Source organism: Amblyomma maculatum, chromosome 10 (assembly GCF_055883805.1).
Source record: "Amblyomma maculatum isolate TAMU_Amacu chromosome 10, ASM5588380v1, whole genome shotgun sequence".
NCBI classification, from domain to species: domain Eukaryota; kingdom Metazoa; phylum Arthropoda; class Arachnida; order Ixodida; family Ixodidae; genus Amblyomma; species Amblyomma maculatum.
In genome coordinates this window covers 145,294,216-145,365,953 of record NC_139353.1, presented here as the reverse complement: position 1 = coordinate 145,365,953, position 71,738 = coordinate 145,294,216, and the positions used below count along the sequence as shown (strand labels likewise).

General features: G+C 47.5%; 2 protein-coding genes across 2 annotated transcripts; one reads left to right on the top strand and one right to left on the bottom strand.

Annotated features, from left to right (window-relative positions):
- Window positions 1-28,877: 28,877 nt before the first annotated feature.
- Window positions 28,878-38,424, bottom strand: LOC146177641 (uncharacterized). Its single transcript, XM_084581608.1, has 5 exons — window positions 37,899-38,424; window positions 34,173-34,276; window positions 29,354-29,574; window positions 29,143-29,253; window positions 28,878-28,908 (listed from the first exon to the last, which is right to left on the bottom strand). Exons 1-5 carry the CDS (start codon window positions 38,422-38,424, stop codon window positions 28,878-28,880), a joined length of 993 nt encoding a protein of 330 aa, XP_084437734.1.
- A 1,262-nt stretch (window positions 38,425-39,686) lies between these two features.
- LOC146177640 (uncharacterized) lies at window positions 39,687-65,533 on the top strand. The gene is made up of 2 exons (XM_084581607.1): window positions 39,687-40,877; window positions 65,135-65,533. The coding sequence occupies exons 1-2, from the start codon at window positions 39,720-39,722 to the stop codon at window positions 65,531-65,533; spliced, it is 1,557 nt and encodes a 518-aa protein (XP_084437733.1). The 5' UTR covers window positions 39,687-39,719.
- The last annotated feature ends 6,205 nt before the right edge of the window (window positions 65,534-71,738 follow it).

Here is a 71,738-nt window from a genome sequence, read left to right as displayed (position 1 = left end):
TCTCGGTGACGGCGGTGGTCTCCTCGGCGGAAATCTGAACCGCGCGCGTGCTCGCCCAATCGCCGAAGGAGGAGGAGCAAAAAACATTTATTTAAACCTAATAACTAGGCACTGGTGATTAGGTGGTCGTGTCTACTTCAGGCGGCCTCCTCAGTCCAGGATGCCGGCAGCTGCTGCTATCCCACGCGCCCGCTCGATCAGCCGTTGCTGATCTTGCAGGTGTGAGCTAGACAGAGCAGCTTCTTAAGAGGAGACGGTGGGGTGGGGAATGGGCGGGAGGCCTTGCGGCTTTGGACACGCCCATATGGAGTGGTATAGTGTTGGTTTTGTGCTGGCGCATGATTGGCAGGTCGAAGGGTACCGCGAGGGAAAGAAAAGGTGTTTGTGGTAGAGGTTCGGGAATGTGTGCGTTTGATGTTGTCGCCAAGCAGTGGCATCTGCTCTGGAGGGGGATTGTGCGGTGCGGGAAGTGTTCTTCGTTCTTGTCTGTAGTATTCGAGAGTAAGTGTGTACGTGAGTGGGTCTGTGGTGGTTGATAGCTGAGAGCTTGATGATTGCCTCGGAGCATCTTCCTCTCCGGTTTCCATATTAGCTGGTAATTGGCCGTCTTCAGTCTTCCCTCCTAGTGCCCGGCAAGTTAGTTCGCGGGCGAGCGCGTGGGCGCGCTCGTTGCCAGAAAGAAATGCGTGACCTGGTGCCCAATAGTATTCGAATAAGTGGCGTTTGCGTCTTTTCTTTGCACTGAAGAAGGATTTGGTGGGTTTTGGGAGACAGCAGACCGTTTGAGAAGGCTCGGCATGCTGCCTGTGAGTCTGTGACAATAGTGCAGGTTTTCAAGTGTTTGTTCAGGGGGTTGGATGAGATGTATCGGATGGCGAGGGCTATGGCTGTCTCTTCCGCCGTTCTGATCGAGGTCCTGAGGATGGAGCCTGTTACTTGTACCATGATCGTCATCGTTCGTGACGGCCAGGCTCGCGGCAGGTTTGCCGGGGTAGCTTGTTGCGTCGGTGTATAATACGAATTCATTATTTCTTAATGTACGTTGAAGTGCCCGTACTCGGGCCTGCCGTCGGCCCGCGTTAAGTTCTGGATGCATGTTTTTCGGGATTGGGGCCACTTGGATCTTTGCTCTCATTAAGGGGTCCATGGGCTCCGGATCTGGTGGTATACGGGGGCGCTGGGGGCTGGATACCCGAGTCTCGCGAGTAGGGCACGTCCGGTGCGTGTGCTTTATTTTTATTTTTTATTTATCACATACTGCGGACCAAACATGGTCCAAGCAGGAGAGGCACGGTATAAAAAAAGTACAAAAAACTGACCCTGGACAGCATTGGTATTGACAGAACACGCACAAAAAAGAAAAAAAAACGAACAATGAATACTTATACAAAAATAAATGGGGTGAAATCATGCATCAAAAGACTACCCTAGTTGAAAGAAACGCTGCACAAAGTCAACAACACATCGAATTACAGACAGTGTCAATTAATGATGCAGTCACTCGTCGGAAACAAGTAGTGGTGAATCATGCGGCGGTGCATTCCAATCTGAGATCGTGTGAGGAAAAAAGGAGAATTTATACACATCTGTGCGAGCAAAAATAGGTTCTATGTAGTGCTTGTGCTTATGACGAGACTTCCTTGACGAATGTTTAGTTATGTATTCTTGTGGATCAATACCTAGTTTCGAAAAATATAAGCGATTAAGGAATTTAATTCGCAAATTTTTTCTGCGTTCATTCAAGCACTTCAGGTTTGCGTCATTTAACATAGCAGATGGAGAGTCTCGGCGTTTATAGCGGTTATAAATAAAACGAACGGCCAACCTTTGAAGTTTTTCTAGTTTTTCTATCTCTACCTTTGTGTGAGGGTCCCACACAATGCTCGCGTACTCCAAAGAGGGTCTCACCATGGCTTTGTACGTCTTGTTTCTCAGTGCAGCTGTTGATCTGCCTAATTTATGTTTTAATAAACCTAGTTTTTTACGAGCTGAAGAGCACACGTTATCAATGTGCGCTGTCCATTTAAGCCTGAATGTAATGGTAACCCCTAAATACTTATATTCCTCAACTTGTTTAATTATCTTGTCATCCATGCTGTAAAGAAATTTCAGCTTCTTTCTTTTATTCGTAAGGCACATGTGAACAGTTTTGTCAAAATTAATTATCATGTCCCATTTGTCACACCATTCTGCTAGCAATTTTAGATTATCATTTAGCTCAAGTTGATCAGAAAGAGAATTTATGGTTTTAAAAATGACACAATCATCAGCGAACAGCTTAACTGATGCCGTTGGATTCAGTGAATCGACTAGGTCATTTATGTAAATATTAAATAAGACCGGTCCTAGTACAGATCCCTGTGGCACACCCGAGTAAACGTCTAAATGTTCAGAGCACGCTCCGTCTACCTCTACATACTGCTTTCGGTTTGTCAAGTAAGATATTACCCAGTTGATTATTTCAGGAGGTATGCACAGTGCTTTCATCTTTATGATTAATTTATTATGTGACACCCTGTCAAAAGCCTTTGAAAAGTCCAGAAATATTATATCTACCTGACCGTTTTTATCTATAACTTTAGCAAATTCATCAATGGTTACAATTAACTGCGTGTTAGTAGAGAAGCCCCTTCGGAAGCCATGTTGCGCTTTATTTATAATACTGTGCTTATCCAAGAAAGTATTTAGATGTTTCACCAGAATATGCTCTAGCACCTTGCAAGAAATACACGTAAGTGAAATAGGTCGATAATTACTGATTTCTAGAAGGCTACCTTTCTTAAAACCTGGGATTACACGAGCCAGAAGCCAATCGGTCGGTACTTTACCAGATTCTAAGGATTTGTTGAAAATTATGACGAGAAATCTGCCCATAAGCTCCGCGTATCTTTTAAGAAATATGGCGGGAATTTTGTCCGGACCTGTTGATTTTTTCGCGTCTAGTCGTAGTAGCAGTTCAATTACACCCTCCAAGGATATGAACAAAGTGCGTGATTCACTAGGTGCGGGAACACCTTCGCAACACTTGCCTGACTTTGAAAATACACTTTGAAAATGATAGTTGAATATTTGTACTATCTCCCTGCTGTCTGTAACCATATTACCACCTACTGCTACATGCTCAATCCGCCGATGAGCCTTGTTCCCAAGGAACTGCCAGAATTTTCGGGGGCTTTCTGAAGCGAACCTGCCAAGAGTTTCAGTGAAATAGCGTTCTCGAGATTCTCGCATGTTATATTCTAGGGTTGTTTTTAGCTCTGAAACTACATCATCATTATTTCGCTTCAATTTTCTACGGCGTTTTAGTCTGCGCTTTAATTGAAGCAGCTCTCTGGTTACCCAAGGGCTCCTTCGACCAACCTTTTTCAATCTCTCAGGAACAAATTTGTCTATACAATAGTGACAGCACGATTTAAACTTAGTCCATAATGCTTCAATGTCATCGTCATGAAACGAAAAAAGGGAATTCTCTAAATAATGCGTAATTTGGAGATCATCAGCAGCTGAGTAATTCTTGACAAAAACAGGTTTCGGCTTGCAAGATCCCGAACCGCGTGGAAAACCGCAGGTAAAGTAAATGAGGCTATGGTCAGAAATACCATCGTGAACCTGTGTTGTACGATCCTGAATGCAGTTAGAACAAAGTAAAAGATCTAAAATTGAGGAAGCAGCATCTGTCACTCGTGTTGGGACAAGAACTGTTTGGGTGAGGTTATATGCAAGTAGCATGTCAAGCAACATTTCAGAACTGTGGGTGTCAACTGATCCACATTTCATTTCCACCCAATTAATAGCCGGAAGGTCAAAGTCTCCAGCCACTATAATATTTTTATCACGGTACTCTGGTGGGGATCCCGGTGGCCTGTAAACACCCGCAATAATGACTGTGCTGCCGCTAAATTCAACTTTGCAAAATACGCTTTCGTGAGCATTGTCAACTTCTGGTAACGCAAAGGATGAAAGCCCATGTTTCACAAGGACTGCAGTACCGCCACCTTTTGTTTCGCAATCTTTTCGATAGCAGATATATGAAGGTGGAAATACGCAGTTATCCGGGATATCATCGTGAAGCCAAGTTTCTGTGATGATGGCCACGTGGGGATCATATGAGAGCAAAATACATTCAAGCTTTTCTGACTTATTGCGCACACTTTGCGCATTCAAACAAACAATTCGAAGAAGCTTCTGCGCAGGCTTCTCTTTAGCCTGAGAACGTCAATCATCTGATTTCGTACTTTTGCGAAACAAAACTTTGCTGTTCTTATCACTGTCCCATACATATACATCGTCGTTTAGAAGCAACTTGTCGTGAACAAGTTTCATTTTGTCATTCGGACTGCTATCAGCTAATCCGGACTGCCACAGTTTCTTTCTTATCTGTAAGGTTTCTTGAGAAAAATCGTCAGAAATTGATATGCCGGAACCCTTTAGTTTTGAACAGTTCTTAAACAGGGTTATCTTTTCATTGTGGTTGTATAGGCGAACAATCACAGGGGGTGTATGATCCTTTCGTGGCTTGCCAATTCTATGAATGCGTTCCACTGAACTTACACTGACGCTAAGCTTTTCTTCGAAAACCTGGCGGACAACTTTGATTTCTAGATCCTGCCTATTTTCGTTCGAGCTTTCCTTAATACCAAAAACCCAAAAGGTTATTCCGCCGAGCACGGTCCTCAAAATCAACAAGTTTTTTATTCTGAGCCAACAATGCTTCTTCAAGATGGTGTATCGTTTCTTCGAGTTTTTTTATTTGAGATTCATTCGCTTTGGTTAACTCTAAGACCTCGTCTAATTTGGTAAGCTTTTTATCCAGTTCGGAAAGGGTAGCATCACGTACTCTACCAGCATCTTTTATCTCTTGAAGTTCGTCAAGGATGGCATTTAGTTTGTCTGTGACGTTGGGGCCGGGATTACTTTCCACATCGCCACAAAGCAGGAGTAACAAAAAACACCAACACTCAATAGCAATCTGAGCACATCGCCGAGGGCACGGCAGCATGACGAGCGCACGAGAATTTGTCCGAATAGAAGAAAACGGATTGTAAAATCTAACCTGCACAGCGATCCAGACATGGTGAAACATGATGCTCGGAAGAGTGCCGCCGTGCCCTCTGAGGCGATGCGAAGAATCCGGGCCTTTTACTGCGTATTCCGTTGACCTCACTGAGCAGTGAAGTCCATGCGGTATTCTGTTTTCTGCGATGATAAAGGTAGGGCAGTCTTGTGACCAGAGCGGTTGATTCCACGTGCTGCATGAAGATCCAGGAACCCATAGCGCATGTCCTGACAAACCAGGCGAATCAGGTCGACTGAAGCTTGACGGCGGCGGCACGAAGAAAAGAACCTGCACAGCGATCCAGACATGGTGAAACATGATGCTCGGAAGAGTGCCGCCGTGCCCTCTGAGGCGATGCGAAGAATCCGGGCCTTTTATGGCGTATTCCGTTGACGTCACTGAGCAGTGAAGTCCATGCGGTATTCTGTTTTCTGCGATGATAAAGGTAGGGCAGTCTTGTGACCAGAGCGGTTGATTCCACGTGCTGCATGAAGATCCAGGAACCCATAGCGCATGTCCTGACAAACCAGGCGAATCAGGTCGACTGAAGCTTGACGGCGGCGGCACGAAGAAAAGAACCTGCACAGCGATCCAGACATGGTGAAACATGATGCTCGGAAGAGTGCCGCCGTGCCCTCTAGTTACTTGTAGTCTAGTTACTTGTCCTACCCGCTGTACTTCAATTAATTCTTCCACCGTATTGTGGATGCCCAAGTGAAGAAGGCGTTGAGTGGCCGCGTGGGCAGGGACACCCAGTGCCGTCTTTACCGCCGACCGGAGTGCCGCGTTAAGTTTTTCTAGTTCGCCCCGATTGAGGTGATGGTACGGGAGGTGGTACGTGAGGCGACTGATGATGAGCGCCTGAACCATGCGCAGCGTTTCCCTCTCCTTAAGACTGCTTCGTCGGTTGGGGACCCGTCTTATCATGTGCGTGATTTAAGACATTTGTTTGCGGAGAAGATGTACTGTGTGTGTGGCTCTACCATTAGATTGGAGGTGTAGCCCCAGCACCCGAAGCCTCTCCACTTGTGGTATTGGCGCACCTTTAAGGAAAAGATCGATCTGTGGAGGCTGTTTTCTCCTTCCATGGCTGTTCTTGCTTATAACCAAGAGTTCGGACTTCTCCGCTGCGCAGGGTAGCCCGCCAGCGGCGGCGTACGTCTGGACCACGTCGATGGCTTCCTGAAGCGCGTCTTGCACATCGCCGTCAGAGCCCCGCGCCCCGTGACCAAGATTGTGACGTCGTCCGCGTAGAGAGCATGACGAACCCGGGAGATGTTGTCTAGCAGAGGTGGCAGTTTTGCCATCGCCACATTGAAAAGAGTCGAAGAGAGGACCGAGCCCATTGGCGTCCCTCGGCCTGTAAGAGCGATATTGTCGGAGCGTAGCTCGCCTAGTCCTATGGTGGCCTTGCGGTCCGTCAGAAATGCTCTGATGTAGTTGTACATCCTATTCCCACAGTGGGACGATGCCAGGTTGTCAAGGATGAGGTCATGTGCAACGTTATCGAAAACGCCTTTTAAGTCAAGCGCAAGTATCGCCCTCGTTTGCAGCTTGCTAGGATGTTCCATTACTTCCTCCTTCAGTTGCAGCATGACATCTTGTGTGGATAAATTTGGTCGGAAACCAAACAGCGTGTCCGGGAAGAATCTTTGTGCTTCGAGGTGGGGGTGGAGCCGGGATAATACGATGTGTTCGAATAGTTTTCCGATACACGAGGTGAGCGAGATTGGCCGAAGAGTTGCGAGTGAGAGTTGTTTGCCAGGTTTGGGAATGAGCGTAATTTCGGCGTGCTTCCACTCTTGAGGGAGGGCTCCCGCCGTCCAGGCTTTAATGTAGAACGACGTCAGCTTGGAGATTGATTGGTCGTCCAGGTTTCTAAGTACCTTGTATTGGATGCCATCCGTACCCGGCACAGTATTCTTCGTGACATTTTGTAGAGCTACTCGGACTTCGGCCTTTGTTATGTCAGCGTCGAGTGGACTGTTCTCGTCCTCGTAGGGGTAGTCCTTGTACTGGGGACGCGGGCCAGAGCTGATGTAGCGCTGTTCTAGCTGGGCGAGGACAGCGTCGTCGTCCCACTGTTCCTTGCGCAGGAGCGTACGTATCGCCTTGCTCGTCTCGGATTTGGATTGTTTGGGGTCTAGTAAAGCGCGGAGCAGCGACCACGTGCGAGCCATGCCGAGAGTGCCTTGGAGATGGTCGCAGAAGCGGTGCCAGTTGTTATTTGTCAGCTCGGCAGGATAATTCTCTGCTTCGGCAGTGATTTGGGCTATTCTTAGCTTCAGCTTCCTGTTGTGCTTTTGCCGTTTCCACCTCTTGATGAGCCCCCTGCGAGCCTCCCACTGGTGGAACAGGTGGTTGTCTACGTCAGGTGCAGTTGTAGTGGCTGAGACCGTAGTAGTGGCTCATCGTAGGTCTTTTTGTATTTCTTGCACCCATTCCGGAAGGGGCAGAGGTGAGGGCGGATTGGGTGGTCCTTTTACTCCGTTACACCCTCTCTCCGTCGCGGTCCCCCCTGTCTGTCGATCCCGGCGGAAGGAGTCCCAGTTGGTTAATCTTATCTTGCGACCATCCTTGCGGATGCCGGCTGTTTCAATATCGGCGGTTATTATGTAATGATCGCTACCCAACGTCTCTCCTAAGTTCGACCACGTGCTTGGGGTATTTGCTATGGCCAGTGTGAGGTCGGGGCACGTGTCCCTGTTTACACTGTTTCCCATGCGGGTGGGTTTGTCCGGTTCCGTTAGTAGGGTGAGTTGATTTCTGGCGATAGTCAGGGCAAGTTTGCGGCCTTTCGGGTTCTCCGATTCGTAGCCCCACATTGGATGGGCCGCGTTGAAGTCTCCCACAATTATAACTTGATTTCTCTTGCTGGCTAATTTTAGGGTCGCTTCTATTATTTCGTCGAATGCATCCCGTTTCCCTCCTTTAGGTGGACTGTACAAGTTAAGGATGAACAGGGATGCCTGGTTCCGTTTGGCGGGGACCACCTCGAGCAGAACGTGCGCGATGTGCGTGTTCTCGATAATGTGTTCTATAGCGGTGAGGCGCTTGGATACCAAGGTAGCCACTTTGGGTGGCGTCGTGTCTGCTTCGTCGTGCATTCTTGGCTTATTGGCGTGTGCTGTGAAGCCTGTGAGGGTGGGTTCGCAGTTTACTTCTTGCATTGCTATTATATCTGGAAGGGGAAGCGAGGAGGAAGGGTTAAATAGACTGGCTAGGTACTGTGTGAGGAGTCCCTTCTTGCGTCGGTATCCTCGACAGTTCGTTCCACTGCCATAGCCGAATGGGCGGATGGCCTACTTGTATTTTTTTTAGTTTTTCGTTTAGGGCTGCTATCCATGCTGTTCTTGTTGTTGGTGATTATGAGGCGGAGGCGTCAGATATGGCTTGACTGATGCCTGTGGTGAAGTTATCGCGGTATCGCCGGTGCCAGTGTCGGCTGCCGTCGGTAGGGCTGCTGCAGCGGCAGCGACGATCAGTGAGGTGGGAGGCGGTCGCGCATATGGGTTGTTACGTTTCTCCACCGAGAAGTGGGACAGCTGACGCGGCCACCGCATAGCAACAGGCAGAACCGCGAGCGGATCGGCCATTTCGACGCCGTTCATCGGCCGCGCAACGCTTCCTCCCGCCGACAAGTCTCAGCGTGTTCCTGCCACGCGCCAAATGTGTGTACGTGCGTGTGTGTGCACAAGCTGGCCAAGCCTGGAGATCGAGGGAAAGTGCGTCGCCCTCTCCTGTCTGCAAGAGGTGGAGGAGATGAGGTCGGAACACCTGCGATTGAGTCATTCGTCGTGAACCAACATGTTTGGCTCTCCCTTTCCTGTGAGGGTTTACCCTTTCCCCGTGAACTGGAAAAACTATAAAAAGCAGCGGCCGACTCCGCTGAGATAGAGACTACTTTGACGCGCCGTTGGCACGACGCTAGACACCAGCTGTGTGAGAGTGTCTGTAATCTCTCCGGGTCAGCTTCACTGCCCGTTTCTTCATGATGTTGCAGTAAAGGTTGTTTCGTTAAAAGACGCCTCGTCTTTGCTGGCACCTTTGATGCCGTCCGCCGTCCACGGAGCCGCCAGGCCAACGCTACCGAGAGGCCGCGCGCCGCACGTAACAACTGGTGGCAGTGGTACGCTACTCAGGCGCTCGCGACACCCAAACGTAACAATTGGTGAACAGCGGTGGGACGACGACGACCAAGCCGTAACCGTGGTTGGAGGGACGAGCCAGGCGATACCGTCGTCCAACAACTGGTGAACAGCGGAGAGACGAGGACGACCAAGCAGTGACCGTGGTCGGTGAAACGAGCCAGGCCTGACCCAGGTGCAACATCTGGTGGGAAGAGCGGAGATGTCACAGGCGTGACCCGTGAATCAAAGCAGCTCAGCGGAAAGGCGGGAGCAGTGCAACGAGCCCTGTGTGATGACTGGTTGCCTGCAGCGGAACGACTGCGTTGGATTCTTGGCTGCGAGGTTTGGTGAGGCGGGACTTTCTTCTACTGAGTTTTGCCAGGCTTTTGTTAAGTAGAGAACAGAGCTGGTAATTGTGTTGTCGTTGTTGCTGGGTTAATTGCAGCAAGGCAATAGTGGGCAGTAGAGAAGGCAGCATTCGGAACAGCCATGGGTTTGGATCTGAAGTCGTTGCGCAAACCGAAATTGCTGGAGCTTGCGGAGGAGTTGGGTCTGGATTTGTCAGACAAACTCAGAAAACCAGAAGTGTTAAAGGCTATTCTTGAGTTGGAAGCTGAAGATGACGAGCTTTTGGAATGCCTTGAGATCATTGACGAACGTCAAGAGGAACGTGAACGTAGAGAACGTCACGAGAAAGAGATTCGTGAACGCAGAGAACGTCACGAGAAAGAGGATCGTGAGCGTAGGGAACGTCACGAGAAAGAGGACGCCCGCGTAAGCAAACTGATACAGCTGGAGATTTCAGCACATGGAATGAGCGTGGAAAAGATTAAAGCTTTTAATGCCATTCAGTGTAGCAGTTCAATACCGCGAGACGGTCCGCCACCGTTCCTCATCGCCGAGGATATGGCAAAGTATTTGGCAGACTTCGAAAGTGTCTGCAGAAGTAAACGTTTCGAGCGAGATAGTTGGGCGCAGATGTTGGCAGCTCTTCTCTCCGCTGAAGCGTCGGAAGAAATCAAGCGATTGGTTGGCGACCGCTTAAAAAATTATGATGAACTAAAAGAGTCATTGCTGATACGATATCAGATAACGCCTCATGATCTTCGGAAAAGATATGAGAGCGAGAAAAAGTGTTACAAGTCGTACTTTGATTTGGCGTATCAGTTGAAAGACGCTGTAAGCGATTGGCTAAACAGTGCGGAAGTTCCGGAGCAAATCGAGCTTGCACCGGAGTGTGAGAAACAGCTTCGGGAAGCGGCTGAGCAACGTGACCGCAGTAGCGAGCCGACCGAGCCTCGAACAGAGGAGTATTGTGTTACCTTGGTCGAGCCACTAGCTGAGACGGTTAGCACAGGCTTAATCGGCGAGAAGTCCGAAGTGACGCCGTTAAGCGAGGTGAACTGCATGCCAACCCAAGTAGCTGTAGGAGATACAGTTCCATCAAATGAGAGTGGGGAACTGGTAGTAACTGAACCGTCTCTCGAGTCGAAAGCAGAAGCTTGTGTACAGCGCGACGGAGATGGAAATCAGCTAGGAAATGAGAAAATTTCGGTTTCCGAAATCAGCTGTGTCGTAGAGCAGGGCACGCAGAAAAGCGAATTGCCAATCAGGGAAGCTGCGCAACCCGCGAGTTGTGATCAGCCAGGGCAGACCGACGAGGAGTGCGCGTCCGCTGTAGAGAGCGAGAGTTGCGAAGGCGACAGCGAGCGACCAGAGCAGAGTCAGAATCGTTCGAGCCCTGATACCACGCTAGGTTGTATTCGCGAAAGCAACCCCAGTGCGAACGCGGACGTAGCACACATGACCCTCACGCAATCCGAAGCGCCCCAGCTGTCGAAGGAGCTTGATCGTGCGCCGGTTAACGCTGAGCGATGCGGCTCATCGGAGGACCCGTGTAACGTGAGTGGCGAGCTGCCAGAGGAAATGCCTAGCTTGAGGGCTGGCGTGAGCAGTTGTTGTTCGGACTTGTCTGAAGGTGAGTAATGCGCTGCTGGCCGCGATGCAGACGCGGCGCCGCACTTTGACCAATTTGACGACACCGGTGTCCTACTAGCTCCGGTAACCGCTGGCTTGCCAGAGCTCGCGCCGAAAGAAAGTAGGACTAGAGTATTCAAGTCCTGCCACCGAAAAACGCGGAAAGGCAGGCGCGAGAAAGAATGCTGCCATCGTAAGGAGAGCAAACTCACACGATTGCATAAAGAAAGCAGAAGGCTAGAATTCCAGTGCTGCCACCGAAAAACGCGGAAAGGCAGGCGCGAGAAAGAATGCTGCCATCGTAAGGAGAGCAAACTCCAAAGATTGCGAAAAGAAAGCACAAAGCATGTGTTTCAGTGCTGCCGCAGAAAAAAGCGGAAAGGCAGGCGCGAGAAACAATGGAGCAAATTGAAGCTATCGCGAAAGAGAAAGCGACTATCCCAAAGTCACAAATGCGCCCGTGCCCAGAAAATGCGTGACTGGTGCGCAACCCGTAAGGAGAGGGATAGGTTGTTTAGAAAGGTGAGCGACTCATGCTCATGCGCTTCTTTGCACAGAAACAGGAAGGTACGGTTGTTCCGTGAAACGGACAGCCGAAGCTTTAGTGAAAAAGGTGATCTCAACGGTAACGCCGATGGCTTAAGTCGGAGCCCCTAACGTAAGAAGCCTGTATTCACTTGTTGGTGTTTTTCTTCCTGGCCTAGGATTTTAAACATATTGCATTGTATTATTTTTGTTTGAAGGGACGTTTTTGAAAGCGCAATTTTCAAATTTGTGGACGCGTTCCTAGTGCTGCTAAGCTGCCCTTTAATATAGAAGGGGGCATAAGAGGGAAATAGTCTGGCAAAACTTGGTGAAGTTCGTGCCGTGCTTGCTGGCTGACCAGTTGAGTTTTTAACGTGGTTGTGACGTTGTGGGTTGTCAGAAATCTCTCCTGAAGACAAGTTGCAGAGTGCCTTGGAAACCCGGACTTGCCAAGGACTTCTTCAGGCTGACTGGGTCAAGAGAAACAGAGTCGGACGATCCCAGCTAGCAGCAACATCCCGATCCCTCCGGACAGCGGATGCAGTCCCCTGCCCTTCGGGATCTCCCTTCCCCGGCGGGGCAGTCTGTTACGTTTCTCCACCGAGAAGTGGGACAGCTGACGCGGCCACCGCATAGCAACAGGCAGAACCGCGAGCGGATCGGCCATTTCGACGCCGTTCATCGGCCGCGCAACGCTTCCTCCCGCCGACAAGTCTCAGCGTGTTCCTGCCACGCGCCAAATGTGTGTGCGTGCGTGTGTGTGCACAAGCTGGCCAAGCCTGGAGATCGAGGGAAAGTGCGTCGCCCTCTCCTGTCTGCAAGAGGTGGAGGAGATGAGGTCGGAACACCTGCGATTGAGTCATTCGTCGTGAACCAACATGTTTGGCTCTCCCTTTCCTGTGAGGGTTTACCCTTTCCCCGTGAACTGGAAAAACTATAAAAAGCAGCGGCCGACTCCGCTGAGATAGAGACTACTTTGACGCGCCGTTGGCACGACGCTAGACACCAGCTGTGTGAGAGTGTCTGTAATCTCTCTGGGTCAGCTTCACTGCCCGTTTCTTCAAGATGTTGCAGTAAAGGTTGTTTCGTTAGTAAACGCTTCGTCTTTGCTGGCACCTTTGATGCCGTCCGCCGTCCACGGAGCCGCCAGGCCAACGCTACCGAGAGGCCGCGCGCCGCAGCGGTACGCTACTCAGGCGCTCGCAAACCCCAAATGTAACAATTGGTAGGCAGCGGTGGGACGACCAAGCCGTAACAGGGTGCAGGCGTCGTGCTTCACGGTTGTCGCGCTCGCCGTGCGTGTCTACCGGGAGATTTACCTCAGGCGGACACTGTGCCGGAGGGGAGGGTGTAGGGGGTTGTTGATCTGTTGTGAGAAACTGGCGCAGCAACACTGTCTGTTGATGCATCTGTTGTTGCATTCGCTGGTCAATATGTTGGAGAAGTCGTTCGAATGTATCTTCCCTTTCCCTCCTGACCTCCTCATGGAGGCTCTCTACCACCGTTTTTGTTTCGGCTCGAAGAGTAACGGTCATGGCCTCCATCGACCGGTCTATCATAGCTTGAATCTTCAATAGAGAGATCTGGGGAGGGAGGGGCAAGTGGCACTGTTTTTTCAACCGTTAGTGGAGTGAGGGGTTTGTTGTTAGGTTGTGATGAGGAGGTGTGAGAATTTTTAGTGGAGTTTGTTTGTGGCTTGCGTGATTTGTCTGCGGCGGTTGAATTGGGAGGGGTGGCCTTGGGGGAGAGGAAGAGGAGGGAATTGCTCTGTCGAGCTCACCTTAAGATGGCTTCGATTTTCATAGCCCTTCTTTTTGGACGGGGGCTGCCGTGTCGGGCTTTCCCAGCGGGACCCTCGACCGGTGCTAGGTTGTTGGGGTGGTGGCGCAGTAGATTCCGTCCCCGGGCCTTTCTTTTCCTGAAGTGCTTCACGGTTGCCTTCTGGGTGCGAGCCTCCCGTCGTCGTTGTCACTGCAGCTGCCCCGTTGTGGGCGTTGCTGCGCGATTGGTGCTGATTTTCCCGGTTTTAGTGTTATGCTGGGGGACCGTTCGAGGCACTCCCTTGTAGTTGGGATTCTTTTTGCTGATTGTGTGCGATTGCCAACTTCTTGTTGAAGGGCTTCCGCTGTCGGCTTGGGCAGCAGGGGTCCGTGGCCGGGTGTTCGCCGCCGCAATTGATGCAGCAGGTTTGGCACTGGTGGCTTTCTCCGGGATCGTTAGCGCCGCATTTGGCACATCTTGTTTTTCCGGGCTGGGACACACGTTTGCCCTATGGTCCATGCGAAGGCACACACTGCACACTTGGTACCTGGGTTTGCGTGGCCGGCATCGATACTCGGCGCCGCCGTATTTGACGTAATAAGGGACGGGGAATCCCTCGAAGGTGATCAGGGCGGCGGTGGAGTTTCCCAACATTCTGGTGTGTAAAATCTTCGTCTTTTTCACTCGCAGTTCTGCCATGAGGTTGTCTATGCTGGTTCCCTCCTCCACGCACGTGATCACCCCTTTGCATGAGGCTTCCGGGGTTGCCACGTACGCGACGACTTCATACTGCTTGTTGCCGAAGTCTAGCGAGCTGATACCGCGTCGCCGGCGAGTGAGCTCTTCACTCGGGGTGCTGACGACCGCCAGGTTTTGTTCTGGTCTTACTCGGATTATTAGTTCACGCCGGATTTCTGCCGGAAGCTGTGCTGCAGCACCGATGGCTAGGGCGATTTGATGCGTTGTCCAGTTTCGTAAGTTAAGTCCTTCTCGGGGTCTTATCACAGTTTTGAGGTCGTCGATTGGGAGGGGTGGTGGCATTTGCTGCTTTTGTCGGCGTTGCTGTGGCTGTTCAACTTTTTTCATTTCATTGGCGGCTTGGGACTCTTGCTGTCGCTGCAGCAGTCGTCTCTCTGCGCGCCGTTGGCGCACGGTTTTGACAGTAAACCAGTCATCGCCGACGCGTCCGGTGTTTTCGTCATCTGCGTCAGATACCTCGTTGCTGCCCCCGGTGTCCATGACGTTCTGGGCGGTGTAGGTGTTGCTGCCTCAATTCCTGGCCACACCTGGGCTGAAAGGTTTGTCCCTGCCTCGGCCACCGGGACGCAAATCCAGGGTGTCGGTGCGACGTCACTGCTGCTCCACGCAGAGGTGTCTACGGGACGCGGGATCGAAGCCGGCGCTGCCCGCCGGGCGCAGGAAACAGCCGCGGAGGCGCGAGGTTAGCCAGACGTTTTTCGGGGAAAAACTGGGGCCCCATGCGGGGCGGCGGGGTTCGCACGAGAAACACCGGAACTGCCGACAAACACGTCTGCTCTCGGTGCCTGCTCGGAGGGAACTCAATCGCCGAAGAACCCAGGGGAGTTGCGACAGACGCGCTCGTTCCTCGGAACGGGAGAGGAGCTCTCCCGGTTACGCAGGCAGGTAAGAGAAAAACCCGCGGCAACGTCGCCGCAGGAGACCAGGAGGCGGCGGGGGGTGGCCAGCGTGCCCTCTCCTCCGCCAACCTCTCTACCAGAGCACGTAATCACGCGTGCTAATTACGCGCGGGGGTTATAATGGAGGAAGGGGATTGTGAATCCCCACATCCCTCCCTCCTTAAAACCGCCGTGCGGCTAAAAGTAGTCGCGTTCACCGAGGGATATACCGAGGGGGCCGGCTAACCGCCGGTGAACTTTTAAACCCAGAGAAAACCGTTTAAACCCAAAGCAAAGTGTCAATATATAAAAAGTTGCAGACAGCTCACAGCCACGGGTGTCGGAGGGGGAGGCAAGGCCGACGACCACAGGAGACGACCTTGGAGCTGGGGGCACACGTGCGGCGGCCGCAGGTCCCGCTTCTTCACTGTCACTCGGCCAGGCTTGGAAGTGTCGATGGCTGCAGGCGCGCTACTGCATTCATCGTTGTCAGCCAGGGAAGCCTGCCGGGGGACGGGCAGGAACTGCGTCTTCGCGTTGCGTAGTAGCGTGTTGCAGGCCCCCCTGAGCGGGTCGGCCGCTCGCTTCTAGCCGGCCTCTTTTCCCTCCGTCGTAGACGCCGCCGCTGGCGAACGCAGCGGAATGCCAAGCTGCTCCCGCTGGTGAAGCCACGGCCGCGAGCACCAAACGGCGCCAAGGCGGGCTCTTTGCTGCAGCTTTCGTCGTGCTGGACGCAGGGGCCAATTCCACGAACTCCGGCTCGCTCGCTCCGTAGCCGACCGGAAACCGTTTGTCTTGGCCCGGTTGACAGGGACAGCAGGCCCTGGGTGCAGGAATGCGACCACTCCTTGGACGGCTTGTTCCTCGATGCTGCAACGGTCGTCGTTGCCTCCGCCGGCTCCCCTCCTTGCTGACTGCAATACTGTCTTTTCGCTAGTTGCTTTTTTTTTTCAAATCTACCCCCACTCTATCTTTTCCAAGAGAAAGCGCGTGCTTGCTCTGGGTGTAAAATGCGCTGAATATCGACAGAGCATCCCATCCATATTCAGCACAAGAGATTGCTCCCTGCGCATTGGTCAGAGGTACGTCTGCCGTGGGCGCAAGTATTAACGAGGCGCGATGCTCGAAATCCCAAGTCTTGCCTTTAGCTGCAGCCGCCTGCTGGTGGGAGAATGCCTCCTCCTCGGGCCACGCAGTGGGGCTCGAATTACGGTGCGCTTTGTGTAAATCTAGCTCCGCCATCTTTGCTTGCAGCTCTGTCGCGCGTCGGCGTGTGCCCAACGCAGCAACCGTGGCGTTGTTGCGAACTTATAGAGTAAGTTCTGCCCATTCGACAACGTCACCATGCACGTCACTAGGCAGCGAAATGACACAACTAGAAGAAAAGTCTTAGGGCCGCTCGCATGCTCAGCGATGCACATGTGCGATATAGCTCGTCTCAGCGTAGCGTGACCAACCTTGGACTCACGTGTATCCTTCGCGTGGGGGAAAGGATTGCGCAAGGTGCTATAGGAGTACAGACGGCAGGGATCCAGCGCACGCACAGCAATACAAGCTGTGTAGCGCCCGCACAGTCAGCAATACCAGCGTGCCCTATTAGGTTCGGTGTCGCGTGCGTCTGTGGTATCGTAACGCTGCCACCAGTTATTACGTGCGGCGCGCGGCCCCTCGGTAGCGTTGGCCTGGCGGCTCCGTGGACGGCGGACGGCATCAAATGTGCCAGCAAAGACGAGGCGTCTTCTAACGAAACAACCTTTACTACAACATCGTGAAGGAACGGGCAGAGAAGCTGACCCGGAGAGAATACAGACACGTTCGCACAGCTGGTGCCTAGCGTCGTCGCAACGGCGCGTGAAAGTAGTCTCTGTCTCAGCGGAGTCGGCCGCTGCTTTTTATAGGTTTTCCAGTTCACAGGGAAAGGGAAAACCCTCGCAGGAAATGGAGAGCCCGACAAGTCTGGGCCCGAAGGGATGACTCAATAGCAGGTGGTCGGACCGCATCTCCTCCACCTCCTGCAGACGGGCGAGGGCGACGCACTCTCCCTCGAGATCCAGGCTTGGCCAGCTTTTGCACACACACGCACGCACACACATTTGGCGCGTGGCAGGATCACGTCGAGACTTGCCCGCGGGAGGAAGCGTTGCGCGGCCGATGAACGGCGCGGAAATGGCCGATCCGCTCGCGGTTCTGCCTGTTGATATGCCGTGGCCGCGTCAGCTGTCATACTTGTTGAAGGAGAAACGTAACAGACTGCCCCGCCGGGGACGGGAGATCCCGAAGGGCAGGGGACTGCATCCGCTGTCCGGAGGGATCGGGATGTTGCTGCTAGCCGGGGTCGTCCGATTCTGCTTCCCTTGAGCCAGTTAGCCTGAAGAAGTCCTTGGCAAGTCCGGGTTTTAAATCGCTCATTGCTGAGGATTGTTCAAGTTCAAGTTTATTTCCTTTTAGCAAGAAAAGGAGGGGCCAGAACCAAAAGCTGTAAAACAGCTTGACGGGGTCCTGGCCCCCTTACAAGGTTGGCAGAGCAGCAGACAGGAGAAAAAATCAATTGACATGTTTTAAACACGTTTATACAAATAAAAAAACGGGTAAAACGTTGTACTGTTCCTTCTGTACGAACGAAGGAACGTTATAAAATACAGCACAAAGATACAAGGAAAGAAGTGGGAAAGCACTGCTGATAAAAAAAAAACAATGGTACACAAAGATGCAAAAAAATATACAAATTCATGACAGCTCACCTCGACAATAGAGGCTGACATCATGGTTCAACACGCAAACTGAATCAAGTCCGGCAAAACGTAGCTTATTCAACAATTTGGGTACAGTATATTGCAGTGACTGTGTATATGCGTATGTGCGAGGTACTGGAACTAGGTATTTTTCTTTATGTCGAGTTTGTCTGCTTCCAGGATTTTCTTTTATGTCTGCAAGTGAAATTATACAACCGCTATTTGATTTTATGTGAGACTTATAAGTCAATATAAGTGTGTAATGAAATAACTGGAACACCGAAAGTATATCATACTTGGGAAAAAGCTCTTTGGGGGGATGGAAATAGGTTACACCATCGATATACCAGACGGCTCTTTTTTGTAATACATGCAGTTTTGATAAATTGGTTATTCCTTTGGTACACCAAACTAGGCTACAGTACTGGAAAAGGGATAACACGAGAGCATTATATAATAGCAGCTTGATTTTAGGAGGTAGAAGATATCTTATTCGAGCCATGACGCCAACAGCTGATGACACTTTCGATTGAATATGGTCAATATGTTCATTCCAAGTCAGGTGGCTCGAAAATACCACTCCGAGTACTTTGACCGAATCTACAAGTTCAATTTGTGCGGTTCCTAGTCGTATGTTTATGCTACCTGATAAATGTTTTCCTTTCGGTGAGTAACACACAGCTTTTGTTTTGCTCGTGTTAATTTTCAAGCAATTTGCTTTCACCAAGCGATCCAAGTTAATTAAAGCGCTATTTGCTCGTTCTTCAATGTCGATTTCCGTGATCCCGGACAAGAAGATAGTGGTGTCATCTGCGTAGGAGTTAAAAATTACGCCCTGTGTACAGTGTGCCATATCATTAATATAAATGAGAAATAAAAGCGGCCCGATTATGCTTCCCTGCGGAACGCCAGTGTAAATAGTTTGCAAAGAAGATTTAATAATATTTATTTTTACGTACTGCTTTCGATTTGTAAGGTAAGACCAGTAGCGCATGGGGTGTTCTGCGGACACCATATCTGTATAATTTTGAAAGAAGGATGTTATGATTTACCAGGTCAAATGCTTTTGAAAAATCTATGTAGATCCCTAGTACTACATGTTTCTTACTAAATGCTTCTATGATAATTTCTTTTTGCGTTAAAAGGGCTGTTTCTGTTGATCGATGCTTCCTAAAACCATGCTGATGGTCTAAGAGAAAGTTTTGTCGAAAAAAATATGATGTAATTCCAATGTCCAATATTTTTTTATGCCTTTATAAAATACCGGCAGCACCGAAATTGGACGGTAATTGGAGAACACGTTTCGGTCTCCATATTTATGTACTGGAACCACTCGTGCAATCTGCATTTCCCTAGGAAATACACCTGTAGACAAAATTAAATTATATATAAAAGTGACAGCGGACAGATTAAATCAAGTACGTGCTTTACGGGAAGGAGCTGCACACCACATGCATCCTCGGTTTTACTGTTTTTGATGGACTGAATACAAAAGGACACCTCGGCACAATCAGTAGGACGGAGAAAAAGTGATTGACTGCCCGCAAACTGAGATAGATACGTGTCCGCGTCATATGCACTATCACTTCCAGAACCGTCGCAGTGGTCAGCCTGCCGTACGAAAAACATATTTAAGGTGTCAGCCAGTGGGCTACCATTAAGGTCCTCTCCTTCATGCATAAATGTATCAGGTATACTTTCTTGAGTGCCAGGACGCAGTAGGGAATTAAGCTTTCGCCAAAGCACATCAGAGCGTTTAGCGCTGCTATCAGAAAACATGTTAACAAAATATACATTTCTTGCTGCACGTAATCTAGAAGTAAGCCTGTTCCGGTAAGACTTAAATTCAGCAAATATTTCTAAATTCTTATCTTTTGCAAATTTGGCATAAAGGCATTTTTATGTTTAATCATGTTCAGTAGTTCTCCCGTTAGCCAAGGTTTTCGGGCTTGGTTTGGTTTTTTTATTGGTGTTAATGGAAAATTTGCGTCATACAGAGTTTTGAACACGTCAATAAAATTAGCATACGCGGCGTCACTATTTCCTGCTTCATAAACAGAGTTCAATGCTTCGTTACCAATAGCACGAAGAAAAGACTGAAATAATTGCCTTCATTCATTGTTTGTTTGCTTCACTTTTGTAGTAGCTTGATGGGGTTTCCTAACTAGCATTAGTGTTCCGAAATGGTCACTAAGGCCAATGCATACAGCGCTTGCTTTCACTAAATCTGCATTAATATTTGTGATAAATACGTCCAATAATGAGGAACTATCTGGAGTAACACGAGTTGGCTCTGTTATTGCGTTCCAAAAACCGTTCGCGTCTATGGTGTTGGATAGCTTCTTTTGGGAGTGTGTTGGCACGAGCATATTTACATTTATATCTCCTCCTAAGTAAAGATCTATCCTATTGTCCATCACGTAGCCGAATAAATTTTCAAGGAAATGAAGAAAGTTGTCGAAATCGCCGGAGGGCGGTCGGTACAAGACGCAGTAGACATTGTTTTGTGTGCGCAAGGTAAGCACTTCATAGTCTGCAGTGACTGCACAGAATTCAGCCACTTTCTCACAGATAATGTTTTCTTTCATTAAAATAGAGACGCCGCCCCCTTGTCTGTCCAGACGACTTCGACAAAAAGAATGATAGCCAGGTAGAATGAATACCCGCGAATCCTTGGTGTACCAAGTTTCTGTGAGCATGATAAAAGAAAACGATATGCGGAATGTGTCAAGCAAGGGCGCTAGTTCATCCTCCTTGCTAGCTATTGATCGAACATTTTGTTGGAACAGAGATAATGCCGGGAATTTTCCTATTGCAGTAGATTTAACTTCAGATGGCCGAAGAACAATGTACAAAAAGTTTGCTCAAAAACGGACAATTTAAAAATTCGTCTGAGCGATCTTGGACAGGTCATCGATGTGCTCAACAGAGACGATGGGCGTACCATCTGCTTTCAGGGCGCAAATTTTTCCTTGCCGCGTCCACACATACTTCCAGCCAAGTTCTTTCTTTCGCGCATTTGCCGCTCCAAATAATCGTTTCATTGCGGGAGAAAGGTGCTCATTTACAAAGATCGAGACCTTTGGCTCGACTTCCAATGCTTCTGATGTAAGTCTTTGCTTCTTAACCTTTTCAAGAAAAAGGTCGCGTTTAGCCCTATGTGCGAATTGTACGACAATGTTTGCTGCAGTAGAATTACCAGCTGTTCGAACTCGATGGCATGCCTCAACGTCAGCATCAACAAGAGGAACGCCAATGGCTGTGCCGAGCTTCTTGGTTAGTTCTAGAACAACCTCCTTTTCAGATTGAGGTACAGCTGTCACCTCAATATTGAAGCATCTGGAGTGCTGTTCGTTTCGCAGGAGTCGAATGTCATGCTGCTCTAACAACAAGCGCAAAGCATCACGTTCCTCTTGCAGACTGGTCACGCATTTCTTGAGGTCTGCATTTTCCTTTTCAACAATGCTCACCGATGTTTTCATTTCCTCGTAGCTTTCATTTATGAATGCTAAGCTATTCTTTATTTCTCGTATATCTTTCCTGAGGTCTCGCTCGAACCCTTCTTTTAATTCTTCGAATTCTTACTTTAATTCTCGCTTTAACTCTTCGAACAGCTTAACGAGCTCTTTCGACATTTCAGTGATATTTGTGAGCACACGCGGCCGAGATAATTCACCTAGTGGAATATCAGTTCGCACACTATCAAGCAGAAAGGACAAGTAAAATATGCTTGTGGAAGCAGCAGTGTCGGGATAAGTTTCAAAGGGGAAAGTAAAGGATAGCAAGTAGACAAAACAGCAACCAACCTGCAAGATACAGGCAACGGTGTTCAGCAATGTTCTATCTCCGCCACTGCTGCTGCCAGTGTTACTCGATTCCAGTCAGTCGTGGTCTCTCAATTTGTCGTTTGAGCTATTTGTTCTTTCGTAGTCATGAAGTTCAGCTTGCAGAGCACAATAACTGAAGAAGCATGAATATATCTTCTTCAGCAAACGGAAAAACCGGAAATGGACATGGAAAAGTCCTAACAGGGAGACTAAAAATGAAATTGACTTCATAGTGTGTTCAATCCCGGCATTATGTAAGATGTAGAGGTAATCGGGAAAGTGCGATGTAGTGACCACAGGATGGTGAGGTCCCGAATAAGCCTAAATCTGAAGAAGCAACGCAACAGCTTAGTACGAAAGAAACCCATAAACGAATTAGCGGTGAGGGGGAGGGCAGAAGACTTCAGGATCTCGCTACATAATAGATATTCAGCTCTAACCGAGGATGGCGACATTACCCTAGAAGCAATGAACAATAATTTCAGAGATATCATTACTGATTGCGCTGTAGAAGTAGGCGGTAGGATAGTTATAGAGGATACCGGTAAGTTGTCTAAGGAGACGAAATATTTGATTAAGAAACGCCAGAGTATGAAAGCTTCCAATCCAACAGACCAGATAGAATTGGCCGAGATATCAAAGCTAATCAATAAGCGCAAGGTGGCCGATATAAGGAAGTATAACATGGAGAAAATTGAGCATGCTTTAAAGAACGGGGGAAACCTTAAAGCGGTAAAGAAGAAATTGGGCATATGCAAAAACTAAATGTATGCGATAAGGGACAAGGCGGGCAACGTCATCATGAATATGGACAAGATAGTCAAAGTAGCCGAGGAGGTCTATACAGATCATTACAGCAGCCAAAGTAGTCAGGACCTTAATGAGATTGGCGGTCGGGAAAAACAGTCAGACGTTCCACCACTGACGAAGGACGAGGTCAAGAAAGCATGAGAAACTATGAGAAGGGAGAAATAAGCTGGAGAGGATCAGATAACTACAGATTTGCTGAAGGACGGGGGGGATATCGTGTTAGAAAAGCTGGCCACCCTGTATACGCAGTGCCTGGTGTCATCGACGGTACCGGAACCAGGGAAGAATGCAAACATTATCCTCAATCATAAGAAAGGGAACTCTAAGGACCTTAAAAATTACAGACCAATCAGCTTACTGTATGTTATGTATAAGGTATTTACTAAGGTGATCGCTAATAGAATCAGGACAACCTTAGACTCCAATCAAGCAAAGGATCAAGCAGGTTTTCGGAAACGATACTCTACTATCATATCCATATCATCAACCAGGTGATAAAAAAATGCTCGGAATATAACCAGCCCTTATACATAGCATTCATTGATTACGAAAAAGCAATTGACTCAGTTGAAACTTCGGTGGTGATGCAGGCATGGCGAAATCAGGGAGTAGACGAGCCGTATGTGAACGTTATGAAAGATATTTATAGTGGCTTCACAGCAACCATAGTTCTGCATAAAGAAAGTAACAAAATTCCCATAAAGAAAGGTGTTAGGAAAGTAGACACGATCTCCCCAGTAATATTCACAGCTTGCTTAGAGAAAGTATTCAGAGACTTGGAATGGGAGCAGTTAGGGATAAGGGTAGATGGAGAATACCTAAGTAATCTGCGATTTGCTGATGACATTGCCTTGCTAGCTAACCCTTGGGATGAGCTGCAAATAATGATTGATGACCTAGAAAGGAAAGGTAGAAAGGTAGGCTTAAAAAATCAATATGCAGAAGACTAAGGTAATGTTCAACAGCCTCGGGAAGGAACAGCAGTTTACGTTATGTAGCGAAGCACTGGAAGTAGTAGGCGAATATGTCTACTTAGGGCAGGTAGTAACCGCAGATCCGACAATGAAAAGCAAATAACAAGAAGAATAAGATTGGGATGGAGCGCATTTGGCAAGCACTCGCAGATTATGACTAGCAGCTTACCGGTATCCCTCAAGAGGAAACTATACAACATTTGACTCTTACCTGTACTCACTAATGGGGCTGAAACGTGGAGGCTAACCAAGAGGGTTCTACTTAAGTTGAGGACAACTCAGAGGGCTATGGAACAAAAAATGGTAGGGTAATATTAAGAGATAGGAAGCGTGCAGAGTGGGTTAGAGAAATAACTCAAGTTACTGACATTCTAGGGAAAATTAAGAAGAAATGGGCATGGTCAGGACATGTAGTGCGAAGAGAGGACAACCGATGGTCGCTTAGCGTAACAAACTGGATTAGAAGGGAAGGAAAACGTAGCAGGGGACGGCAGAAAGTTAGGTGGGCGGGTGAGGTTAAGAAGTTCGCAGGGGTCAAGTGGGTGCAGCTAGCACAGAACCGGGTTAATTGGTGAAATATGGGAGAGGCCTTCGCCCTGCAGTGGGTATAGTCAGGCTGCTGATGATGATGATGAGTCGTGAAGAGTCATGGCTTGCCATTGTAGTCATTATCACTCATAGCTAAGCATTTTTACTCATTTACAATTCGTTGCAGCTATTTCAAGTAGTTGTTTTACATATTGGTAGTTTTGCAGCCATGATGACTAATTCCTAGTCACTGTAGGCATTACCACTCATATTTAAGCCTTTTTACTCATTTCCAATCAGCTGTGGTCATTAAAAACCATCGTTTGACATATTGGTAGTTTCGTACTCATTTGCAGTCATGATGAGTAATGCATATTCATTTTACTCATTTTCAATAAGCTCCAATCATTTCGAGCCGTTGTTTGACGTATTTATTGTTTCGTTGTCACGATCACTCATATCTACACGTTGTAGTCATTACCACTCAGAGCTAAGCATTTTACTGATTTCCATTAAACTGTGGTCATTACAAGTCATCATTTGACATATTGGTCGTTATGAGTCATGCCTAGTCATTGCCGCTTATCGCTAAGAATTTTTACTCATTTTCAATCCGTTTCGGCCAGTACAAGTCGTAGTTTGACAGACTGGTTATTACAAATTATTATTCATCATCATTTCAGTTCAGTTCAGTCGTTCAGTCGTGTCCGACTCTTCGTGACCCTATGGACCATATCACGCCACGCTTTCCGGTCTCTCACTATCTTCCTAACATCACATAACTTCATCTGCAGCGCCTCGAGGATGCCATCTAACAATCGCGTTCGCGGCCTACCTCTTCTCCGGTGACCCTCAGCCTTTCCCAACAACAAATCTTTCCCCAGCGACTCCTGTCTTCTCATCAGATGACCAAAGTAGCTGAGCTTCAACTTTAGAATTTGACCCTCTAATGAGCAGTCAGGGTTTATTGTCGACACTATCGACTGATTTGATCTTCTGGCCGTCCAAGGAACTCTCAAGAGTATCCGCCAGCACCACAATTCAAACGCGTCAGTTCTTCAGCGGTCAGCCTTCTTCACAGTCCAACTCTCGCATCCATACATCACAACTGGAAAGACCATAGCACGAGTTATGCGGATCTTGGTTGGCAGTGTAATGTCTCTGCTCTTTACAAGGCGGTCAAGGCTAGCCATGGCTCTCTTTCCCAGAAGCAGGCGTCTCCTAATTTCATGGCTGCAGTTTCCTTCCGGGGTAATCTTGGAGCCCAAGAAGAGAAAATTGGTCACAGCTTCCATTTCTTGTCCCTTGATGCTCCAGGACTTGATAGGGCAAGACGCCATGATCTTTGCCTTTTTAATGTTCAGTTTAAGCCCAAACCTCTCACTCTCTTCTTGTACGCGCATCAGAAGTCTCTTGAGTTCCACTCCACTTTCTGCCATTAAAGTGGCATTATCCGCATATCTAAGGTTGTTGATACGTTTTCCAGCAATCTTCACTCCAGCTGAAGACTCGTCCAGACCGGCCTTCCTCATGATGCACTCTGCATATAGGTTAAATAGGCAGGGCGACAGTATGCAGCCTTGCCTCGCTCCTTTCTCAATCGGAAAGCAATCAGTAAGACCATGCCCACTTCTGACTGTGGCCTCTCATTAGCCACAAGCATATGAGTCATTAACCATATCGATGTATATTTATAATGTTTACTCATTATCTATCAACATCCATCGTTTTCATTCTTAATCTCGCTCCTCACACGTCCCCTATTTGCGAGCGACACATTAGCGCAATGATGGGACGCACAGATCACGCGCACACATTTTCGAACGAGCTAGCCTGGAGATGCTTTCGCCTTGAAACTTTCCGGGCTCATGCAGGTTGCTACGGCCGAATGCGCTGTAGCCCGGCATTCTGCGGCTAAGTACTACTTACTAGAAGAAACAAAAACCCGAACAACAAAAGCCAGACGCAAGACACCAATCTACGCTCACGCTCTGTGATGTAAGGCGTCCACGCTGCGACTGCTTGGAAGCTTGATGACGAAAGCGGGCCGCGGGACACCATGTGACCCATGCAGACCAACTGGTGGCGCAGCGGCGCGGGAAAAAGAATCGCGGTACTCTGAAAATTATCGAGTGACAGGCGCAAACACATCGGCTCCATCTTTCTTGGCAGCGGCGCATCAGGTCTCGAATAGCTGCGGTGGACGTTGCATGTAGGCGCTCGTTTTGCCGGCATGTTTTCCTGATTGCTTGGCTAAGGCGACGGCGATGCATTTTGCGCCAAACGACCTTTATATGCTATCATATAAAATATTTATGGTTTTAGATGGGATTTATAATTGAATATTTTGGGAGTTTGAAATACGCCATAATTTGATACACCCAGGTTGAACATAACCGTAACCTACATTCCGCTGCTTTATAGTATTCTTCCCTTTTAATGCGTTGCCCACTTGACCACTGCGAACTTAACCTCATCCACCCACTTAATGTTCTGCCGCCCGAGTATACGCTTTCGTTTGGAATCCAATATATTACTTTTAGCGACTAACGGTTATCCTCTCTTTGCAATACATGTCCTGCCCATGACCTTTTCTTCTTTTGATGTCGACTAGAATATCAGCAACTTGAATTATTTATCTTACCCATTCTACCAGCTTCCTATCTCTCTAGGCTACACCTACCATTTTCCCTTCCATTGCTCTCTGGGTTGCCCTCAACTTAAGTAGAACACTTTTTTGCTAGGTTCAACATTTCAGCTCCAGAGGTGAGTACCAGTAAGGTGCGACTGTTGTATACCTTCCTGTTGAGCGATACCGGTAAGCTGCTAGTCGTAATGTGAGAAAATGTTCCAAATGCATTACGCATCTTATTTTCCTAGTTATTTCCCCTTTGTTGTCCAGATCGCAGTTGTTACCTGCTCTACGCACACATATTCGCCTTCCAGCAATTCACTACCTATTTTAAAACGGTTCCTTTCCTTGGACGTCCAACATTATTTTAGATTAATCTTTAGGCCTACCTTAGTGCTTCTCTGTAGGTCAATAATCGATCGTTGCTGCTGTTTTTCCCCTGAGTTAATTAGTAAAACTATGCCATGGCCAATCGCAGATTCTGGGATATTTTCCATCAACCTTGATGCTTAGCTGCTAACATTCCATATTTCTGAATATGTCTTTTAAGCAAGCTGTAACCAGGACTTGGGAGCTTGTGTCTCCAGGCTGACACCTTTCTTAATTGGAATTTTATTACCTTCTTTATGCAGAACTATGGTTGCGTGCTGGAGAGATTGCATGAACGCTTTGGCGCAAGCGTGAGGCTAATGTTTGGTTTAGTTTGGTTACGAGGTTTAGCGTCCCAAGGCGACTCAGGCAGTGAGAGATACGTAGTGGAGGGCTCCGGAATTTTCGAACCCCTGGGGATTTTTAACGTGCACTGTAATCGCACAGCACACGGGTTTCTCGCTTTCCGCCTGCATCGAAAACCGTCCGCCGCGACGGAATTCGATCCCACTTACTTGGGCACAGAAGACGAGCGCCACAGCAGCACAACGGCGGAGCCGTAAGCCTAATGTGTGACCGTATACATTACAGTGCTCACTCACAATCACTAGGTTTAAATGCGATAAAACATGCGCATATTTTGTCATAATTGATTAAACTTGTGACTTTTACTTGAAAGCATATTTTTGCATCTTGCTGCGTGTTGGTGGTCAGTCCTTTTTATCTCTATAGTTTATATTCTTAGTCTGCTAAGAGGTGTAAAGAGTATGCGGACTGAGAAAAAAAGAGAATTGCTGGAAGACACTAATGAAGCAACCTGCATCATTTGCAGCTGGAACTCATGGATGGAACTTGAATATAGTTCAGCGGTGAATATCAGTTCAGCCCATCGATCGAAGCAAAGCGTCGCCACAGAGCATAAAAATCGGAGAATTCGCAAAACGTTAGGCAGCTTGCTTTTAATAAAAAACGTACGATACCGCTCCAGTTCTCCACGACGGCTAATGTTTGGGCTCCAATTCATAGTCCTTATGTGACCATTCAATAACACTCATAATGGTGAACCCTTTTTGAATATTTTTTCTGTCTGATGCGAAAGATCCCCGCATCACAATAATCCACAGAGCGCGATACGGCACCGTCTACGGTGTGTAGATCTGATATGTAAGAAGGCGAAGCATTGCACTCAAGCCAAAGCCGAGTGTATGAACCTTTAAGGCTCCTCGGCGGAGGCAACACACCACTTTGGCCCACGCTTCCCACAGACGACACCTCCGGGCTGACCCACCCGGGGAAAATCGGCAGTCGCCTTTTCCTGTCCTCCCTTCCACTTTCACTTTCCTATCCCCTTTCTTACAACTGTCCTGTCTTCTCTTACCTTCTTCGTTTCTTCCTACTTCCAGGAGGCGAGGGTTAACCTTGTGTGGCTAACCAGCCCGAGTTACGCATATTTGCTTATAGTCGGGGTGTGCGGCTGGCGTGAACAGGACCTTACAAGCTCTTGTTCCGACCCCTTGTTGGGCTCCATGGTGGGTGGCCGCCACCCTGGCCGAACAGACAATATTTTTTATGGCTTCTTCTCTACCTTCAAATGATCGCTCCCGAAAACTGGGGCGCACCGATGAAACAGCGAAGTTTTTCCCAAAGAATACCACCAACTTTCCACGTTTCTACGTTAGCCATAGTGCAGACAACGAAAAATCAGCTAGACTGATTTCACCATTTCTGGTTACCTAGACACTAACCGAGGCAATTGGCCGAGGGTACAAAGTGAAAAAGCTACCGAACGGCGACCTCCTTATGGAAGTTCTGTATAATCATCAGTTCGAGAAACTCTCAAAAGTGGCATCCTTTGGAAACTGCCCAGTAACAATCTTCCAACACCGTTCATTGAACGCAGTGCGTGGAGTCATTTTCGACTATGACCTAAGGTACTTGAGCGAAGAAGAACTGCTCGAAGGACTAAAAGACCAGAATGTCACTCAGGTTTGCAGAATCGAAATCAGACGAGATAACAAAGAGACACCGACCAAGCACATAGTCCTTCTTAACTTCTCATCGAGCACACTGCCAGAAGGTGGGCTATACAAAGTTAAAGCTAAAACCATACATGCCAAACCCACGTCGCTGTTTTAAGTGCCAGAAGTATGGCCATGGCTCTCAGACCTGCCGAGGCCAACTCACCTGCGCGAAGTGTGCTTCACACAAGCATCCCGCAGAAGACTGTCAAGTTTAAACACCTCGTTGCGTAAACTGTAAGGGCAGCCATGCAGCTTACGCTCGCGCATGCCCAACCTGGAAACAAGAAAAGGGTATTCTCACATTGAAAGTCCAAGAACACTTCACTTACAGGGAAGCGCGAAAGAAGCTTACCTCTTCTCAGAATACTTCATACTCTGCTGTGACGCAACAGGGGGCAGCTAGTGCTACTCCACCACCCCCAAAGCAGGCTGCGCGCACCTCTAGGTAAGCCGACCCCAAGGTCTCTCCAATCACGGCGAGGCCTAACACAAACGTGTTTGTGCGTTCAGCACAATCGTCCAGCACGTCCGAGGACGCAATGGATGCAACGAACAATGGTTCTCCGGGGCCGTCAACATCAGACAGGCGTCGGAGCTCCTCGGAGTAAAGTAGAAAGGAAAAGGCCCGAATCACCGGGCCAGAAAAACCTAGTCTCGTTACATTCCTCTAAGATGGCGTTCCTTGTCCAATGAAACTGTAGAGGACTTCTAAGAAACTACAGCGATGTAAAAGATATTCTCGCTTCACTCTCGCCTGTAGCACTGTGTCTACAGGACGCCAATCTCGGCCCAAAACATTCAAATATACTGAAAAAATATAGTTTTTCGCCGGGACCGAGAGCAAGCCAGCAGGCTCTCAGGTGGTGTTGCTGTCATTGTAAAAAATAACATTCCAGCAAACGAACATAAACTTAACACTCGGTTTGAAGCGGTGGTAGCCACCTTACTTACTTTCAAAACAATAACGGTAAGCTGTGTTTATATTGAGCCACACCAGACTGTAACTCTTCATGACCTTTAAGGTCTCCTTAATCAACTACCGGCGCCCTACGTGTTAGTTAGAGATTTTAACGCGCATTCCCCCTTTTGGGGAAGTGAGAAAAATGATCCACGAGGACAGATTATAGAAGATTTTATTTTATCTAACAATGTCTGTTTATTAAACACCCGCAAACCGACCTACTGTTTACCGAGCAAAGGAAAAATTAGTATCTTAGATCTATCTTTTTGTTCACCCTCAGTTTCTAACGGTTTTAATTGGGATATTTTGGATAATGTTTACGGGAGTGATCATCTACCATTAGTAATTAACCTATCGTCATCATCACCTGCAGTCATTCCATCAAAACCACAACGCTGGAGGCTGCATCTAGATGATTGGACAATGTTCACAAAAAAAGCCAGGCTACATGAAGCATTTTCCGAAAATCTGTGAATTGATGAATTAAATGAAAAGTTTACAGATTGTATACTTACCGCCGCAGAATTTGCAATCCCACAGTCGTCGGGAATATTACATCAAGGCCATTAGGTCTGGTATTCTCCATATTGTAGGAAAGCAAAAAAAAACAGCAAAATAAAGCCTGGGGAGTGTTCCACAGATACCCAACCTATGAAAACAGACAATTTTAAAAAAGCAAGAGCGAAAGTACGCTACATCCGACGAAATGCTGAAAAGGACTCGTGGCAAAGATATGTAACCTCCATAAACAGTTCAACTACATAAAAAAAAGTGGGAGCGGGTTCAGAAACAAAATGGCAAATTTTCACCTTTTACAATCCCGCTCTAACAACACATAGTATTCAAACCAATCTAATGGAACAAGCAAATGTATTAGGGGAACACTTTGCTATAGTCTCTAGGTCATCCCACTATACACAGCCTTTCTTAAAATATAAAAGTATGGCCGAGAAATATAGACTCCCAACAAGTGGTGGCACGAACGAACCTTATAACAGAAAATTTACAACCCATGAATTAAATACAGTACTCTCTGCTGGAAAAAAAAAACAGCCCCAGGACCTGACATGATACACATGAAATGTTCGCGCACTTTTTTGATTCCGCAGTAGGAGCACTTTGAAAATTTTTTTGCTAAATATTCACACTAGGAAAGATACCCGATGCTTGGAAGAGAGCCGTTATAGTTCCATTCCTTAAACCTGGAAAGCCGCCTATCTCCCCTTCTAGCTAAAGGCCCATGGCCCTTTCGAGCTGCCTTGCTAAATCTTTTGAGAGTATATTAAACATTAGGTTAACTTTTATTCGGGAATCACGTAAACTTCTGGACATTAATCAGTATGGGTTTTAAAAAGCCTGCTCAACAACAGATCATCTCGTTAGGCTTGAAAATAAAATTCGAGAAGCATTTATACACAAACAGCATTGCCTCGCCGTTTTTTTTCGACATAGAGAAGGTATACGATACAACTTGGAGGTTTGGTATTCTGCGTGACCTAGAAGGTTTAGGCATCCGTGGCAAAATGTTGAACTGCATGTCTAAACGATTTCCTTTCAAACCGCTCGTTCAATGTACGCCTGGGCTCAACCCTCTCGAGGACTTTCACTCAAGAGAATGGTGTGCCTCAAGGAAGCATTTTAAGCACTACTCTGTTTGTTATTAAAATAAATTCATTGTCCAGAATAATCCCCAAATCTATTATGTATTCACTGTACGTTGACGATCTCCAAATTGCATGCACATCACAAAACATATCAACGTGTGAGCGGCAGATACAGTTAACAATAAATAGGTTAGTTACATGGGCGGACAAAAATGGTTTCCAGGTTTCCCCATAGAAATCAGTGGTTGTCCTCTTCTCACTCAGACGAGGCTTGCATACCGACCCTTACCTGCACCTAAAAGAAACTGTGCTACCCGTCAAAAGCGAGCGCAAATTTATTGGTATTACTTCTGATAAAAAGCTAACCTTTCTACCTCACATAAACATTATCAAAAAGAAAGCAGCACACTCATTAAACATACTTAAGATTTTCTGAAGAAAACACTGGGGTTCTGACAGAGCTTGTCTTTTAAATGTCTATCGGTCTGTACCTTGCTCTATGTTAGTTTATGGATGTATAGTGTATGGGTCAGCGAGACCTTCTAATCTGAAACGGCTGAACCCAGAACACAACTTAGGTTTACGGCTCTCAACTGGTGCATATAGAACATCTCCTGTAAATAGTATTTATATTGAAACAAATGAACCACCCCTCACAGACAGAAGAACAATGCTTACATGCGCATATGTACTCAAAATAAGGTCTCTGCCGAAACATGTCTGTTACCCCATAGTTACCCAGTGCCCATCTAGAACACTGTGAAAACAAACCTCTGACAACCAGACCAATAATTCTTCGTTTTGAACAGATATGCTAAGAATAAGACATACTTCATTATCTTCCGAATATTGCCCGAAAGTCCAGTCCACTGCCGCCCTGGTACCATTTCCCTGCTGCACACGACATTACACTAACAGATTTCCGTAAGAAACAAACACCACATGAACACATACTACAGGAGTTCTTAGCACTAAATGAAAAATACAGAGATTACACAGAGTTCTGCACAGATGGGTCTAAAACAGATTTCCATGTTGGAAGTGCTGTGATACAAGGAAAATGGGAAAAAATAGCAGTTACCGGAGTTCTCATCAATTTTCACAGCCGAATGTCACGCTATTTCTTTAGCAGTAGAAAAAATAATAAAGACCGGCATTGAAAATAGCATCATTTATAGCGATTCTCTCAGCGTTATCCAGCATTAAATCATAGAAATGCTACAGAACCTCTCTAATCAGAGACATCATACATTAATACAATAGCTGCAAAAACACAGGGACATACAATTAAAATCGGTTGGGTACCAAGCCACGTTGGAATCAGCGGCAATGAAAGAGCTGATGCATGTGCCGCAGCAGCCCGTCATACTAAAATACAGCCAGTCAACATACCACATAAAGATGTTTTAAGACTTGTAAAGAGAAAATTGAGAGTAACATGGCAGACATCATGGAACAACGAAATAAATAATAAGTTACACCTTGTCAAACCGATCATTGAAGAATGGAAATCGTGCAGTCACCAAAAACGTTTCATCAATGGAGGCGAAACGAAGAGGCGTCCGTGTGCTGTGTGATGCACGTTAAAGATCCCTAGGTGGTCGAAATTACTCCGTAGCCCTCCACTACGGCTCCTCTTTCTCTCTTTCCACTTTAACTCCCACCTTCCTTCCCTTACGGCGCGGTTCAGGTGTCCACAGACACAAGTGTGACAGATACTGCGCCTTTCCCTTCCTGTGAACCAATTATTATTATTATTGTCATTTTATGTCGTCTTCGTATCGGACACACTCATCTGACACATAGCTTCATTCTAAAGAAAGAAGACAGACCTCTGTGTCAAGGATGCGGAGGTGAACTGACAATAAATCACATCCTACTTTCATGTACTAAACTAGAGAACTTAGGGAAACAATATTTTACACATTTTTACACAGAACAGATCCCTCTCCATCTCAGCCTGCTGTTGGGAGAAGATGGACTGGTTGCCCCGCCGGTGTGGTGCAGTGGTAAGACGCCCTACTACTGTGCCGGAGTACCCGGGTTCGAACCCGACCTCGGAGGCTGCGTTTCGATGGAGGCGAAACGAAGAGGCGTCGTTTTCTGTACGATGTCAGCGCACGTTAAAGGCCCACTGTCCACCTTCCGGTCGAAAATATTTTCTTCCCCGGTGACTGTGAGACTTCGCCCCTAGAACGTAAGGCCGCAAAATGTTTTTGAAAAGAGTAACTAATAACACAGTTACAGCCACCGCAATCACCCGATTCTGTCATGCTTCTCTCCTTCCGTTCCCTCGCAAAGGTTTTTCACTCTCCTGCCCGAGGTCGTCTAGCCTCCGCAAGGCAAATTCCCCTTCCTCCTCCGCGTTTGGCGGGAGGTGGGGCGTGGCACTCCGCGAGCGCGAAAAAAAGAAGGAAAAAAATTACCGACGATTACGTTACTTCCTAATGCGAAATTTGAGCGCAGCAAATAAGCTGTTTCACCTTTTCGATAGATTGAGGCAAAGAAATCGAGCAACACATGTATCCGCTATCACAGAATTTTTTTTTTTTATTTTTCACACGTGTTCCTTTAACAAAGACTCCCTTCTCGGCGGCGGCGATGAGCTTCTGCTTCAGCCTCGCTTACACCTGGTTGCTCTCGACGGTGGCGATGAGCCTCCGCTTCGGCAGTGCGAACGGCAGGGTCTTCTCGACGGCGGCGATGAGCTTCTGCTTCAGCCTCGCTTACTGCTCTGGATTCTGGTGGCGACGGCGCTGGGCCTCTGCTCTGGCAGCTCGTTTAGCAGCAGCAGCAGCATACGGAGGACTTCCACCGGTCATCTCGCTCATGGCTCAGAAAGAACTGGCAGATAATTTCGCAGTGGCGAACGGCAGCGGCAATTTCGGCTCGGGCGGTGCACATATACAGATCCGCCGCCACCGATCTGGCTCTCTGATTGCCACCGCACAGGGGTTGCATTGGAGGAGGAGCGAAGAAAGGAATTAAGTTCGAGCCGGCGCTTTGACAACCGGAGACTCGCAGGAAGAGGGGGGAGTGGGGCGGCGTGTGCACCCAGCGGCAAACGATGGGGGCAGAAGCGCGCGTAGCAAGCGGACAACGCGATAAAGGGAGGAGGGAAGAGATAGCAGCGACACACCGTGGCAGCGACTGACTGATGCTGCTGACGCCGATAGTGAGTCAACCCCAGCTGCGGAGTTGGTTTCAGGGACAACGCCGCCGATGCGGGGGGGACCCTCCCCTCCTCTTTCTGCATGGCGGCGACGGTGTTCTATGCAGTCACGTTAACCTGACTCTCTAGCGGCGTCAGCGGCATCCAGCGGTATCAGTCGGTCGCTGCTAGCGCTGGGGGGATGAAAGGGGGGCGGAGCTGGTTACGAGGCCGACGCCGATGCGAAACCCAGGAACGGACGCCAAAGAGCTGCGCTCTAAAAAAAAAACCGCCGAGGGAGCGCGCGCCGCTGGATTCAGTCTGGCCGTGGCGAGGGAAAAGCGCGCAGCGAGCGGTAGACACCCATCCTTCTCCCGTCAGTCAGCGAGACGGACCAATGGACGTCGTTCGCGGTACGTACGTCATTACTGTGGCCCGTCGGGCCAGCGCAGGAAACGGGGAAGCTGGCTTCCCAAAGGAGAGCATGAGAGAGCTTTGAATTGTATTTTCGATGCTTTGCGGCGCGCGTGTCACTGTAGCATTTTGCACATACTATTTCCGGTACCTGATCGAAACACTGGGCTCCTTTGCTTAAAAGGGCCTTCCCTGGACAGTGGCCCTTTAAAGATCCTCAGGTGGTCGAAATTACTCCGTAGCCCTCCACTACGGCTCCTCTTTCTTTCTTTCTTTCCACTTTCAATCCCACCTTCCTCCCTTCCCTTACGTCATGGTTGAGGTGTCCACAGAAGACAAGTGAGACAGTTACCGCGCCTTTCCCTTCCTATAAATAAATCAGATGCACTGGTTGAAGTGAGCAATGTTCTCCATTTCCTAAAGGATTGAACAAAGTTAAAACAAAAAACAAAAAGAGATCAGTCCTCATTTACAAAATAAACATAAGCCTTGTTCCTGGCGCATGATAGCCTGGGTTGCTTATGCGGCAAAAACCCAATACAATACAATACAATGCAATTCACTCATTCTAAACGTTCCAGTGATATGGATGTGACGCTAAACCAAAGCATGATGCAATACCTGGGGCCTATAGAGGCAGGAAAAATGAAAGGCGTATTGGAGAGCAGCAGAGTGCTTCAACCACATGGTTACAAAAACGCACCGCCAATCATTCGCGCTTTGTGCGTTCGTCCTGCAAGGCTCGAATGTTGCAAAAATCTCACTGCCTGTTTAAAATTAAGAGGATAAAAGAACAGCGATGCCAGACAAGGAGAACATGTTGACTATGACACGATCTGTAAACAATTTCTGCAGAAGCCACTCATGAGGAAAGCAATGGTATCGCATTAAAACACTGCTCGCTAGCTCTCGACGATACAACGGCAGCAGCCCTCACTGCTGCCGGCGTGATGCGCACAGAATGTGCAAAGCACTGGGGCTGTCGCTGAACAAAACATACAGATAATATAATAACTGGAACTAAGCATCCCGAAATATGTTCGAAAGAGTGTTATGGCTAGAATACTATTCAAGGACTTTGCTTGCACTTTAAATTAACAGTAACTGGAGCGACATACATCGGTAGAATCGAGCTTTATCGCGGGCTAGCCATGAACTAGGAAAATATTAAACGGGAAAAGAAATTTCATGATACCTTCCTAAATGCTGCAGAGCGAACGGCTACAGCACGAATTTGATATTAAATATGTGATAGTCTTCCTTTAATTTTGTGGCCATGTTTTCTGCACACTGCGAGCATGACCCAAGTAGAGCGTCCGAGCTTAAAAAAATATACTGCATGATCCAATAACAAACGTGGCTTTTTCAAAACGAAAACGCGTTCTAGAAAACTAGTAACCCCAGGTGAGTACTTTTGTAATTTTCGTGCGCATTAAGCGGTATTTGTATTTTTCTTTCTAAAAAATTCGGCCTTCTTCATTCCATCATCGTTATTTGTCATCGTTTTGCAGGAGAACTGCTGGGAAAGTAGAATTAATAACCCCAGGTGAGTACTTTTGTAATTTTCATGCGCATTAACCGATATTTGTATTTTTCTTTCTAAAAAATTCGGCCTTCTTCATTCCATCATCGTTATTTGTCATCGTTTTGCAGGAGAACTACTGAGAACGTAGACTTCACTGGTATTGACACACTAAACTATTTCTGCTTTGCAACTTATAACACGAAAGGCACCATCTTATTCAAGGCGAGGTAGAGATTGGTGCTCTACAGAGGCAAATTGTTTTGCAGAAAATTAGTTTTCTCTTGCGAGCATCGTAGTGAAACAAGGACCGCGAAGAGTTGTAAATAGATATTGAGAAAAAATGTTTTACGTGATAGCGAGGACAGGTAGTTTGGCTTAAAATGCATCGCACAATGCCGTACCACTGTAATGAGGAAAAGATGCTGGAAAAAATTTGGAGGACGCTTAAAGGGCCACTGTCCAGGGAAGGTCCTTTTAAGCAAAGGAGCCCAGTGTTTCGATCAGGTACCGGAGATAGTCTGTGCAAAATGCTACAGTGACGCGCGCGCCGCAAAGCATCGAAAATACAATTCAAAGCTCCCTCATGCTCTCCTTTGGGAAGCCCCGTTTCCTGCGCTGGCCCGACCAGCCACAGTAATGACGTACGTACCGCGAACGACGTCCATTGGTCCGTCTCGCTGACTGACGGGAGAAGGATGGATGTCTACCGCTCGCTGCGCGCTTTTCCCTCAGCACGGCCAGACTGAATCCAGCGGCGCGCGATCCCTCGGCCGGTGTTGGTCTTTTTTTTTTGTTTTTGTTTTTCGCGCTCGTGAAGTGCCACGCCCCACCTCCCGCCAAACGCGGAGGGGGAAGGGGAATTTGTCTTGCGGAGGCTAGACGACCTCGGGCAGGAGAGTGAAAAACCTTTGCGAGGGAACGGAAGGAGAGAAGCATGACAGAATCGGGTGATTGCGGTGGCTGTAACTGCGTTATTAGTTACTCTTTTTAAAAACATTTTGCGGCCTTGCGTTCTAGGGGCGAAATCTCACAGTCACCGGGGAAGAAAATATTTTCGACCGGAGGGTGGACAGTGGGCCTTTAAGCTTCGCCTTCAAGAGTGGAACGCGATAGCGTTATTGCACCTCGTTCGCACCGCCCACTCATTCGCTCGGTATGCTCTTGAGTCACACAAAGGCATAGTTTTCATACTCAACACTTCTAAGTGCACTGTACAACTTTTTTCTAATTATTTGTTCAAACAAGTGCTTCTCACAATCTAAACTCGGAGTCTTCCTGCGCTGCTGACGCTTGACTTCAGCTTCACGCGCCCTCAAATCAGGATTGTCTTGCCGCTGTTGTCGCCTGACCTCAGCTTCCCGCGCTCGTACTTGAGGATTCATGTTACAGCGCTGGCGTTTGATCTCAGCCTCCCTGGCTCTCAGCGCGGCGTTTGATTGTCGTTGCTGCCGTTTGGCTGCGGCTTCCCTTGCCATTCGGCATGCATCTTCGGCACGTTTAAGACGCATTGCCTCGGCCTCCCTTGCCCTGAATTCCGGACTCACGGTCCGCCGTTGCCGTTTCGCCTGAACCTCTCGTTCCCGCAGCTCGGCGTTCCCACGCCGCTTTCGTCGCATGGCCTCAGCATGGCGAGCTTTGGTCTCCGCCTTCTGTGCCTCCGTCTTGCGTGGCCTTCCTCGTGGTCGAACACCAGTGGACGGAGATGGTCCATCAGTGCTCGCCGGCGAGGAAGACACTGATGAGCAAGACACTGTAGCGCTACCGGCACTGGTAGACGGCGCCGCTTCCATCACACGTGTATCGAGAGCGAGCGCGCAAGGCCCTGCAATACAACACCCGTCAACCTGCCAAGGAGTGTAAGACAATGCGCTACGGCGCAGCAATCACTGATGAGGCGCCCCGCGTCGGACTTTGCACTCACGAATCACGCGGTGAGCGCCGAGCAACGCAGCGTTCGGCGCAGCAACGAAACGTGCGCCTGACCAAGCGGAACGAACCAAAGAACTCGGTGTCTTGGAGGGAGAAAGCCGGGCAGCGACGCGCCATGAAAGCGGACGCGATCATGGGGCTGACGCCTTGATGGGATCGTCCTCTATCTCGCTTGGTAGCACCACGCAGAAGCATGATTCCTCGGAAGCAGCTCGGCACACAACGCAGGGGACGCTTTCCCAGCAGAAGCGCTACGGCGCAGTGATCAAGTTAGAGGCGTCCGGCATCAGACGCTGCACCTAGCAATCGCGCTGTGAGCGGAAAGAGGAGCCGCGTCGCCTAAACACCACTGTTCGAGTGACTGATTTATTTATAGGAAGGGAAAGGCGCGGTAACTGTCGCACTTGTTTTTTGTGGACACCTCAACCGTGTCGTAAGGGAAGGGAGGAAGGTGGAAGAGAAAGTGGAAAGAGAGAAAGAGGAGCCGTAGTGGAGGGCTACGGAGTAATTTCGACCACCTGGGGATCTTTAACGTGCGCTGACATCGCACAGCACACGGACGCCTCTTTGTTTCGCCTCCAACGAAACGCAGCCGCCGAGGTCGGGTTCGAACCCGGGTACTCCGGCACAGTAGTCGGGCGTCTTACCACTGCACCACCCCGGCGGGGCCACACGCTGGATGTTGGAAGGGGAGAGAGCGAGAAAACATTAAACGCAAGGGTATTGGGGGCATCCTCGCACCGGTACCCGCGCGGCCCGAAGTGGAGAAGCGGGTGAGCGAAATTAGTGATCTAAAGAAAGGAAAGACGCTTGATTCTACAACCCGTGAGGGTGCACGGCGAAACGTCAGGGGCGAGTGGCGCGCCACGTGTCGGGGCAGCGCCGCACATTGCGAGGAGGGGTTCTTCTGTGTTTGCCGCAAGATGGCTCTGCATGTGCGCCGAAGAAATGTAGCGGAAACGTACTTCGCTACTCGTGTAACTGCGACTTCTGTAACATGCTCATAATTACCGATATACACCGCAGTATAACGTTCTACGGCACGTTTCTAAGGCAAGACCGCATTCACTAGAAGTGCTTTTGTACCGCTTTCAAGCATCGAACTTGTGGCTGAGTCATTCTACTTCCGGCCACCGCAGTGTACGGACGCGGAATCATGAGCTCCGTCGGAGCGGCGATAGCGGCCGTTGCTGGCCGCGGAAACAGGTTTAGCGCCGAAGAAGATAAGGACTACGAGATCGTTTTGCCTACCCTGCCCACCGGACGTGTTGTGTTAAACACGATGTTTTTGCACGGCGACGTGCGTATGAGGCCCTACAGGGTCGAGGACTTCAGGGATGCCCTCGCTAACGTCGGTGCGCTCCCCGACGTCGTGGCGTTGGGGGCGTACCAAATCAACAATGTGTGGGCGGTAACCATGAACAGCACGGAAGCCGCGAAGAAGCTGGCCGCCTTAAAGGAGCTGGAAGTCAAGGGACGCCGCTGCCTCATATTCGACCCTGAAGACCAGCAGGTGAAGCTACGCCTGCACTGGATGCTACACGGTGTCCAAGACGAGGACATCCGGACTGCTTTCGCGGCGTTCGGAAACGTGACCGAGGTGACGCGGGAGCGTTGGCGCGTCGTTGGAATGAAGGAAAAGGGATCCACCACGAGAACAGTGCTGCTCAAGTTGAAGCCAGGTATGAAGGTGGACGACCTGCCCCACCAGCTTCGCGTCGCCGGCGAGTTGGCTCTCGTGGTGGTTCCCGGGCGGCCGATGCAGTGCCTGCGGTGTCACGGCACAGGCCACGTTCGCCGTGACTGCAAGGTGCCCAGGTGCTCCAAGTGCAGGCGCTATGGACACGCGGACGAGGACTGCGTCCGCACCTACGCGTCAGCGACCGGGCTCGGTGCGAAGGACGACAACAGGGAGCTGATGGACGTCGCCGAGGCTGAGGAAGCAGCAAAGGGTGCCGACGTGCTGGACAAGGTTCCCGTGTCGCAGGGCACCTCGGTGACTCCGAGTGGCGACGCCCCCCTTGCCGATAAGCCAGAGCTCGCGCCGGCTACGGTGAATTTGCCACAGCCAAGCGAGGAGACCTCAGCGGACGCGGAGAGCCTGCCGGCTCCCAAGGACGCAGAAGCAAAGGAAGTGAGCGAGGTTCACCGGCACAACTGCGGTGGTCGGACGACCACGGCCGCTTCCCCCGGGAAACGCCCACATGCAGACACCAGCACCGGCAGAGACAAGGAGGCAACGCCTACTTCCGAGGAACCACCAGCAAAGGCGCCTCAAACAAGGAGGGCCACGTTGAAGCCTCGCTCAAACCTTGCGAGCGAGAGGCGGGCCGGCGACACGGCGCCTCTCGAGCACGGCCAGAAGCTCGAGGAGGACGGAGGCGTCTAGCCTTGTGCTAGGCGCGAGAGGTAAGCACCGTGCTTTCGGTCTCTTCTTCGTATTTAAAAAATGGCTCCTGCATCACCGTTGAAGGTCGCCACGCTAAATGTTAGAGGTCTGGCAGGAAAGAGAAAACAAGGCCAGGTGTACCGACTTTTAACGGAGCATGATAGTGATGTATTAGCTGTGCAGGAGACGAAGGTTGACGGTGAGGAAGAGACCGAGAGCATGGTGCAACGTTTCACGCCTAGGTTTTTTGCTGTGGTTAGCCACGCTGTAGGCACATCGGCTGGCTGTGTTCTTTTTGTGAAGAAGTTGCCGGGGCTTGAAGTGCTTGGTCATTTTTCTTGTGAGTCGGGCCGGTGTGCACTTCTAGATTTTTCGCTGAATAGCACGGATTGGCGGATTGTCTGTCTCTACGCGCCTAATGTAGCAGATGAAAGGGCGCAGTTTTTCCAAGGCATCCAGCAGCGGCTCTGCACCGATAGACAACTGATCGTCCTAGGTGATTTTAATTGCGTCCTTAGTGCGCGGGACAAGACAAGCCGGCGGCCATACCGAGACGCAAGCACTGAAGTGCTATCGCGAATTGTTGAGGAGTGTAACCTCGAGGATGTGGCAGAGTGTCTCGAGGGAGCCCGCACCGTAAAGCTCACGCATTTCCAGGGTTCGAGTCATGCAAGGCTGGACCGCATTTATGCATCCCTCGACATCTTACCTGAATGCAATAGTTATGAAGTAGAGCCGGTATCGTTTTCAGACCATTGTTTAGTTAAATGTTCTTTTGGATGGGTAAAGAGAGGGAATTCTTTTTCGTGGGAAATGTGGAAATTCAATAATAAACTCTTGCAGGATGAACATTTTACCCGCATAGTAAAAGAAGAAATTGAAAAAATAAACCCAAGTAAAAATATGCACCTTTGGCAACAGTGGGAGCTGTGTAAAGAAACTATAAAAATTAAAGCAATAGAGAGGGCAACCTGTATACGGTTTGAGGAAAAGCAGAAAGAGACGGAGTTAAGGACACTGCTCCGTACGTTGCTTAAACAGGAAGCTCGAGCGCCGGGGAAATGGATTGAAGATATACGGAAAACAAAGCAAAAACTAGAATTGATAGACGAAGATCGTTATCGAGGTGCGTTAGTGAGGGCAAGGGCAGAAGACACAGCTGCAGGGGAGGCGCCATCAAAACGAGCGCTGGGGTTAGAAAAAGCAAACGCTCAACGGAACTACATCGACCAAATAGATTGGGGCGGTATCTTGGCGGCGGACAACGACCACATCAAAGCAGCGTTCAACGCCCATTACCAAACCCTCTTCGCATCCCACACGGTAGACGCTAACACTTTTAAGAATAAGTTTCTGGCGACGATACCGCGTCTGGACGATGAAGTGAAAGAGAGATTAGAACTAAAGATAACTGAAACAGAAGTGAAGCACGCTATCGACAGTTTAAATGCCGGTAAATCGCCGGGACCGGATGGGTTCAGCGCAGGTTTTTAAAAAGAATTTAAGTACGAAATCACACCTATTTTGAACGCAATTTATAACGATGCCTACACATTAAATGCCCTGCCTCCGTCATATGGGTCATCCCACACCGTACTCATTCCTAAAACTGATGAAATAGACAAATTACGCCTGGTAACATCTTACAGACCCATAGCACTTACAAACGTTGAATATAAAATTTTTATGAAGGTTTTGGCCCGAAGGTTGCAAACGGTTATTAAGGATATAGTAGGACCACACCAAACGTGTGGGATAAAAGGGAGGTCAATAGTGACCAACATTCAAAAGGCGCGAAGTGTCCTTGAGTGTTGTGATGACTGGGATGGTCGGGTCGCCATGCTTCAGATCGACCTCGAAAAAGCATTCGACTGCGTCGATCACGAAATATTGTTTTCCCTTTTAGAACATCTGAATGTTGGTTCAGTTATATGTAAGGGTGTGGCCCTGGCGTACCGTAACTGCACGACGAGAGTGATTATTAATAAGAGTCTGGGAGCCCCCATTCGACTGCAGCGTTCGGTGCGACAGGGCTGTCCCCTCAGTCCTCTTTTGTTTTGCATTTATATTGAAACATTGTGCATGAAACTTATGAATAATGTCAACATTAGTGCGTTTAGGTTACAAGCAGCCGAAGTGAAGCTGCTCGCGTATGCAGACGACATCGTTATTTTTACGGTTGACCAGGAGAGTATCACCGAGGCTGTCAAATGTATCCGTGAGTTCTCTCAAGTTACCGGTAGCGGGGTGAACTGGGCCAAGTGCCTTGGGCTCTGGCATGGACAGTGGCCGTCGAAACCAGATCGCTTTGCCAATGTTACGTGGACAGACATACCGACCAAGTACTTGGGCGTCGAGCTGGGTGCCTACCGCGAAAGCGAGCATTATTGGAAAGGGCAAATGACCGAACTACGGGAGAGAGCCGAGAAGTGGAAAGGCGCAAACATGTCGATTTTTGCCAGAGCTACTGTATGCAATATTTTTTTTATCAGCAAACTTTGGTACGCAATGCAAGTTTTGAGTTGTTCGCGCGTAAACGTACAGAAGTTACACAGGATTTTCGCCGTTTTTGTTTGGGCAGGTAAATGGGAACGCTGCAGCAGGACGAATTTGTTCCGTCGGGTAAAAGACGGCGGTTTGGGTCTCGGCCATCTGTTTTTACGGCAGGTGGTCAACCGGTTTTTGTTTTTTCGGAATGCTTCGGACCCTTTCTTACGCACCGTCTGCCAAGTTAGGCTACGGCGCCTACTGCCGGAGTTTGTTGTCTCCACCGAAGAAGCTACGGGTAGGATTTTTGGTTATTACAGGGAGGTCGTCGCTAGTGTAAGACTTCTTTCAGTGCGTTTTTCTAATGAATATTTGTCCACTGTAAAACGAAAAAAGCTGTATCGCAATTTATGTGACATTGTTTTGCCACAACCCTTGTACAGAACCTTATACAGTGGAGGTCCAGGCAGAGATGTCTTGAAGAGAGTAAAGAAAATGCAGGTGTCGCCAGGAGCTAAGACATTTTTCTTTAAATTACACACCGGAACATTATCAGTAAAGAAGTTTTTGGAGGAAAGGGATTTTTTTTTACCGTGGGGGGCGCACTGTTTAATCTGCAAGCAGCCGGAAACAATAGACCATGTTTTTTTGCATTGTTGGGAAGGGGTTTATTTCTGGGATGTTTTGCAACGTACGATAAAGAAAGAATTTCCACTAGACTCCCACGGCATCCGGTATTTAAGCATTGATAATGAAGATGGCGTTCCGTATGATTTAATTATGCTCATGGGCCTCCACTCTATATGGCGCTCCAGAATGGCGGGCTATCACTGCGACAGGGATGCTCGACCCGCTAGAATATACTTTCGAGAAAGTGTGAATTGGTTTATTGCCATACAGAAAGTGGCTGCTGAACCTCCCGAATGGCTCTCAAGGGTAGAGCCTTTGCTGTCGTTGCGGGAGTTTTAATGTACTGAGACGAAGCCAGCCTGACATTGGCTGATGATGACCTTCCAATATGTACTTTGTTTTGTGTTATTCGTGTTGTGTTCTTGTGAAATGGTATGATCCAAAGCCAGGAAATAAAGAAAAAAAAAAAACTTGTGGCTGAGTGGTAGCGTCTCCGTCTCACACTCCGGAGACTCTGGTTCGATTCCCATCCAACCCATCTTGGAAGTTGCTTTTTATTTATGAAGTGCATGCCGGGATTTATCGCTCACGGCCAAAGCCGCCGACGCCGACGACACCGGCTTTTCTGCGACAAGAGCTCCTTAACGCTATCGCAATAAAACGATCTCCGGCATGCGACGCCCACCACAGCTAATCGTGACATAATGCGCCATTGCTAAGACAGATGGCGCTTATGCAGTTGCGCCGATTAGAGTCACGTAATTTAACAAAACAGTAACGGTTTGACTTGAAATAAGCTGCAAAATGATCGGAATCAAGATACTTTGTTGGGCGAGTTGGTACTTATTCATTATTAATATAAACAGCGCGAACACGAAGACAAGGGACAAGAAACAAGAAAGCCACAGTACAGCGCTGACTCACAACTAAGCCTAAGCCCTTTACTCCAAGGCCCAGAAAAACAAACATGAAGAAAACGAAACAGTCACGTGAAACAACCTCTGGGTTCACCTGCTGCATAAAAATTACTTTAAAAAATCACTTAAAAAAGACACCTCTTTGCTTGAAAGAGCAAGAGAAGTCTTGCTAACACACTTATTGTCCGTTGAAATAAAATACGATTCCACTATCTCTCTCGTTATCTTCTCTTTGTGGCGATATAAAATCTTAACACTGTCAAACATAGGAGTGCACTTCTTCTTCTCCTTCTTCATTATTTCACATGACTAGCAATGTGATACCAGAAACGTCTTGTCCTTCCCATTTTCCAAGTTGTTCCAGTGTTCCTGTAGCCTCTTATTAATACACCGTCCTGTTTGTCCTATATAACTGGCTCCACAAGAGAGTGGAAGCCTATACACAACACCTGTCTTGCATCCAACATATCGGTTTCTATGTTTCACCCCACATTCTTGCTTCTTCGCTTCTCTTTCCCTTTGAATAGCCGGGCAGATCCTCTTCATCTTGAGCGGGGCGGTCAATGCGACGTCAACATTATACCTCTTGCCTACATTTTTGAGGCCATGCGAAATTCTTCCTCTTCCTCTCACCCATGCTGGGCAGGGATTTCAGTATGTGCGTTCTTTTAAGGCTCTTCAGTACCCGGCAACTGGCCTCAATAATAACTGACTCCCGATAACCGGCCTTTGCAATTCTCGTCACTTGTCTTTCAAAACTCTTGCCCATGCCGTGGTAACAAGATTTCTTCAACGCATTTAATAAGCATGTGTTTATCATCCCATTCTTCACGTCGCATTGACCGCCCCGCTCAAGATGAAGAGGATCTGCCCGGCTATTCAAAGGGAAAGAGAAGCGAAGAAGCAAGAATGTGGGGTGAAACATAGAAACCGATATGTTGGATGCAAGACAGGTGTTGTGTATAGGCTTCCACTCTCTTGTGGAGCCAGTTATATAGGACGAACAGGACGGTGTATTAATAAGAGGCTACAGGAACACTGGAACAACTTGGAAAGTGGGAAGGACAAGACGTTTCTGGTATCACATTGCCAGACATGTGAAATAATGAAGAAGGAGAAGAAGAAGTGCACTCCTAAGTTTGACAGTGTTAAGATTTTATGTCGCCACAAAGAGAAGATAACGAGAGAGATAGTGGAATCGTATTTTATTTCAACGGACAATAAGTGTGTTAGCAAGACTTCTCTTGCTCTTTCAAGCAAAGAGGTGTCTTTTTTAAGTGATTTTTTAAAGTAATTTTTATGCAGCAGGTGAACCCAGAGGTTGTTTCACGTGACTGTTTCGTTTTCTTCATGTTTGTTTTTCTGGGCCTTGGAATAAAGGGCTTAGGCTTAGTTGTGAGTCAGCGCTGGTACTGTGGCTTTCTTGTTTCTTGTCCCTTGTCTTCGTGTTCGCGCTGTTTATATTAATAATGATCGGAATCAAGTCGTGGCCACTCGAGAAGCACCTTTGAAAAGTTAACAATTTGATAACGGTGCTAAAAGAAGACAAATCGTCGTAGCACATGGCTTGCGCAGTCTGCAGCAACACTGGAAAGAGAACACTTGTAATTAAAATATTGCTTAATCTAAGAGGCTAATATTTTGCACCAGGGTGCGCGAAGGCTTTATAAAATAGGAGGGACGAAATTTAAAACTTAAATGGAATATTTCTTGAAGAAAGAAGTATCGCTTCGCCGAGCCGAACGGCCGTTCGGTGTACGCAACGCGAAGCTGAAGTTTGTTCCGCGACGCCAGCGCTCGGTTTCCAGCGGAGCGCAGAGGAACTACAAAACCTACGCGCATCCGCGCCCGCTCTGCGCGCGGCTGCCCGCTCGCTCGGGAGCGCGTGCTACAGGCAGCCGCACGTGCACGCGGAGCGGGAGAAGGAGAGTGAGGACGAGGGGGGATGGACGCGCGTCTGCGTGCGCAAAGCCGGCGCTCTTTGCCAGTGGGGTTTCTTATTAGTGCTTTTTTCTGTGTCCCGGCTGACATAGAGGCTGGCTGGAAGCATGTTTTTATCGGTGCGTTTGAAAGCGAGAAATTATGATTATTTGATCGTCGCGCACATTGTTTTCAAAGAGCGCTTGTTGGCAGGATTAGACATTAAAAAAAAAAAAACATGAACGCGAATTCGCTGCTCGAAGGCAGAGGCAAGCGAGAGGTATTTTGAAGGACTTGAGGCGGCACCTCTTGATGTCTCTGTCCATGTTGTTCACAGAATGAAGGGTCCAGCCATCTCATTGATAATTGATGCGCGTGTACACAGTGACGAGTGCTCCGGGCACTGGTTGGGGAGCTTCCTTTCCATTTGTGACTGCTCACTTGAAAGTGGCCTATTCAACTCTTTGGGGACATGGTTTAGGCCAACGTTACTAAACGTTGGTTTAGGCGATGCTACCGGCGCCGTGGGGCCTGCTTTCGGCGCGTTTAGGACGCGTTCCCTACAAAAACACAAAGCATGCCGCCTTACCCTTTGGTTCTTGCTGACAGCGGTCAGGGGGAGTTCGTTGCTGCGGCATTGACATCCGAAATCAATGACCTATCTGCCTTTACCGATAAGGGGTTTCTTAATGACCTAGGTCACTGACGAGAAGCCGAGGCATGCCATTTTTGCAGCAGTTTCCTCTCTCCACGAGACGAAGAGCGAGGAAATACCTGACGACTTTCCACGCAGGCGGGGACATCTCTCCACGGAAACCTTTGTATTCCTAATTCCACAGCTACGCTGTGCACTTCCTAGTTATCTCCTCTAGCGAATGCACAGTTTTGAGTTACCGAAGCAGGATCGCGTATGAGGATAGATCGAACGATTGACGTATGTGTTTTTCCTTTATAAGCGCCAAGTGATGGCATTAATAACGTAAATCTGTTTCTTGAGGCCGACTTGGTTCCGCGATGGCTGCTGCGGCGCCGCCGGTTACAAACAGAGGTGCGAGATACGAGCGGTACGAGATACCTAAAAAAAAAAAAAGCCGACAACCATTCTGTTACCGTTTCCACACAAGTTTTCTAAATAGCGCGCCGTCACGTTTTCATTCCAGTTTATTTTTTCCCCTTTGTTGGAGCGCGACGGCGGCCAGAACGCGGCCGGAGGAGGAGAGAGACAACAGAGCGCGCGCGCGCAAACACATGCTGGAAAGCAACACGGAGCAGACGACAGCATGATTTTCGATGCGGCGGGGAGCAGACGACGCGGCCGCGTAGCGCGGAGGTTTTGACGGGGTCTCCATGGAGGGCGCTGACGATGGATGGGATGGATGGAATGTAGGAGCGTCCCCTTTGAAACGGGGTGGTAGCAGTAGCTACCATGCTCATTTTAACGCGGTAGCGTTAGGGAGCTCGTGTCGCAGAAAAGCCGGTGTCGTCGGCGTCGGCGGTGTTGGCCGTGAGCGATAAATCCCGGCATGCACTACATAAATAACGAGGGTATCCGGAGTGTGAGACGGAGACGCTACCACTCAGCCACGAGTTCGATGCTTGAAAGCGGTACAAAAGCGCTTCTAGTGAATGTGGTGTTGCCTTCGAAACGTGCCGTAGAATGTTATACTGCGGTGTATATCGGTAATTATGAGCATGTTACAGAAGTCGCACGTTCACGCTACATTTTTTTCTGCGCTCTGCGCACATGCAGAGCCATCTTGCGGCAAACATAGAAGAAACCCTCCTCGCAATGTGCGGCGCTGCCCCGACACGTGGCGCGCCACTCGCCCCTGACGTTTCGCCGTGCACCCTCACGGGTTGTAGAATCAAGCGTCTTTCCTTTCTTTAGATCACTAATTTCGCTCACCCGCTTCTCCACTTCGGGCCACGCGGGTACCGGTGCGAGGATGCCCTAATACCCTTGCGTTTAATAAGTTCTCTCGCTCTCTCCCCTTCCAACATCCAGCGTGCGTCGCTCAAACAGTGGTGTTTAGGCGACGCGGCTCCTCTTTCCGCTCACAGCGCGATTGCTAGGTGCAACGTCTGATGCCGGACGCCTCTGACGTGATCGCTGCGCCGTAGCGCTTCTGCTGGGAAAGCGTCCCCTGCGATGTGTGCCGAGCTGCTTCCGAGGAATCATGCTTCTGCGTGGTGCTCAGAAGTGTTGAGTATGAAAACTATGTCTTTGTGTGACTCAAGAGCATACCGAGCGAATGAGTGGGCGGAGCGAACGAGGTGCAATAACGCTATCGCGTTCCACTCTTGAAGGCGAAGCTTAAGCGTCCTCCAAATTTTATTTCTCCCTATATCTTAATTATTGATTTAGAATGGTTAACTAAACCATCATTCTATTTATTAAATTTTGTTCGTACATTACTAACATTATGTCGCTTCTCTGCTTTTAAGCCACCAATCTTCCAGTCGTTTTTTGCTAGTTTCCACCGCCGGTTTATTCACCCGGCCACTGTTATCTCTAAACCCTAGAGCTTCAGGAACAGTGATTGCGCCTGCACCAACTTCCGGATGGATACCATTACATTCGAGTATAATATGGTCAATTGTGTCACTGGAGTTTCCACATACAGCACATGCGTCATCTCCATTGTTAAATTTCTTTTTGTAGCTGCGTGTTCTAAGGCACCCTGATCTAGCTTCAAAAAGTAGGGCACTGCCTCTTGAGTTATCAAAGAAATCTTCCTTCCTGATCTGCATTTTCCACTTTTGGTATAATTCCACACTCTGTTTCTTTTCCATCGAATTCATCCAATTTTTACCTTCTGTGTTTCTCACCTGTTGCTTAATGCTCTTTATTTCTCCGTCCTTGTTACTAGCATACTTACTAGTTAGTTTCCTATTTCTTTTCCTTCATTGTGAGTCAACACTTTTTAGGTACAGGTATTTAAATACTTTAGCTGCCCATCTGTTACTGTCCAATTTGCTCAGGCGTTCCCCATATAATATTTTACTCTGAGCTTCCCGTACTCCGAAAGATGCCCAGCCCATATCTCCCTGTACCGCCTCATTTGTAGTTTTGCCGTGGGCACCTAGTGCTAATCGTCAAACGGATCTCTGATTTATTTCTAATGTCGACTGTACCTCTGACTTTAGGCACAAAACCGCATTTCCGAAAGTAAGTCCGGGCACCATAATTCCTTTCCAAATACCCCTCAAAACCTCATACCTATTATATCCCCACAATGCCTTATGCTTCATTATCCCGGCATTCCTTCGCCCTTTGGCCTTAAGTGATTGCTCATGCTTTCCAATGTATGCCAATCCTTCGTTTACCCACACCGCCAGTATTTATATTCTGCTACTCTAGGTATTTCAAGGCCTTGTATTTTAAGACCCTGATCAGTTGAGCCGTTGAAAATCGTCAGACCCGACTTAACTGCGCTGAAACTGGAGCCTAGAGCGTCCCCTTCGTCTCCGCAATACTTAACTAGAGTTTGCAATTCTTGCAGACTCTCAGCTAGCAGCACAATATCGTCTGCATACATCAAACCGGGGAGGCGCTGTTCTACCGCCTTTCCACCTAATTTATATGACAGGTTAAAACCTAGGTTACTGTCTTGTATCCGTTCCAGGTTTATCATATTGTCACGAAGACAGGGATTTATGCTCACAGGGCAAGCTCACAGAAAAAAACTGCTCCGGATGGCATATACGACTTTCAGCGGGTAAAATAAGGCTTCATGCGAAGCATATGCACCAGGTGAGACGAGCCCTGACGACTAGAACTCGGTACAGTTCCGTCTGGAATAACCTCGTACGTAACTTCTGAGAGGCGACGCAGCACTCTGTAGGGTCTGAAGTAACGATTGAGAAGCTTTTCTGACAGGCCTGGGCGCCGGACAGGTGTCCACACCCAGACTTTGTCACCAGGCTGGAACACGACATAGCGATGGCGGTCGTTATATCGGCGCGCATCTGTTGCTTGCTGTTTTGTAATGTGATTACGGGCGAGTTGGCGAGCTTCCTCAGCGAAGTTTGTGAATTCTTCTGCGTCAGCGGTAAGCAGCTGGTCGTCAGCCGCACATGGCAGCATAGCGTCGAGCATGGTCTGTACATCGCGTCCGTATACTAGGCGAAACGGAGTGAATCGAGTTGTTTCTTGGACGGCCGTGTTATATGCAAATGTGACATAAGGCAATATCTCGTCCCATGTTTTATGGCGGACATCGACATACATGGCGAGCATGTCCGCTATTGTTTTGTTTAGTCGCTCAGTAAGGCCATTTGACTGAGGATGGTAAGCAGTAGTCTTTCGGTGATGTGTCTGGCTTAGTTGGAAAACTTCTTCAAGAAGACGCGCTGTAAGTGCCTTGCCACGATCAGTGATGACGTATGAAGGGGCGCCATGGCGAAGGACAATCTGCGTCATGAAAAATTGTGCCACTTCGGATGATGCTGCACGTGGCACCGCCATAGTTTCCGCGTAACGTGTCAGATAATCTGTAGCCACGATAATCCACTTATTGCCAGCTGACGATAGAGGAAAAGGACCAAGAAAGTCCATACCAATTTGGTCGAATGGTACTAGCGGTGGGGGAATAGGCTGCAGGAAACCCGCTGGCTTCAATGGCGGTGTCTTGCGTCGCTGGCACTCGCGGCAACCTCTAACATATCGATGAACGGTGGCGGTAAGTTTGGGCCAGTATTAGGCCTGGCGCACTCTGGTAAGAGTGCGTGCAAAGCCCAAGTGTCCAGCGGTGGGTTCATCATGGCAAGCATGAAGGATTTCATCGCGGATATCTGCAGGGATGACTAGAAGATAGGCCCGGTCACAGTTGCCGGCGCTTTTCTTGCCATCCGGAAGCTCTCTTGTGCGAGGTTGTCTCCGATGTCACGAGGTAGTTGTCCAAACGTGCGTCTAGGTGCGTTGGTGTAAAAACCCTCCGGTCCGAGTTCCCGATAAGGGCACCACCGGAAAATGTGACCAGGTTCCACACAGTGGTATCAAAGGCGGCGACTCCGAAGGGCCTGCTAGACGTCCGTTCGTCGAAAGTTTGATCGCGGTGGCCGCACGTACCGCGTTGGCTGCTGTACAGGAATGTATTGCGTTGGCTGCTGGACGGGCATGCACTGGGTTGGTGGTAACGTAGACAACGGAGCTTGGACGGGAACTGGGCGTCGGAGAAAGTCAGCGTAAGTCGGACGAGAATAATCAGGAACAGGGGTACTTTGAGCTTCAGCAACATGCAGAGATGGCTGCGTGACTTTCTGAATCTCTTCGCGGATCATATGTCACCCCTGGGTTGGAACGTGCCACAAACCTTCTGCAGTTCCTCGAGTACAATTGCACGAATAAGATCTCGGAGCTGTTCAGTATTGCTTACAGCGGCTGTAAGAGGCTCGGCAGCAGTCGTAGCGAGGATTGGGCTGTCGTAGACCGCCGAGCGGCGCTGGTGTAGGATCTTTTCCATGGTGACCGCCTCTGTTAAAAATGAGGTAACTGTAGTTGGTGGGCTACGTACAAGACCAGAAAAAGGCTGTTCTTTAACCCCATGCATGAGGTGGCGCAGCTTTCTGTCTATGTTGGGATCCGCACGTAAAAATATTTTCATGTCCTCAACATACATCATGACGGACTCGTTTGGCATCTGTTTCCGAGATTGTAGAGCACGTTCTGCTCATTCGCGCCTATCCAGGCTGACATACGCCGCTACGATAAGACGGCGGAACTGAGGCCATGATGTTATTGTGCCTTCTCGGTTCTCATACCATGTCAAAGCATGGTCTTCCAGGCAGAAAATGGCGTTCCGTAGCTTTAAGTTGTCGTCCCACTGATTAAAGGATGCGACTCGTTCGAACTGAGTTAGCCAATCCTCAACGTCTTCATGCGCAGTGCCATGGAACGATTTCGGCACTCGGGGGTTTTGAAAGTAAACAGGACTACCTTGTATGACCGACGTAGTGCTTGGCGTGGCTGGCCGGAAGCTCGTTGTTGAAGTGGACTCCAAAGGCCCGTGTTCGGGAGGAAGGCCCAGGTTCCTCCGGCTGACGCGATGAACTGGCGTGTCCACAGGCAAAAGCTCGGTGTCGTTGGTTCGCGGAGGGGTGTGCGACATTGGGAGGACAATTCCAAGCACCTCCACCAAAACTGTCACGAAGAACGGGGTTTAAGGGTATCGGCAACAGGGGCAGATACTCACAGTCAAGACAGAGGTTCCCGGGAAACGGTAACACGAAGATACAAGCTCAAGAGTCCACAGTCCTAGCTAGCCGAAGCGCGCGAGAGTCTCCAACTTCTTCGTCGTTCAAGCGCTACCTCGAACCGTCAGGTGGCAATATAAAGCATGAACAGCACCGGTGATAGAGGACAGCTTAAAAATATATAAGCGTCGAAATTTAAGAGCCAAAACATTGTGAAACTGTACACTAATCTTAGAACAGATCTTCTTTTCTTCAACAAGCTGAGACATTCTTGTAACAGATAGTTTAAATACCCAGATATGTGCGCCATACTAAAGACACTTAATCTCACTGTGTTATAGTTTGAAAATAATTGTTCCAGAAAATGCTTTCATTCTAAGTAGTTTTTATTATGATTGCTCGAGCAACCGGTGCTATGTAATCATTGCCCCCAGAAAATCACTCTAGTCCTGTTTTGTTGCACATACAAAATGAAAAAAAAAAAGAATAGCTTTGGAAAAGAAAGAACGACGGAAAGATAGAGGACGCAGAGGCTATATAGTGTGCGCTTATAATTCGGTTCCCTAGATCGTCCTTATAATGTAAAAATGTTTAGTTTACCATATATGGCGGGATATGCGGCTCTTAACATTCTGCGAAAGAAAGGTTTTGAGGCCGGCACTCGGTTTCTCACCACGAACAAAAACGGGGCCATAGGCTCTTAAAATAGGTAACAATTCACACAAAAATTTGACTTGGGTGGTCCTTCTGGACGTTTTTGCAGTTCAGAAAGAGAGACTCTTCAATGGAAAAACAGAGAATTTTGCCAGCGTTTAGATTCAGACTTTGCAACCTTCCTGTAAAATGCGGAGGTTCAAACCTTTTAGCGGGACCAGAAAGCTCACACATGTAGTAATGAAATTTCATGTGCTTTTGTGGCTTCGCTCTTTGCAAAGTCAGGGAACCGCGACAAGGGTTCCCAAAGGAAAAAATAATTATATTCCCTTGGAAGTATTTCATGTGCAATATCAACCTTGTTGTAGTTTTCTTGGGGTACAAATAGCCTGATTAGTCCTGCAAAGAGTAGCCGGCAGGTAGTCCGAATATAGTTCTGTAAGCAAAGAGGGTGACAGAAAAATAGTCGAGTCTATGACACTGAACATTCTCAGTGCTCAGATATCAAAAGGATTGCTTCACTGCAATTATTGCACATACCATCTTTACCAGACAGCAAGGCTTGCTTCTCAGCCTCCTATTGTATCCACATAACACCCCTAAAGACTAGAACATATTGTAACTTATTTACCTTGTAGAAGTTTAGAGCTTGGAGGTAGCATGGCGCTGTATTGTATGACTAAGAAATAAACTTTGATGCTTTATCTATTTTACAAACTATGCATCTGCAGTCTGTGCAAACACAATTTATGCAAAATTCTCTTCAGACATCCATTGCTTACTCGAATCTTAAAAGTAAACCTATATACAATCTAGCCAGGATTGCTTGAACACCAAAAGAAAATTTTGTATTATTTTAATGCCGAAATGGCTACAGATAAGAACACTGAGTTGAGATACACAAGATAAGCATCAGGTTACTCCAGTTTCCTATCTCTTGGTGCTTTGCCCATGAACCGGTAAATTCAATTATGGTGCACATGAATGGTAGGTAGGTGATACAACTCGCCTGAACGCCATCTAAAATAGTCAGCTTTGTCTTGTGCAGTGATCATTATTGTATCTTCTGTGAATATATTATCTGATGGTGCTGCATTCTAGGCACCTAAAGACGCGTTTGTAAAAGTGTACTAAGCACAAATCACAGTTCCTTTACAAAAGCTGTCGGACATTCTTAGTCCACACTAGGAGGAGGTAAAAATATTTATTTGGGCATCGGATCTTCAGTAAAGTAGTTCACTAACTGTTAGACGGCCAAACTAGCCTCTCTAAAGCTCAGTATTGTGCTTATCTGTGATTGCAAATACTTCATAATTTTGTACATTAAAGCTCCACTCCCCATAAGGTTTAAATCTATAGGACATACAGTGACAATTTTTCAGTTGAGCACTTTCTAGTACCTCATGTACCCCACACATTTTATCTGATGCTCTTAAGCTTTGCATCGTAACTAACAAAATGTATGGTGATGAGCAGGCTTCATGCATCTTTATACAAGCCCATCAGCTTATTGCCAACCTCTTCCCCATTTCATATATCGTTCAGATAATTAGCTCAATTCCTTCAATCTTTTTGCTGTTGGTTTTGTTAAGCCCAGCGAAGGTTCGCTTGATTGAAATTCTTGCACTGTATTTCATTCTCTTGAGATTTCTTTCTGCTTGGGTTTTCACGAGTGTTGCATGGCTACTGTTGATGGAGATTGGTGTTCATTTGTAAAACAATACTTCGGTAAGTGCAATAATATTTTTTCAGTTAATATGTGTGTTATTGTTGTGCAGTAGGGATCCTGCAGGTCTGCCACTCACGAACAGATGCATGCCTCCAGCACCTGCCTAAGCAACTTCCTATATGACTTCTTCCTCCATTCCTTCCTCTTCCTGTATTCTTCTATAAATGAGGACATAGCCACTTTATGTGTTTGTTATAGCTGTTAAATGATTACGACACAGAAGTAGTGTGCAAAGCTGTTAGGGAGAAAACTAGTGGATAATTCGCTGGTTTGTAACAAAAATAATTAATGTTTAATGCCGAACTGTGCGTTCTTATCAGAAAACACAGTTCCTGCTCACAACAAGCTCATTCCAGCAATGCTGAAGTTGTAGAAGAAAAACACTGCTCTAAAAATTAAACATTGATAGATGATACTCATGTGTCAACCCCAAGTGAAAGCATAAAGTGTGGCCTCAGTGACTGCGGAAACACTATGTTCCAGGCAAAGGCTGTGCTGATTACCTCGTCTGTATGTGACAAATAGTTTTGCCTTTATTGTAAGCTGCACTGCAGAGCAGCTAATAATGCGTACTTATGCTTTATGTTACATGGCTGCCATATCTTATGTTCTTTCTTTACCTGATACCCATTTATAGTTTCACTTAACTCGAACAATGCCACACTTGTTGCTGTTTCCTACTTAGCTTCATATGGTGTAAACTGGAAAAGTGAGAAAGGTGCAGAAAGCAATAATTTTCAAGAGAACTCTATATGTCGAGCGCAAGCGCGTATTCAGGTACAGTATGTCGCTACTATTTAGACATTGATGCATTAGTGCTTTGTTAACACAACCGTGCAGTTTACTGAAACACGTTTGTGACACCTTTCTGAGTTAACTTGTTGCCTAGACTGAGTGGCTTATTTAACGTTTAGGAGGATGCAAGAGCATGTGGGGCTGGGTGTAAACGTTAGATATGCTCTCCTGCAAACACAACAAGAAATCTGATATCAAGTGCTGGAGGCACACGGCAATAAGGCTTGTGCCAGATGATGTGCCTTTAACCTTGTATGCAGCAGTGTGAAAATAGTGCATTGGAAAAGTGACAAATGGAAGTCTTGGTTATCTGGTATCAAAGAAAAACAAACAAGGGTTGAGGGACAGCCTAGTTCGGAAGCAAAAATTTCAACAAGACTTCTCTTCAGCCCAAGTGAAGAGATATCTTCTTGTTGAAATGTTTGCTAGCGAACTGAGGACGAATTAACTGCAAACTGAGTCAAGCTTGCCGCAGAGCATCTTTTTGTCCCTGCTCCCGGCATTTTTCTTTAAAAATTCTGAATAAAGATTGAATTGAATGCTCATTGCGACCCCTACCTGGTTTTCTTTGATTCTGTGTGTACATGTTCCCCTTATTCTAACCCGGTTATTTAGTGAGTGCTTATGCACATTCACAATACTCTCGTGCACTGCATATTTAGAAAACCATTCTCAAGAAGCTGTGGAATTAAATAAATATTAGCTGCTCTGCAGAAAGCCATTACCTTTAATAGTATGTCATCAAACACGAAAAACTGATTGTTATGTTGGCTTTCTCGTACAGCTGATGGGCCTCATCCTATCAAGCTCCACTTGACAGCTGTCTTATGAGTCTCGGCCTTAAGAGCAGCCGCAAATCATTTCTTGCAATTAATCGGCAGGTGTCCAAGAAAGCACACTTTACGTATGTGCAAGGAAGGTTGTGTGCATCACTTCTGTAAGGCCAATCTGCATTCACTCACTTATTCACGGACTTCAGTTATGCTGCAGTTGACAAGTTGACCCACTCCAGTATTTTCTGCCAAGAAAACCCCATGGCCAGTCACAATTTATGGATGCGAGAGTGGGACTGTGAAGAAGGCTGACCGCCGAAGAATTGAAGCGTTTGAATTCTGGTGCTGGCGGAGACTCTTGAGAGTTCCTTGGACTGCCAGAAGATCAAATCAGTCGATATTGTCGACCATAAACCCTGAATGCTCATTGGACGGCCAAATTCTAAAGTTAAAGCTTTGCTACTTTGGTCATCTGATGAGAAGAGAGGAGTCGCTGGAGAAAGCTTTTGTTGGGAAATGCTGAGGGTTACCGGAGAAAGTAGGTCGCGAACACGATGGTTCAATGGCATCCTCGAGGTGCTGCAGATGAAGTTATGTGATATTAGGAAGATAGTGACAGACCGGAAAGCGTGGCGTGATATAGTCCATAGGGTCACGAAGAGTGAGACACGACTGAACGACTGAACTGAACTGCATTGACAAGGTAATGTTTGGATATATCTGTAAAATCATTCATTTGTTTTACTGATATCCTTTTCTTACTGTGAAATGTTTACTTCACTTTTACTTCAGCATATACCACATGTTTGAAATATTCTAGAACTAAACTTGACTGGGACAAGATGGATGAAAGGCACGTGTGTATACGTAGGGCCATCAATTAAGAACTTGAGTTCAAAAGACCGTGCGAGCTCATCTACGTTTCATTTTGAGCACTGGCGTAGATAAGCTTTGCTTTCGGTATAGTCTTGAATTAATTGAATGACCCCTAATTATTGGATTAATATATTAGTAATTATACTAATTTTGGATTTGACGTGGTATGTACAGTCATGTTCAGAAGTCCTGAAGCCAAATTATTTTTGTCACAGCCGCAAAATGAAACCCTACGGTGTCATTAAAGAATTAATTGCCATGAAATGCTATCGGACCGTTTCTGGCTGTGTTAATAAATAATTTCGAGCCATTTTAAATGTTGTGGGGCTCCTTAGCCCCTTAAGGTGTTTCAAACCACGCGCGCGTTTTTCTATTTGTATTGTGTTTGCACGGGCAGCGCGAGTGCGCATGAGCAAGCAGGTAATCTTGGGGGGGGGCGTGATGTTAGCGGCGACAGACGAGGGTAGATAAGCGCGTCAGAAGCGAGGCGCGGGGCTTTTTGCGCCGGCGGAAAGGCCGGCGCGGGGCAACCGGTGAGCGTCATGGGCCAGCAGGGTGTGCACGGACGACCGAAAGAAGATCGCCGACGCGAAGATTGAAGCAGTGCCTGCAGGAACAGCCTAGCCGTATTTCTGTGAGTTGCTGTGCCGCGAGGGGCAATCTTTCCTGTGTCGCCGTTAGCGCTTTGGCCCTATTGCTCGTTTTATTCGCTCCGCAGTGTGTGTTGTTTCGCCGCGGTAAGGCCCTGACATTCTTGCCGCTTTCCGTTGTTCTATTGTCGCGCGCATGAACAGCCTGTTCTCAGCGCAGTAGCGCCTTATGTTTCTCTGTTTTGCCTTTTTTTGTTTATCCGGAATAAACCGCTGTTTTTTAAGAGACTGGATTTGTCACTCGTCGGGCGAGACCATGGCTCGCGGACCCGTTTTTTGAAGGCGAGGCCTTCAATGTCTTTAGGCCTTGATGGCGTGACGGGTTAATTTTGCGGCTGAGACTATAATTCTTAGGCTCCTGCATGCTGCTCTGATCACTGCATGCTGCTCTGATAATTGGCAAGGTGTGATACACATTCAAGCCCTTCACCAAATGAGCATCCTGCAAGTGAGCTTTGTCGCCAGGGAATGACAGCTTTATTTGAGAATATATTAAAAAAAAATAAAAGTGCCGGCTTGAGCAGTTCACCGCGCAGTTGTCAGAGACCTGTCGCCGACAAAACTATACCGATTGTGTGATGATATTCAAGGGTGACAAGCTGCAACGCTAAAAGTGAGCGGCCGCGATCACACAACGGACCCAATTTCCGTAACACGTGCGGTACAAGATCGAGGCTGCGTGGCCTGCAGATCTCGAGACGCCGACGAAGAATTAAGCCGATCGTCGTAGAGTGCTCCCTTACGAGCATTTGAGGATGACGTTCTTAGCAGAACTAGCTTAAAAAGCGCTATGATCAAGCTGTCACAAACTATAGAAGTTGTTTATACGTGCGCCGATCGAATTTTGTACGTGACGCGAGAAGTCGAGCTGCGTAGCACGTATTGTTGTTCACTCGTACTTATCCGTAGGAATTCAGTCCCTTGAGAAGGTTAGTAGAAGGCAGTTGATCAGGAAAGCAATCGTACGACAAAACCTGACGAGACTATATGTAGACGGCACTTTCAATGCCTTCCGCGGAGGTTGGAAATGCTTCGATTCTCTGGCGCCGATCACTGGATCACGAAATAAATACATAAAACAATGTGCCACTGTGCTGCGGAACGGCTGCGGAAATGGTTTACCGTTGGTTTTGTTCTATTTCGCGGTGCTACGAGCACTTGCTAGCGGGTTTGCGATGACGGAGGCACCGCAACGCAGAGGGCGCCACCAGCAACTGGTGTGTCAGCCGTCCTGCGACCGCGTATGCGCGCTGTGCGGCGTGGCGGATACTGCGCGCACTGTAACATTTTACAAATATGCTGGTTAGCGAGGCTCAGTACTGTTAAAAATCATCTAATTTATTTTCCATTTTGGCCGTCGGCAACACCTCGGGGAAGCAACATGACAGCAGCTGGACTCTGAAGGAAACAGCGTGGAGAGGGGCGTACCAGTTAAGACTTGCACAGCACGCTTCAGTCACCGTACACCTTGCTTTAGAATTCATAAAGCGCCTAATTCTCATTTTTGACTGCACTCGTTTTGAAATAGGGCAGTGTGGAGACAGGCTGTATGAAGAAGTCAAAACGTACAATACGTGCGTTAGAGCGCTGACTAAATGTCCCCAAAAGTTTCAAACTCAGAAGCTGATGCCAAAAATAATGAAAAATAAAAATAAACAACTATCTTGCCATTCATCCAACAACAGCGGTGCCATGCTCCCTTGAAACCTGGCCAGTTAAAATGTGATGAGTGAGATACTATTTACTTTCCTCTCTGCCTTTTTATCAATTTTCTTAGCGCCTTTTTTTTTAACCCTGTAACTGGGTTGAAAGTACTTCGTCGAAAGGTAGACACATGCTAGACGGGCGAACAGCGTGTGAATACGACACAATACGTTATTTATACTAACAAGCTTCTCGGTCACAGGCTGCCTGCGGGAGCGAAAATTCTCGAGGACCTCGCTAGAGAACGAGTTTATGGTATCCGGTAGCGTAGACATAGATACACATGTGAAAGAGGCGACGCAGAGCGCAGGCTTTTCGAAGGCATCACTAATCACGCTCGCACTGAAAGCAAATGCATACTTGCACGACACAGACAGTCGGCGTAGGGACATAACACGTTAACGCAAGACATCTGCGTACTGAAATTGACACCGAGCAATGCAAGCGGCACCATCAATCATGAAATAATTGTTTTACTGGTTATGTGAGATGCGCTGTTAATTGAAACGCACTATCGCGCACAAGGCAAATATAATCAAAAACACATTATTGTTTTTTAAATAATCGGGATGACCCCCCTATTGCAAAAACCAGCGTCTCCAGTGCGAAACCAGTAAGATTTTCGCGCTGGTTTTGCGCTGGATCTGCTGGGCCCGCTGGAGGTCTGCGATATTCACTGGAGCAGTAACGGGAAGACACTGGCTGCACTGGTGCGATGGAAGGAAAACGCTGGGATTAGCCTTTTGACGCTGGGTGAGTCGCTGGCATCCGCGATGCACTGGGAGAAGCGCTGTATGTGCGCTGGGCCGCACTGGTCCCAGTGCCCCAGTATAGCCGGTGCGGCCTGCGGCGTCAGCCGGAGTAGCATCCCTCAGGGGCCAACAGGGCAACAGCGTACTTTCAATCGACCATCGGGGGCATATGAAAAATATGGTTCAAGCAAGCGCTTTTTGCTGCGAAGTCGTTGCGCATTTGTAAGAAAACAAAGTCAGTATCTTTTTTCTAGAGTTTCCATGTTTCGATAGGTCGTTTCGAGCGTTTCGAGAGCGACAACGATCGCCGCGCCTCGATCTCATGACAGACTCACGATTAACGCACTACTAAAGCTGGAATTGAATAATGTGGGCTACCATGCATAACCAACTTCACAGCTGATCTTAAGGGCACTCTAACACAATGATTACTGCCAAAATGTTCAATACGGGCTCAATCGCAGGCGAGCATAGCCTGCACCACGGCCCAGTATCAACAGCAGAAAGAAAAACTAAAACGAGGAAAAGAGTAGTTTACAGAGCGATGGGTCCATGAGAGAAAAAGCAACAACATACAGCGCTTGTAATACATAATATTTGGCGTGTTTCTCAAGCTTTTGCGCTCCTTCTTACTCTGCGTATCAAGCAGCCGAGCCCTCGGTCATCGCAACGCTTCCCGCAATGTTTACATACAAATAAGGTTTAGTTACACGCAATTGGAGTCATCGCTGCGGCGCTTGCCGGTATTGAAGCTTGGTCGCACGTTTTTCCTTGAAGGCTTCTACTAAAGCTCCGTGTTCAGCGAAAATTACGCCCACGGTAGCAGAGCACCACCCAAGAGCCGGCGTTGGTAAATTTGCCAGCGATGTCAAACTCCACATGTTAAAATGATTCCAGTGCACAAAATAGCGCGCATAGGCACCCAGAACATTAGTTGCAAGTCGTGAGAGCAGACAGCAAGCTAAAATGATCAAGAAGTTGCAATTGTTAGAGCGGTAGCACTGGCCTGTAGACTGCGAAACATGAAGTCCCAACATTATAAATGCGGGTCATGACGTAAAATGCAAAAATGTTTATAGAAAGCCCAGTTCTCGGCGTTGCCGAGTGGTTAGCGTGCTGAGCTAGTGATTGGTATATACCTAGGGACTTAGTTCGAGGCACGATTGGTGAACTAATTTTTTTTTCTTTTCACTTTTTTTTAGGTTTTTTTTATGTACCTAACTTGTTTCGTTACTTTTTACTTTTTAATTTTTATCCCACGCCTTTTTTTTCCGGGCGAACAGTGCCGCCAGCGCGGAGCGTCCCAGTATGCCGCGTCCCAGTGCGCCCAGTGTCCAGCGTCATACTGGGACCATAATCAGGTATGGCGCTGGAGCGCTGGCTCCCAGTGGCACTGGTTTTTGCCATAGGGCCTTCTGTCACCCGTTAATAATTATGGAGGTATTATTAACGATGCACCCTTAACGGTGCGCGCACTCCCAGACACCCTTAGAGTGAGTGGGGGTAGCTGTACCGGTCGCAAAGGAGATGCCCTCGACCTGCGTGGCAAGCTCAGCCGGTATTCAACTACCTTGTAGTGACAGAAGGGGGTGGCCGTTTGGTGCCCAGCGCTCGCCGGTTGAAGCTAAAGTAAGGTTCAGAGTCGGAAGTAACAAACAAAACACAGCTTATGCACAGCAAGAGACGATGCAAAGGAATACACAAGAACACTTGAAATGCACAGACGAGAGGTTCACAGAATACAAACGCTAAGCATGCAACTACAAAGGTATTCAATAACACAGAGGCCTTACAACACAGATGAGACACGAGAGAGTTACATAAACAAACACCAAATTGTTCACCGGGCACTGTTGCAGTCCGACGCCTCACGATGTGGCCGCCATACGAGACGAGCGCCGCTTGCCAGCAGCGGGGATCCCCGGGATTCCAGCCGAAGCACTGGCGAACACGCCACAACCACTGACTGACTGACTGACTACACAAGAGGCGCGGTATGTCTGTTAGCACGCGCCAAAGCTAGCGCGCGCACACACTTAGCTTCGCTGGTTATAGCGCTCTCTCTTCCTCCCCTCGAGCCGCGCGTCGTCATTGGCCACGACCCGTGGAACATTCTGGAACTTTCTGGCGTATTCCAGACTGATGAGTCCGTGTCATCGCCGGGTAATGAGAAAGAGGGCGACGGCGACGCGTAAGCTAGGCGCTCTCTCGCGCGGGCAAGGAGGTTTTTCTCGAGCTTTCCACGCGACGCCGCGCGGACCTCGCGCCGTGCCGGCTTGATGAAAATGTGCGCCGAATTCATGACACCTTCTCGCCACGAATAGCTTCATATTATCCTCGGAAACGAAAAAAACAACAACTGTAGACTGAAAACAAACGAAAGAAAAAGTTTTTACATCTGAGCGCTATCAAACAGCGGCAACAAGCGCGACAACCGGAGGCTCGCAAGATGAGCGCGGCGCCTTTCCATTCACGCTGAATAATGGCGAAATCGTTGAAGTCCTTACCTGTAGCAATATGTACACACACTGCAGTGCCAGCGTGCTTCCGTCTCTCAGAGGCATCGGCGACAAACTTCGCTTTTCTACACGGTAGATTTGTTAAAGACGTTCGTCAGCTGATCACGACGTTTTGAGGATCTTCAGCGACGCCGGCGTCTGAACTTCGGTCCTGGTACACTTAGGGCATGTCAGAATGAAGCGTGAACCGCGACAAACGCGACCACGTTTCACAAAACACTACAAATTTCGTCACAAACAAGGAATATCAATACATTTTCACCCCGCAGGGGGCACCTGTTAAAGCAGGTGTTTGCTTGTACTGTGCGACACCACGGACCACAGCACCCACGCTTAGCCGTGCGTGGCATCGCCGTGTCTGGGGAAAAGGGGATCCTGGTGGTTGAGCCGATGCCGAGTGTTTGGACCTTTATGGCCCCTCGGCGGAGGCAACACACCACTTTGGCCCACGCTTCCCACAGACGGCACCTCCGGCCTGACCCACCCAGGGAACATCGGCAGTCGCCTTTTCCTGTGCTCCCCTATATCTTTCACTTTCCTATCGCTTTTCTTGGCACTGTCCTGTCTCCTCCTCCTTTCTTGTTTTTCCTTTTTCCTGGTAGCGAGCGTTAACCTTGTGTGGAGTAGCTACCCTGAGTTACCCATATTCGGTTATAGTAGAGGTGTACAGCTGGCGTCGGCAGGGCTTGTTGCAAGTTTCCTGTCTCGCCCCCTTGTTGGGCTCCGTGGTGGGTGGCTGGCACAACTACCGAAAAAGCAAACCCTTTTGTGGACGCTCTATCTTTAACACATGATCGCCCTCCAAACAAAAGAGGGCGGACCGATGTAACAGGCCAGTTCGTGCAAAAACAAAAAAAAACCTTTCCGAAATACCACATTGTTCATAGTGAACAGTCAGAAAGCCCAGCTAGGAAAATCTCTCCATTTAGGGTATCAAAATGTCTCACAGAAAGCCTAGGCCCCGGTTACAAGGTAACCAAACTAGCAAATGGTTACCTCTTGCTTGAAGTCAGGACCAAACACCAGTTCTCTAATCTGAAAAATATTGTGGCACTTGGGGACATACCCATCTCCATCACACCCCACCGATCTCTCAATACTGTCAGAGGTGCTATATCAGAAAGTGACTTCTTGTCCCTGACTGAGGAAGAAATGGCAGAAGGACTTGCTGATCAAAATGTCATAGGAGTCTATAGAATCAAGATCCGAAAGGATGACAAGGAAATCCCCACCGTTCATCTTGTTTTGACTTTCAACAGCAGCACGCTCCCAGAATCAATTGAAGTGGGATACATAAAAGTAAATGTCAAGCCATATATACCAAATCCAAGAAGCTGTTTCAAATGTCACAGGTATGGTCACGGATCGCAGAGCTGCCGCGGCCGTACCACATGTGCCAAATGTGCCTCAAACGAACATAATTCAGACAACTGTGCTGCAGCACCGCACTGTGCAAACTGCGACGGGGAGCACCCCGCTTACTCAAGAGCTTGTCCAACTTGGAAAGATGAAAAGCAAATCATTACCATCAAAACAACTGAGAACATAACTTACAAAGAAGCACGAACCAAATACTCCCAGACAAAACGCACAGCATTCCAGTTCACGGCAAAGCCAAATCTCGCCGAAGTGGTGCGACAGGGCGGGGCACCACACCGGCCTTCAACACCTGCCCAGGCTACACAAAGTGAGCTTGAGGTAGGGCCTTCTGCGCCCCTGGTAGAAGTGGCTAGTACCACTCCACCCCAAAAACAGGCTACCCGTTCCTCAGGGGCGGTGGTCCACAAGACCTCTGCCCTTGAGGCAGGGTCTAAAAACAATGAACACGTGCCTCTGGCACAATTGTCCGCCTCCTCTGAAGAGGTGATGGACACATCCAGCCAAGATGGCCATGTGCCTTCGTCGTCACACAGACGGCGAAGCTCCTTGGAGCGATCCAAGAAAGACAGGGCCCGCATGACGAGCCCTGAAAAATCATAACTCTACTTCTAAACTCACAAAAGAATAAGATAGTGTTCCTAGTGCAATGGAACTGCAGGGGACTTTTAACCAACATAAACGACATAAAAGATATCCTAACCACACTCTCACATCTTGCGCTTTGCTTGCAAGAAACAAAACTAGGTCCCAAGCACACAAAAATACTAAATAAATATCAAGTCTTCCGCCGAGACCGACAGCAAGCCAGCAGACTTTCCGGTGGAGTGGTCATTATGGTGCAAAATGGTATTGCAGCCCGAGAACACTAATTAAACACCAGATTAGAAGCTGTGGCAGCCACATTACTTACATATAAAACCATTACTGTATGTTGCGTGTATATTCAACCTCACCTCAAAATAACTCTCCATGATTCAGAACATCTTTTTAGCCAGCTTCCAGAGCCATACGTGGTAGTAGGCGATTTTAATGGGCACTCACCCCTGTGGGGAAGTGAGAAAACTGACGCGCGAGGCCAAGTTATAGAGAACCTTATTCATTCCAGTAATATTTGTTTGTTAAACTCCGGAAAACCTACTTTCTGTTCTCCAAACAAAGGAAAGATGAGCGTTTTAGATTTGTCCTTTTGCCCGCCCTCTATTTTTAACGATTTTAAATGCAATGTTTTAAATAATCCATATGGGAGTGATCACCTACCTGCACTAATCAGTTTATCATCTTCAACATTGTCATACCGACTAAACCACCACGTTGGAAACTCCATTTAGCAAACTGGGATTTTTTTTAGAACGGAAGTAGACTTGGAAACAATTTTTTCAGAGGAGCATAGCATAGATCAAATTAATGAACTCATCACAGATTGCATTATAAATGCCGCGCGCCTTGCCATTCCACAAACCTCAGCAGTGGTACAACAAAATAGCAAAATCTGGTGGACACGGGAATGTAGGGAGGCAAAACAAACAACAAAATAAAGCCTGGGGTAAGTTTCGAAGATACCCAACATATGAAAATTTGACAGCTTATAAAAAAGCTAAAGCGTTATATTCGTCACAACGCCGAAAAACAATCATGGCAGAAATTCGTGACGTCTATAAACAGCTCAACACCACCTAAAAGAATGTGGGAACAAGTCCACAAACTAAATGGCAGCTTCTCCCCATATACGATTCCGATTCTCACAGCGCCTGGTATACAAACGAGCATCGAAGAGCAGGCGAATATATTAGGGGAACATTTTCATAACGTTTCAAATTCTACACACTACACAGAAACATTCCTAAAATATAAGAGCACAGCTGAAAACAAAAGCTTCCAACTAGTGGCAGCACAAACAAACCATACAATAGTTTAATTACACTGCAAGAATTGAATAAAGTCCTAGCTAGAGGTAAACAAACTGCACCAGGTCCTGATCAAATTCATTACGAGATGCTTGCTCATCTATCCGAAGTCTCTGTAGAGGCACTCCTGAAATGTTTTAACAAAATTTGGGTTCTAGGGAAATTGCCGGAAGCTTGGAAAAGGGCCATTATTGTACAATTCTTAAAACCAGGAAAACTGCCAACTTCTCCGAACAGTTATAGACCTATTGCTCTTACCAGTTGTCTAGCGAAATCTTTTGACACTATTTGAAATACTAGATTAACCTTTGTTTTAGAATCTCATGAATTTAATAATATTCATCAGTGCGGTTTTAAGAAAGGGTCAACAACTGACCACATAGTACGCCTTGAAAACACTGCCCGAGAGGCTTTTATACATAAACAGCATTGCCTCGCTGTTTTCTTCGATCTAGAGAAAGCCTACGATACAACTTGGAGGTACGGGATCCTACGGAATTTAGCAGATCTAGGCATCCGAGGCCGAATGCTAAATGTCTTAAATAACTTTCTCTCACACCGTTTTTTCCATGTCCGCCTCGGCGCCACCCTGTCTAGAAGCTTTGTTCAGGAAAACGGGGTGCCACAAGGGTGCATTCTAAGCACAACCCTTTTCGTTGTAAAAATGAATTCCATTTGCAGAGAAATCCCAAATTCCATTATGTTTTCGCTCTATGTAGATGACCTTCAGATAGCCTGTACATCCTCAAACATACAAACATGCGAGAGGCAAATACAAATAACAATTAATAAACTAGCGAAATGGGCCGACAAAAATGGATTTCAGTTTTCCCCACATAAGACGGTGGCAGTTATGTTTTCGCTCAAGCGAGGTGTTCAGAACAGCCCTGTCCTCCACTTAAATAAAAAAGAATTACCGGTGAAAACTGAACACGAATTTCTAGGCATTACATTCGACAAAAAACTTACATTTCTACCACACATAAATATACTGAAAAAAAAAGCTTCCAAATCTCTTAACATACTGAAAGTTCTTTCGCGGAAACGTTGGGGATCCGACAGGGCATGTCTTCTAGATATATACCGCTCTGTTATACGCTCACGCTTAGACTATGGGAGCATAGTATATGGTTCAGCTAGACCTTCATACCTTAAAAAATTAGACCCGGTACATAACTTAGGCCTTCGCCTTGCGTGCGGAGCGTACAGAACATTCCCAATAAATAGTCTTTATGTGGAAACGAACAAGCCTTCACTGAAAGACAGACGAAATGAACTCATATGCGCTTATGTTTTCAGAATAAGGACACCGAAAAAACACATCTGTTACCCGATTGTCACAACTTGCCCCTCCAGAACAATATTCTCAAATAAGCCTCAGACAACAAGACCACTGATAATGCGATTTGAAGACATTTGCCGTGAACTCCATATTCTGGACACCTTGCCTCCTGTCGCTCAAGAAAATAGGCCCCTGGCCCCATGGTACAACTTTCCAACAGTCTGTGACCTCACTCTTACACAGTTCAAAAAGAGCGAAACCCCTACAGAACATATATTACAAGAATATCGCGCACTAAAAGAAAAATACAGCAAATGCAGAGAGTTTTACACAGACGGATCAAAAACTGCCTCCTATGTTGGCTGCGCTGTAGTGGATCGGAACTCCGAAACAATGATTCAACTTCCTCAATGTTCATCAGTATTTGCAGCCGAGTGTTATGCTGTCCGGGTAGCTGTAGCAAAAATTGTGTACGATGGCACTGAGAACAGCGTTATGTATACGGATTCACTGAGTGTACTCACAGCTCTAAACTCCAGAAATGCAGTCATGCCATTACTCGGTAACATAATACACGATGTAATAAAGATATCAACCCAAGGACATACCATAATATTCTCTTGGGTTCCAAGCCACATGGGCATTGAAGGAAATGAGAGAGCGGACGTGTGTGCTGCTCAAGCAGGCAGGAAAGAAATAGAGAAAGTAAACATACCTTATAAGGATTGCATAAAGTTAATTAAACGAAAACAAATAGATATATGGCAGTCTATATGGAATAACCAAGAAAGTAATAAATTTCACCTCGTAAAGCCCAAAATAGAAGAATGGGAAACAAGCACTCATCAAGAACGCTTCATGGAGGTTACAGTATGCCGTCTGCGTATCGGGCACACACATCTCACACATAACTTTTTACTAATGAAACAAGATAAGCCTACGTGTGGAGAATGCGGAGAAGTGCTCACAGTCAACCACATCCTGATTACATGCCCAAAACTAGAGACACTACGGAGAAAGCATTTCACTATTTTTTATGATCGTGCCATCCCTTTCCATCCCAAATTACTTTTAGGAGAAAGAGCAATAATAAACTTAACATGTGTTCTTAGTTTTTTTAAAAAAGCAGACGTTCTGAATAAACTGTGAACTTTAACGAACCTTCTTCCCCTTTTCAAATAAGAACAGATTTTAACCTTGCTCTTGGCGCATGATAGCCTCAGTTGCTTATGCACCAAAAAACCCCAATACAATACATTTTCAAGCGACGAGTTACGCGGGACCCCACATTTTTCCGCCATCTTGCCCAGTGTTGATGGATGGAGGGATGGAATATAGCAGCATCCCCTTTGAAACGGGGTGGTACAGTAGCTATCATGCTCATTTTTCTCCCTATATCTTAATTATTGATTTAGATTGGTTAACTGAACCATCATTCTATTTATTAAATTTTTGATTCTACATTACTAACATTATGTCACTTCTCTGCTTTTAAGCCACCAATCTTCCAGTCGCTTTTTCCTAGTTTCCACCGCCGGTTTATTCACCCGGCCACTGGTATCTCTAAACCCCAGACCTTCAGGAACACTGATTGCGCCTGCACCAACTTCCTGATGGATACCATTACATTCGAGTATAATATGGTCAATTGTTTCACTGGAGTTACCACATACACCACATGCGTCATCTCCATTGTTAAATTTATTTTTGTAGCTGCGTGTTCTAAGGCACCCTGATCTAGCTTCAAAAAGTAGGGCACTGCCTCTTGAGTTATCGAAGATATCTTCCTTCCTGATCTGCATTTTCCACTTTCTGTGTAATTCCACGCTACGTTTCTTTTCCATCGAATTTATCCACTATTTACCTTCTGTGTTTTTCACCTGTTGCTTAATGCTCTTTATTTCTCCGTCCTTGTGACTAGCATACTTACTAGATAGTTTCCTAGTTCGTTTCCTCTATTGTGAGTCACAGGTATTTAAATACTTCAGCTGACCAGCTGTTACTGTCCAATTTCCTCAGGCGTTCCTCATATAATATTTTACTCTGAGCTTCCCGCACTTCGAAATATGCACAGCCCATATTTCCGTGTACCGCCTCATTTGTAGTTTTGCCGTGGGCACCTAGTGCTAATCGTCCAACGGATCTCTGATTTATTTCTGATGTCGACTGTACCTCTGATTTTAGGCACAAAACCGCATTTCCGAAAGTAAGTCCGGGCACCATAATTCCTTTCAAAATACCCCTCAAACCCTCATACCTATTGTATCCCCACAATGCCTTATGCTTCATTATCCCGGCATTCCTTTGCCCTTTGGCCTTAAGTGATTGCTCATGCTTTCCAATGTATGCCAATCCTTCGTTTACCCATAAACCCCCAGATATTTATATTCTGCTACTCTGCTACTCATGGCCTTGTATTTCGAGACCATGATCAGTTGAGCCGTTGAAAATCATCAGACCCGACTTAACTGCGCTAAAACTGAAGCCTAGAGCGTCCCCTTCGTCTCCGCAATATTTAGCTAGAGTTCGAAATTTTTCCAGACTCTCAGCCAGCAGCACAATATCGTCTGCATACATCAAACCGGGGAGGCGCTGCTCTACCGCCTTTCCACCTAATCTATATGACAGGTTAAAACCTAGGTTACTGTCTTGTATCCTCCGTTCCAGGTTTATCATATAAAGCATGAACAGCAGCGGTGATAGAGGACAGCCTTGTCTTAAACCTTTGCACACTTTGACATCATCCGTACTTCTTATCCCTTCCCACGTAATTTCTACGTTGTTATCCCGGTATATTTCCTGTAGGAATTCTATTATTTTATAACCAATACCTTCTTCTTTTAATATGTTCCACAGGAGTTCCCTGCTTACGTTGTCGTACGCCCCGTTTATGTCCAGGAAGGCCAAATACAAAGGTCTATTTTCCACTCTAGATATTTCGATGCATTGCGTAAGCACGAACAGGCTATCATCTAAGCGCCTACCATTTCTAAAGCCGTTCTGAAGTTCTCCGTGTATCTTGTTACCTCCTACCCATTCTTGCACCTTTAATTTCACCCCCTGCATGGCTAACCTGTACATAACAGATGTTATGGTAATCGGCCTGTAGGATTTTATGTGCATCCTGTCTCCTTTCCCTTTATAAATCAAATTCATTTTACTCTGCTGCCAGCTGTCCGGAATTTGCTTATTCGTTATGACTGTTTCCAGAGCTTTTAACAACGTTTCCTTACATTTTGGACCGAGTTCATTAATCAGCTTGATCGAAATTCCATCTATTCCTGTAGATGTGTGTTTAGGAATATTTTTTTCTGCCTTTTTCCAGTTTAGATTGGTCAGTTCTAAGCTGCTTTGTATTCTGCTATCTTGTGTTGCTTCCTGATTTGCTGAGATTAACCTATCGTCACTCTTAATGACTCGGCTATAACCGATGTAATGTAGTTCACTGCGTTGTCTTCCTTTGAACAATTTCCCTAGTTATCTTGAATCCGATCCTGCTTTCTTTGATTCTTCTTCCCTAGCCAGCATATATGGTTCCATAATTTTCTTGCTCCGCCTCTAGAGGCATCGTGTACATCAGCCATTCAGCGATCGGTGGACTGCCTTATTTTACTTTGGA

Excerpts from the sequence above, each read along its gene's own strand:
- LOC146177641 (XM_084581608.1), bottom strand. The coding sequence starts at position 38,424 with ATGGAAGCGGCGCCGTCTACCAGTGCCGGTAGCGCTACAGTGTCTTGC. Across the intron at positions 29,575-34,172 it reads ACCGTCGAGAGCAACCAGGT|CTCCGACGCCTGTCTGATGT; the intron begins GTAAGCGAGGCT and ends TACTCCGAGGAG. Across the intron at positions 28,909-29,142 it reads GTGAAGCACACTTCGCGCAG|TTCTTCTTCGCTCAAGTACC; the intron begins GTGAGTTGGCCT and ends TCCTTCGAGCAG.
- LOC146177640 (XM_084581607.1), top strand. The coding sequence starts at position 39,720 with ATGAGCTCCGTCGGAGCGGCGATAGCGGCCGTTGCTGGCCGCGGAAAC. Across the intron at positions 40,878-65,134 it reads TGAAGCCTCGCTCAAACCTT|ACAAAACGCACAGCATTCCA; the intron begins GCGAGCGAGAGG and ends AAATACTCCCAG.